The following is a 60,948-nucleotide window of genomic DNA, read 5'->3' as shown; positions in this document are numbered from 1 at the left end:
TGACCTGAACCCCATAGAGAATCTGTGGGATATTGTGAAGAGAAAGTTGAGACGCAAGACCCAACACTCTGGATGAGCTTAAGGCCGCTATGGAAGCATCCTGGGCCTCCATAACACCTCAGCAGTGCCATTGAAGCAGTCATTTCTGCAAAAGGATTCCCGACCAAGTATTGAGTGCATAACTGAACATAATTATTTGAAGGTTGACTTTTTTTGTATTAAAAACACTTTTCTTTTATTGGTCGGATGAAATATGCTAATTTTTTGAGATAGGAATTTTGGGTTTTCATGACCTGTATGCCAAAATCATCAGTATTAAAACAATAAAAGACCTGAAATATTTCAATTGGTCTGCAATGAATCTAAAATATATGAAAGTTTAATTTTTATCATTACATTATGGAAAATAATGAACTTTTATCACAATATGCTAATTTTTTGAGAAGGACAAGCCAAATTTATGACACATAAGCATCTATGTCACATTTCTCTGTCATGTACTGTGCCAGTCATGCTCTAATTAACGGAGCAATAGACGCCACTGTATCATTTTGAGAAATGGGTCAGAAGATTTGTTTGAACTTCTGTCCTCTTCAGTGATGGGGGATATGTATGGCTGGCGTAATTACAGAGACTCAAGGATCTGTCAGAGACGTTAAAGAGAGGTGGTTTGGCTTCGTTCTGCCTGACAACAGGAAGTACACATTTTTTTCTTACACAGGATGTGGTTTCAGACATGCAAGTGTAAGAGGAAGAGGGGAGGGCTGGAAGAGAGTGCACATTAAGTTTTTTTTGGTCTTTTTGAAAAGCTGGAACAGGTGCTTCTAAGATTTATGGTCTGATTTTCAACGTAATACTCTTTTATTTACCGGCGTTTCTATTCATAAGCATCTGAAGATGCTATGAGAGAGGAAAAGATGGAACCCGAAGAGACGGAGGTTGATTCATCACCTTCCTGGTATGACTTTTTTTTTTTTTTTTCATCATTAGTTGCTTAAACTAAACATTTAAGACATTTTGCTGCATGTCTAAATATAATTCTGATCAGATACAGTGCCTTATACATTCACTATCTGTTTACTAACGGCTTCACAGATATTATTAGCATTCTATTTTCTAAGATAGTGTCAGTGTCATAATATAACTTGTTTGGCATTACTTTTTCAGGTCTCCGATAGCTAGAGACAGACTCGTCACATATGCCAACCTGTCAGATTTCGCAGGGGTAAGATTTGTTTCGGTCATAAATCTTATACAACAAATTTTGATGGACAGACCTAGGTCCTTGCTCCTTTGAGGGAGACCAATATGTTATCTGTTGGTTTTCTGAGCAGAAGAAAAGAAAACAAGACCCAAGTAGTGATGCTGAGAATTCAGCCCGAATCTTGGAGGACTGTGTAAGTTGTTGTCTATGATATAAGATACGACAAACGTTTTGAAATTGTCTTTTGGAATACTGGATGTTTGCATGTGATCATTGAGCATCTGTTACAAAACAGCCGCAATATTTCCTGTTAGTCTGCCTGCTCAAAAGTTAAAGCTCCTCCCTACAAGCTTTAACTTAATCATTGATTATTTATGACATTTAATGTGAATTGTTTGAGTGGTCTAATGTGGTGAAAGTGGTCTGCCTGTTTGAGCTCTACACCGGAAACTTGTTAAGACAGACCAGGTGACTCCATAACAATCTATGGTTTACCTGGTCTGTTACACAAGACATCTAGAGAAGAGAGCACCCATAATAGCCATTTTTCATAGAGTTGAAGGAAGGTTACAGTAAAAGAACGAAACAACTTTGTGAGAAACAAAGCTGTGAGTAAAAAGCTGACAGGAAAAAAAAGCTTTACAACTCAGTTTCCTGTCTCAATCTGCTGCATGCGCATGGTTCATTCTCACTTGCTGTTGGCATTTCCATTTCTGTAAAAAAAAAAGAACAACTCTTAAAACACACTGAATGGTTGATAATGATCGGCAGTGGTGTGGCGAACAGGTCAAAGCTGTTAATATAAGGTGGAATGTAACAGCTTGAATTCTGTATTGATCAATTAGAATCTAGTACCAGAACTACGTGTTTTCTTAACTGGGTCTGATCATATTCTGTGGTGGAAAAGGCCCCGTTTTTGTCTGGCTGAGGTTAATTGTAGAGCTAGAACATACTATATGCTAAATACGCTCAAAATTTCACACAGGTATAATTTGGCAAAATTACAGCTTTATTGGAAATGACGCACAATGAATGAAAACATTCTGCGATATCTTGCTTTTCCTTTCTTATCTTCACACATTACACGGTTCATATTTCATACTGAGCTCTTCACTGATGTTGTCATCTCCTTGGTAACAAAATAAACTAGTTTTTGATCAAACTTTATGTACTTTGATAAACAATGAATTGTTGCTGTGGAAATGACATCACAATTTGCCTAAAGGTATTAAGATATTGTTTTAAAGGCAATAAACGTATGATTATTTCGTTTTTTAAATTATTAGAGTTTTTCAAATGGATTTTAAGATTTATGTTTTATTTGAAGACTGGGTATGAGGCTAGGGTTAAACAGTGAAATCAAGCTAAAACAAATTATGAAGGCTGTAAAAAAACATTATAACATCACCTTCATATATCAAAAAGGAGAAGAAAAAAAAGGTTTAATTAAAAGCTGAAGAAATATCCACTCTGTGTGAAAGTGAATGTATGTGTCAGTTCTCTTACTGATTCTGATGTATTTACTGATATTTCGATATTTGGAATAAACTCTATATACTCTATATGTTTACTGCTTTCTTCTCATTGGTTGTGGTTATATGCTCGTGCTGACACTTGTGCTATATTTCACGTCTCTTTCAGGAAGACGATGACTTTCCCATCAGTGACCACATTCAAGATTCTGAGGTACAGAAATTAATATGCATCAAAGTTCCAAGTACATTTCTGATGAACACCGTAATGGTCCATCAACCTTTATAGTTGTCATTTGAGAAAGCTCAAATTTCATAGTCGAACTGTGCCTGTTATCTTTGTCAGGTTCAGTGAATGTCTTGGTGATGCATGCTAGACATTTCATGGTCCACATAAACATGTACATTTTAACCATTTTAAATTGTAACCTTAACCCTCATTCTCTGCTGCTGGCCTCATATTAGGGTCCATGTACCAAAAGAGTCAAACCAGTAGACAAAAGTGCTTCAGTCACTGGTATCATAACACCAGTAAAGACCCCTGCACTGAAACGCTTGGGCCAGTCCATACAGGTGAGTTATGCACACACACACATATATATATTATCAGTGAACTAAACAAAATTTAAAAATGCTCAATTTTTATATATACTTTTAATCTATATTTATATTTTAGTGTACATAAATATATTTGATTTCAGTTTTACACTCTTTCACAAACACACACACAATATTTTTCTTTTTTTATATATACCATGAAAATATTAAAACAATTATATCAAATTTATAAATACAATTATTTATGTACATATTTTTTTATGAAATTAAAAATATTAAAATTCTATATCATTTATAATCAAAATATGATTTTAGTTTTACACATACATATATATATATAACAATATTTTTTTATATTTCTCAGTATTTTCTAGTTCTTTATATATTCCATGAAAATATATAAAAAATTATATCAAATTTATGTAAACAAATTATTTGTATGTATATATTTTTATTAAATTTCATAAATGCACATATACAAAGCACACAGATTAGCTAACTATATATTATTAATCAATATAATATAATACAATATAATAACTATGGCACAGAAATTAGAATACATGTTGTTAATGAATAGTATTTTTCTATTCCTTTAATCTATTCCTCTATTTCCTATATCCTTTCATCTATATTTATATTTTTAGTATACGTAAATATATTTGATTTAAGTTTTACACTCTTTCACAAACACACACACACACACACACACTATTTTTTATGTTTCTCAGTATTTTTTAGTTCTTTTTTTATACATTCCATGAAAATATTAAAACAATTGTATCAATTTTATGTATAAAATGATTTATGTACATATATTTTTTATGAAATTAAAAATATAAAAATTATATATCATTTATAATCAAAATAATATGATTTTAGTTTTACACACGTGTATATATAACAATATTTTTTTATATATATTTCTCAGTATTTTCTAGTTCTTATTTATACATTCCATGAAAATATGTAAAATTATATCAAATTTATGTATAAAAATTATTTTTATATACATATTTTTATTACATAAAAAATATTAAATCCATGTAATTTATAATCAAAATAATATGATTTTAGATGTATACCCGCAGATTTATACATATATGTGTGCGTGTGTGTGTAAATATATAAATATTTGGGTTAAATAAATAAATATTTTTTGCTCAGCGTTCAATCAGTTTCCGGACAGAGGCCCGGCCATTGCCCCCAATGCCAATAAGAACACGTCAGAAGGCCTCTTCATTTCCACGGAGGCGGAGCAGCCAGCTGTGGAGTGATACAGTGGACACTACGAGCCACGAGCTCAGTACCAAAGAGATCAAGCGACAAGAGGTGCTTTAAAGCTGCTTGAATTAATGCCACAAGCCCATAACACAAATAAATGCTTCATACTCTAAATGCATTTTTTGCATGATGTAATTCAAGTCTTAATGAATTCAACTCCTACTTAAAGTTACATTCTCATGCTTGGGCTTTAATTAAAAGATCCAAACAGAAAGTTTTGGCTCATGTACCTTAATACCTTTTTAAAGAGCTTTCAGATGCCCAACTACTGCACTACCTTAGTTGTGAAACAGGAAGTGAGCTGGTATATGAGGCCATGTTCTCTATTTCAGTGTCAGAATTTCCTCTAAAAGACACTAGAGCTCTACCACACACAGTAGCAATGAGCACTACCAAAACTGACTGGTAACTTGTGACAGCACTACAGTAATAAATGTGTGTGTTTGCTGTATCTTCTAGGCCTCGTGAGAACTACCTGTACACTTTTTACCCTTCATTTATGTATCATTTACCTCTTTATGTACTTCACCTGCAGGTAATATATGAGTTAACCCAGGGAGAAAAACAGCTAATTGAGGATTTAAGTCTAGTGAAAAAGGTTTGTCCATTTTTGGCTTGTTTTTGGTTTGTTTTCACTGTCTGTATGGTGTAGGTTTTAATTTCAACTTTCCTCGCAGGTGTACTATGAACCAATGCTGAAATTAGACATCTTGACAGAAAGTGAGCTGGGGCAGATATTTGGAACCCTTGATTCTTTAATCCCCCTTCATGAAGGTAAATGTCAGTGAACTCTTTGTAGGTGTTTCTTTGAATTGTAATGATGTATTCACTACTATTTGCCTGTGCGTTCAGATCTTTTAGCTCGTCTTGAAGGTCTTCGTGGAGCAGAGAAGACTGTGCAAGAGGTCGGCCCAACCATGATGGATTGGGTCAGTCTTACATTAGATAGCCTAGAGCAGTGTTTCCCAACCGGGGTGCCGCCTGTTGAGAGCAGGGGTGCCGTGTAAAAGTCCTTCAAATAATTTATTTTGTTCACATTTTTCAAATAATTCTCTCTTTGTTTACTTTGTTCAATGCATGCGAGTGCTGCCGTATGTTCGAATAGGACCAGTCATTTTCGCCGTCATCACCCGGGTGTAGTAGTGACAGAAGACGCGAATGAGAAGTTGCGCGCGCTGTGAGAAAATTTGTCTCTGTGCACTCATCCGAAAGCGCGCACACGACTCACAGCGCGCAAATACTGAGTTCTCTTTCAAGTCTTGCTCTTGAACGGACAAACTCACACAAAAAGTATGTCAACATGTCCATCTTGATGAGTATTCTAGATGGACTTTATATACAGTCGAGAAAGACGACGCATATCCATGCATTAGGTCTTAAAGGGGCAGTAACCTTTACTGCTGTCTGTTTAATGACAAACAACAAAAGACAAGGACATCACTCCCTGCTCTTGATTGAATAGCTTTTGTAAGTTTTATAGGATTAATCTTTAATTTATACAGTCAAATATGCAATGTTATTTTACATTTGATCAATTTCTCTACCTGAAAACTAATGTTAGACGTACCTGAAAAGCATAGTTTGTTTTATTAGTATCTTTGCTCAATAGTATTTATTTGTGCTGCTGCTTGTATTTAAATGATTTGTTCTTATTATTTTCTTTATTTTTATTTGACAGTAGTCCTTTTTTCCCTGAACATAGCAAATACTGAACCGTACCGAAACCGTGAACCTAAAACCGTGATGCGAACTGTAACGTTATACCCTTAGCGTAACGTATGTGAGGGGGTGCCACAAAATGGAGAAAATTTTCAAAGGTTACGATGACTGAAAAAAGGTTGGGAAACACTGGCCTAGAGATAATAACAAACCATTTTTATAGCCCATTTTTCATTCTTAAAACATTTTGTCTCTTATTATTGACGCAGCTTCAAGTTCACCCACATAACTTCATGAGAACATCTGAGGTGTTATAAACTCTTTGCTCCCCTTTCATAGTTTCCCTGTCTGGAGGCGTACATCACATACTGCTGTAATCAGGTTGGGGCAAAGGCTCTTCTCGATCAAAAGAAGCAGGACCGGCGGGTCGAGCATTTCTTGAGGCTGTGCCAGGAGTCATCCTTCAGCAGAAAGCTGGACCTGTGGAACTTTCTGGACTTGCCCCGCAGCAGACTGGTGAAATATCCTCTGCTGTTAAAGGAGATCCAGAAGAGCACTCCACCTGAACATCCGGACGAGGAAGCGTTGCCACAGGCTGTGAGTTTAGATGCTTCCACAAACAAACTAACATTGAGAAACACTGATTCATTCAGGAACGAAACAAGTTTGTATACATTACAACTTGTTTCGTTCCTCAATGAATCAGTGTTTTGGACAAATGGGTTGAGTGATTGATTGATTGATTGATTGAATGATTCACACTTAAAGGCAGTGGCTCAATTCAGAATAGCATACCAGCATATTCTTACTATTAATGCCATATATGAAAATAAATAGTACGAGTAGTATGCTACTTGAATTTGGGCAGTCACTTGTTTAGTTCACAGTTGTTATTGTATATAAATAATACTTAAATTAAACTAGTTTTGTTTCTAAATTAATCAGTGTTTTTTTATGGTGCAGTAATCGATTTCTGAGAAACACTGCTGATATTTGAAATCGACACCCAAACAAACACACCCCTCCCTTCATTGCTCCGCCCCCAGAATAACAAACGTGCTATATGCAACACAGGCGATGATAGCTGCCGCATCAGACAGCTCGAGCAATTATGGACGAATCAGGTGTGATTCAACAGCAGAATACAACAGCGTATCTTGGTTCTGTGAAACATAGCAAAAACCAAAGTTACTCGCGTATCGAGCAGAAACAAAGCAACCTCGGCCTCCAGGACCTCCCGCACTCTAACGTCCCTCCAGTGCTGGAAAGCTTTTCTAATATTAATGCGGATCCTGGCTCTTGCCTCATTCTTCTTCCAATTATTTTCCTCAGATCTTTTCTGCTTTGGTAGTATTTCAGCCCGCTCTCCTTCTACAAAAGAAAGATTATGGGCCCTATTTTAACGATCTGAGCACAGTCTGAAGCGCATTTAGAACATTTGCTAGTTTAACGACGCCAAAAAAAACGGTCGGCGCGCCAGGCACATGGTCCAAAAGGGTTGTACTGGTCTCTTAATGACTCATGGGTGTGTTTTGGGCATAACGTGCAATAAACCAATCAGAGTCTCATCTCCCATTACCTTTAAAAGCCAGTTGCGCTTACACCATGGCAGATTTGCTATTTACATGGTGGAATTTGCGAGTGGAAAGACTGAACGCTTCCTTCAGAGAGGAATCCTTTTATATTTAACATTTAAAATGTTTATGTGCTGCTGCACATCCCTATGTGTGTAATAAGCAGAGTGTACGCGTGTTGTGTACCCGCCTATAGGTGCATATTACTAATGCACCCTTTAAATAATAACACAAAAAATACTGTCGTTTTCAGTTGCCTCAAAATAGCAACGCGCCAACAATACGTTTGAACACACCTCGTTTTCAGACCAGCACGCCCATGGGTGAACAGATGCATTTGCTATTTAAACAATGTGGCGCTGACGTAAAAATTATAACTGCGTCAGGCTGAAACTAGCAAAAAACACTTGCCTGACGTCGCATTGCGCCGGGTGTATGATAAGGCCCTCACTCTCTATCCTCCCCCATCATGAGAGTATACACCCCCCTATTGCTGATTGACAAGAGTGTTTTTGTGCTCCGTGGATGATCGGTACAATCCACCGAATATAATTTTTTATTCTATTCACACAGCCAGGACTATGTACAAACACAATTTTTTTTCAGCACACACAGAATACACATCTAGTAAATATTCACAACATCGTTTGTGTAGGTATTGATTTAAATTTTTTAACAGCGTTTCTCAGAAATCGCTTACTGCAGCTTTAAACAAATTGGTTGACTGTTTCAAGTATTCAATTACATTTTTTGCAACCAGCTGAAAGAGTTACTAAAAATCAGCTAAACTAAAAAGTCGCTAATGCACTTACTGACAGTCTTTCAGCAATGTGCAAAACGGACAAGCAGAGTTATACAAACAGTAAAAAGTTCTGTTGAAAAGAGTTGATGGACTTTATATTAGTGCTCTTGGAATGCCAATCGGCCAATCAAATTCAAAGACTAGAACTAACTGTTGTATAATGTAATTTATAAATGAAATGATTTAATTATTAATGCATTCTTTGATTTATTACCTCAGATGGAACTAATCCAAAGGATTATAACAGAAGTCAATCTTAAAACTGGGGAGGCTGAGTGTCAGTTTTACAGACGGGGCCTGTGCTACTCAGAAGACAGCCAGAGGGTTCCAGAAATACAGGCCTCTCGTTTTTTGTACTGTCATGGTGAACTGAAGAGTACTAAAGGGCAGGTAAATCATACATTGTAATCTGTTTACAAAAGAACTTTTGAATTAACACAGCAAGTCTAATAATAACTAAACTCAATCCACACTTATATGCTCCTCCTTTCTCCTCTGTAGAAGATGCATGTGTTCCTTTTTGAGCTGGTTTTGGTTTTGACTCGACCAGTGGCACAGGACAGGGAAGGACCGCTCCAGTTCCAGGTGTATCGTCAGCCCCTCCCAGCTGCTCACCTCCATCTGGAGGACCTTCCCGATGGAGAGCCAAGCAGTTCTGGATCCTTTCGTGGGGCCTTTACTGGCAATGATAAAGGTAACAGTTTTTTTTACACGGTTTTACATTTTTTATTAAATTTTTTTACTCCATCAGAATGGTACGAAATTTGGTAAGAAAAAAAGTGAAAACAGAGCATTTGCTTGTCACAATCTACAAATCTCCCACGGTAAAAAAAAAAAAAACAGCATTGAAGGAGTTAAACTCTAACATCAAGAGTGCAAAGGGACACACCCATTCACACACACAGAACTATACACATATGAACTGATGTGACTGGAACAGAGCAAATGTTTGCGAATTTGTGAAATAATATCACAGCCACAATGGAGGATAAAAACAGCAATGAAGGGGTTAAACTCTAAACCATTAATGTTTGTAATCAAATTTGAGAATGAGAATCTGTGAAATAAAATCAACAATTCATCTAAAATGCAGAACACAAAAACAATAATGAAGGGGTGACATTGTAACAGATCCAAAATGCTAAATTGTAACATATCCAGAATGCACAATGTTCAGGTTTGACTGTCACAATGCAAAAACACTCAAAGTCAACATAAACATGTTCCAGCTAAACATTGACAAAAAGGGGTATGATAATGTTTACAAATGCAAAACCTAATAAAAGTAATAAACATGTCTAAAAATGTTATTATAAGCAACTACACAGACCTATATTTATATATAGGCATTTAGTGGTCACACAACATATTACATATAATATTTATTATTGTTCCCACCAGTGTGCACGAACCTGCCTCTATTTATTTGAATTTAAATATATTTGCTCTAACTTAAATTAAAAAAATAATAATGGAAATAAATATTTTTAAATGGAATAAATGGGTCATTATATATATAAATTGTTTAGTAATATGAAATGTCCTCAAAATATTCATTAGGAAAATATAATGGAAGAAAAATACAGTTTGTTCATTTCTTTTTTCAACCATTTATGACCGCAAACCTGACAAGTGTGAGGCCCAAATGAACAAACCAGAGCGTTATAAAATGAAATATTTTTGATTTACTATTGCTTTTATAATGCATGCAATGGCTTAAAAGTGTGTTGAATTGTTTATTTGACCCTTTTATATATCCTTTTTATTGGAGACTTTCTAATTGCTTTTTCATCTCATTCTAATTCCACATTTTCTGCCGTTCCCAGTGAAGAACTGTTTCCGTGTGAGCGCCACAGGCCGCTCCAAGTCTCAATCCCACAGCCTGCAGGCTAATGACTCCTTCAATAAGCAGCAATGGATTTCTTGTCTACGCCAAGCAATGGTCCAGTCACGGGACAGACAGGCTCACACCAGCCACTGCAAAACCTCCGAGCGTTTAAGCCCTGACCCGGCGCTCTATAACAACATCGCTGAACTGAACCTTAACTCTGATGTTGAGATGCCAGACACATAGGCCAGGGCTACCGCTGCTCTCCAGGTCAATAATTCATTGTGACTGCGACAGACGACTTTCACGGGACAAATTAAATCACGCAGTTGCTGTTTCACACCCTGTCTGGAAACTGTGAGATCATGTAGCTATATTTGTTTACTTCATATGTGGATTTTTGTTGGTGCCAGATGGTGTCTAATGGGGGGAATATTTTATATTAGATTTGTGCTTTTGCTTAGCCTGTTCATTTGTTTTACTTTGAGAATTTTGTGTGATATTTGTTGAATTAATAGGACACGTGAACCATATCTCAGTTCCTTTAAATTGTGTTTAAATTGCGTATTATTCCTTCCCATCTGATCTGGTTAATAAACAACAACATTAGTGCAATCTGAATGGTAACTAATCATATGGGCGGCCTGGCTTTTTGTCACTGCACTATGGCAGCATTAGGGCTAATAGTACTGCAAGTCCTTTATTGATATAACCTGAATGTATCCTAAATGCTTATTTTTGCAATTTTTATCTTAATTTAAAGGTACTCTGAGCCATTATAAAAATATATTTGTTCCCATTTTCCTTTCAGTGCATAATGGTTACCGTTTGTTTTCAATAAACTGACAACTTGCATAAATGTGGACCTATTTAGTTTTTAACAAAACAGTTGATATTATTATCTGAATGCATTGTTACAGCATAGACTAGTGCTTGTCACATTTCTTTACTCCACAAAGTATATTTCTCATTGTAGGTTTATAGTTTACGGTCAATTACTGGATAGACACATAACGTTAAGTCCTTTTCTACATTTCACTGTTATTTTTTAATAGTGGGGCATGCTGTCCTACAGTTTGGAATAAGTTGTCATTTTTGAATCTGCTATAAATCTATAAATTATTATAGGCTTTTCGGTGCAATTTAAAGCAGGACGACCCACTAGGTGATCTGTGGCTCTTTACCTGCGAACGACTGAATGTGTTCATTGTGGTTTCACCGTGTTTTCACTTTTATACGGTAGGGGGCACTATTACGCATCTTCTGAAAGAGTACAGAAATGCAGTTTCAAATAACAGGCAAAAAAAAAAGAAGCAATAAAAGCATTGCATATGCGTTTTTTTTTTTATAATTAAGTGTTGCTTTTTTATTTTATAAAACTTACCTACATTCAAGTGTTGATAAAAGAAGAATGCATTTTTTAATGCTCTGTCTCTGTTATTTTAATGTTCCTTGAGGTTTACTTATGTTTAAAAAAACAAAACAAATATATATATATATATATATATATATATATATATATATATATATATATATATATATATATATATATATATATATATATATATATATATATATATATATATATATATATATATATATATATATATATATATATATATATATATATATATATATATATGTGCAAAAACGAAAAGACAAATTTATTAATTTTATATTATTACATTTTATTTTACTCAATTTTTTATAATTTTTTTTGTAAGTGTTCTAAAAAGTATCACATAGCCCGACCTGCAGCTATCCTTGTCAGTGATTATAATGGGTTCTATCTGCTTTTGACTACGCAACGCCTGCATCCAGTTTAGGCAAATTTCAGTTTGTGACTGAATGCCAGTGGGTACTATGATGTAAAACTATTTGTCGATGTCTCGCTCTGGAGACAGGCATTGGCAAATGTATTTGCCCATGTGATGTCACAAGTCCCACTATATCCAAACGAGCCTATTTCAGAGCTTTATCGTCCCCCTATATGTTTTTTTTTCCTCTCGAATATTCAATTTCATGCAGTGTGTAGCCTAATGTTTGTGAGTGTAAACGTTCTGCAAAGTTGTAAAGTCGAAACTGCACAATAAATAAATTTACTGTCTCCCAAAAGAAATATCGAACTGCCTAAATGAGTCGTCTGTAATTCGAATCCCACTGCGTCACTAGATAATACATTTGCATAATGCCCGCCTATGTTGAACATTGTCTGCCCGCAAACAACTTGATACGCCCACAAACATGTCATTTTACTGACCACTGCTTCTCAAATTTCAGAGTTCAAAGCGGATTCGCAAAACACTTGCTCTTGAAAGATGTGTCAGTACCCAGTTTATTTGGACCAACTTGCTCCTCAGAATCACAACCTGTAAGTATGAATAATTTTTGATGTATATATTTTCTACCAGGTGTTCAAAATACATAGTAACCGGCTAACTTAATTTATTACTGTCTTACTGAAATATTTCTGCTTGATATGGTAAAATCGACTCATCATTGCGGTCTTAGGCCCCGTCCACATGAAGCCAGAGCTTTCCCTATCCAAATCCCCCCCCCCCCCCCCCCCCCCCTAGTTTCAAGAAATATCCGCGTACACACGAGAGCACTGAAACCGACTCAAAACGATGTAGTATACATGCCAGGCCAGTATGTGGCGCTGTGATTCTGCCACAGAAATACACAAAAAACTGAGAAGAAGCGTTGCGCTAGAAGGTGTACAGCAACGGTCGGAAGTGAAGCAAAATCTCACAATAAAATAACAAATAAATGTGTTACTTACCAGATGTGTTTTATTAACGGTACAATTTTTTTCCGTATACAGCTAAACGCGTCTCCATGTGGACGGGGCCTTGTAGACCCTTTTCACATTTCGGGGTTTCTCAGATCGGAAGTCGTCATAGTTGGGTTAAATATTATAGCTGTGAATGAGAGAATACATTAAATAATTTTTTTTGTGCGCTTTTGCTCAAATAGCAAAAGAAAAACGCCACAATTGTGATTTCACAACTTTCAAAAAGAGGGAAAAATAGTGAGATTCATAACGGCAATTTTACCATCACTCCCATAGACTCTGTATTAGAAACACCCTCACAGGAGCGGTAACTTGTTTTTTGTAATTTGATGCAAAAGTAATAAAATACAAAGTATTAGTGTTATAAACGTAAATATATTTAAAAACAAAAAACATTGCAGGATTTACGATATTGATGACCGTTAAAACGCATCATCACAGTCTGTGAAAAGGGTCAATCGCTGAGGACTGAGGAAGCTGAAGTTCAGTTATGGTAAATGAGCGTTTAGCTTCCGACAAGCGCTGTAAGCGGTAGACCAATCACAACAGACTGGGCCTACTGGCAAATCAGAGCAGAACAGGCTCACGGACAGGAGGGATTTAGACAGTCTTCACTCAACGAGTTGAAAAATATGGTGTATAAGACCTCCAAAACAAAATTAGGAACCTTTAAAAAAGCATAATAGGGACTATTCAAATAAATGCTTTATAATGAGGAGGACGTTTTAAGCTATTGAACTTAAAATATTTTGTTTTGTATTTGAACTTGGTCAGATAAAATAATTTAATTTATATTAGATTTAATTATAGTTTCTCGGGGAAAATGTAATGATGATGCATTTTTAACCTGCACAATTTGGATTAAAATTACTTGTGTATTTACATTATCCCAAATGTGTCTAAGAATGTTTAAATCCTGAAAAATAAGCAATTTTAACCAGGACACAGACCGTGTCCGTGCGTTGCTTATCAATGACATCATACCCGTGTTACCCTCGATTTCCGGTTTTATTTGGTAGAAACCAAGACACCAAAGACCCTTTAATATATTATGTTTTATTAGACAAGGGAACAACTGTTTGGAGACATAGACAGAAAACTAACTATTGTGCAGTAATACAGCATTTTCTCCATCATACAAGATATTTTAGAAAGTAATTCCATGCCATTTAGCAACACAAGCCATCCAGCAATTATTAATATGATGATATTCTAATATTGATCTAGCTTACTGCAGTGTGCAACAAGTGTCTCATAGCAGCCGCAGAGCGAACGCACATTAACGTTGTAACATCATTTTCAGCACACTCAAATGAATCTAATATGATAAAACAACAGAAGCGGAAGAGGTCGCTGCGGCATAATAAAAGTTCTGCTGCTGTCGAGCCGTGTGTAATGCTCGTCTCTCATTAGCAATCGCTTCATTGGCCTCGTTCAGCTCCCATAGCACTCGGCCTTGCTCTGGTTCATGTAATGTTAATAATCTCATCCATGAACATGCAAGTTGTGTTCAACCAACTCTCTATGTTTCTTGAACAGAACAATCTCCTGGACAACAACCAATCGGCCTTCAAAAACAGCCACTCAACTGAGACTGCCCTGCTCTCGGTTACTGAAGCACTGAGACTGACAAGAGCAGCTTCCAAATCCACAGTACTCATCTTGCTGGATCTGTCTGCTGCTTTTGACACAGTTAACCACCAGATCCTCCTGTCAACTCTCATGAAGATGGGCATCTCAGGAAAGTCTCAAGTCACAACTTCTAGCTACTGGAATTCCACAGGGCTCAGTGCTTGGACCACTTCTCTTCTCCATCTACATGCCATCACTAGGATCTGTCATTCAGAAACCTGGCTTTTCCTATTGCTTCTATGCTGATGACACTCAACTCTACTTCTCATTTCAACCAGATGATCCTACAGTTGGTGTTCGTATTGCTGCCTGCCTGACAGACATTTCTGGCTGGATGAAGGATCATCACCTTCAACTCAACCTTGCAAATACAGAACTGCTTGTGGTCTCAACCAACCCAGCACTTCATCAACATTTCTCCATTCAGCTAGGTTCATCAACCATAACTCCTAGGACAGCCAGGAACCTCAAGAGTTTTTGATTGATGATCAGTTAAACTTCACTGACCACATTACTGCAACAGATTTGCGTTATACAACATTTGGAAGATTAGACCCGTCCTATCAGAGCAGGCCACACAACTCCTTGTCCAAGCTCTTGTTCTCTCCAGACTGGACTACTGTAAGGCTCTTATAGCTGGCCTTCCAGTATGTACTATCAAACCCTTGCAACTGATTCAGAATGCAGCGGCGAGGGTGGTATTCAAAGAACTGAAGAAAGCGCACATCACGCCTCTCTTCATCAGTTTGCACTGGCTGCCAATAGCCGCTCGCATCAAATTCAAGGCACTGGTGCTCACCTACAAAGCAACCACAGGCGCTGCACCAAATACCTAAACTCGCTTGTTCAGACTTACGCACCCTCCAGAAGCTTGCGTTCTGCAAGTGAACGACTCCTTGTGGTGCCATCCCAAAGAGGCACGAAATCACTCTCACGGACCTTTTCCTGGACCGTTCCCACCTGGTGGAAAGACCTGCCTATCTCAATTCGAGCAGCCGAGTCTGTAGCCATGTTCAAAAAACATCTAAAGACACACATTTTTCAGCAGCACCTGACCAATTAAGACTAGCACTTAACTATTCTATTCATTTTTCTGTTTGTTTATTTAAAAAAAAAATTGTATGTGTACTGTACTATGTGCACTTGCATGCTGTTGCCCCTGTTTGTCTGATTGCTTCTATTGCTCTCCATATTTCTAAGTCCCTTTGGATAAAAGTGTCTGCTAAATGATTTAATGTAAATGAACATGATTTCTGCCTAAGTCCTGTCCCGATTCTTATCCACCGGCTGTGAGGTGAAGACTACAACTCCCAAGATTCCACGCTCAATCTCTGCGTCATCAAGCTACGCTTTTGTTTTGAATAGCTACATAGTGTGCCTTTAACAAAATTTGTTTATCACCATTGTGACTCTGATTGAGAATATTCACACATTGACACAAACCTGGTAGGGGGTGGTGTAGGTTGTAACAAAGGCACGCCATGTATTTGACATGAACTCATAAGGTTCTGATATTTTTAGTAAAGAAATGTGGGTACTTTGTATAAAAGTTTGAGCACTCTAACTCAAAAATTCATTGAGTTACAGATGCTGAAGCAAAAAGTGTTACAACCATACCTGGTCTCCCCCTACTCTTTGTAAACATTGAAACTGGCTTGCTTTCCAGTATTTTTCCTTAAGATGTGCTGCAGTTTAATATGGTGGCTGTGAGTTTTGTGTGTAGACACTACACAGTGTCAAAGCTGTCTTAAGCAAAGGAGAAGACCTGGGCTAATTATAGAAGGTCCTACTGAGAGAGAGAGGAAAGATTAGCCATGATTAAAGTGTGTTCACAAACACAGCAACAGGACAGACAGGTGAACAGCGGGTGTAATGAGAGGACAGAAACACTGGCGCTCACTGACCATCAATCAAAAAAATACTGGAGACGATACCGGGTTTCTAAGGGTAAGTACACAAAAATGTTTGTGTGATCATTTTATGTAATTAATGCAAAAACATTTAATGACAAATATACCTTATAGCCAAGCATTGAAACAATGCTGCATTCTCTATATCCAAGTGAATTATCACCTCTCTTGTAAATAGAAAATAGTTTTGTCAATAATTGATTAATCAGTCAGATAGATTATGTAGCAATAGCATGCCTTTTTTGAGTTGTCAAGTTCCTATCACTGCAAAACTGACACGCTGTCAAAACAATGTGACCATATTAAATATTCATGTTCCAGTGCATGCTGGGAGGAGGACTGAATCAAAAGCTAGTGTTTTCAGCATTATTTACTATCTAAGAATGATTTGTTTTATGATGTAGACTCTTTCCACTTCAATTTAACACACAGCACACTGAGACAATCAGTATAGCTGCTTAACATACTTAGTAAACAACGTATTCAAGAGTTTTCATTATTCGTCATTTCATTCACAGGTTCATTGGTGAGGTTGCGTGGCATGAAGACGTGGTAATGCCAAGAGCTGAATCCACTGCAATGGACAACTCGTGTCAGGCCTTGTGCCGCACCTTAGTCTCTCAAAACGGCCGTCAGCCAGAGAACGTGGACATTTCACAGTCTGTACTATACACATCCATCATGGGACTCCTGCTGGTGACGGACAAAGAGGTAAGACAGAGCTGTGCCATTGACACAATCTGTCTTATTAATATGTTTGACATAGGCTTATCCTGTCAACACTTCTATTTTAGAAACCAAAGGCTTAGCTTGTCTGCAAACCAAGTTAATAATTCATATAAAAAAGATTTGTTTTGGCACATATGTATAGGTGTTCACCGCCGTTTCTCCAGTGAGTTAAGTATATCTGGTCTTAACCTCAGTGTCATATGTGATAGTGTCTTCCCTCCCAGTTATAATTGGATCAGAGATCTATAAATGGACACTCAATCACTGCAGGAGGAACGGTTAATGGCAAACCTGTGTGATGTAATTGAGGAAGTCACACTGACAGTTATTTACTGTCACTTTTTTTTATCCTACAGCGAGAGCTGCAACTGGGAAATGGACAAGTTGGACTGCGGAACGTTGGAAATACTGTACGTTCTAATGAACAAATATGATGTAATGCCTATGGTATTGGTATTGGCTTTCATACGTATTCACACAATATCTTTTGTTTTTAGTGTTTCCTCAATGCCATCGTGCAGTGTCTCTCCCACACTCGTAGTCTTCGGGACTACTGTCTGATGAGAGCCTTCATTCAGGACAAGCACTCCAACCAAGAACCTGTGCTTATGAATGGTACTGTGCGTCAATTAAACATTATTTATTGAAATTTTGTTATTTTAGTACATTTTTATATCAATTTAAAGATTTTAAAATCAGACATTCTTTCTTAGGTACTCTCTTTAAATATGTTTTTGTTTATGACTTTCTCATAGAATTCTCTAAGGTTTTGGCTGGCCTGTGGGAATGTGATGGTGGGGAAACCACAGTGAATCCTGGGAAGTTTTATCGCATCTTTAAAGAGTCTGTGCCTTACTTCAGTGGCTATAGGTATATTCAAAACCCCTTACCCTCTCTGAATTTGTCCATATTATCAGCAATTGTTATCTACTGTATATAATATGTTGCAATCAAAAAATCTTCCCATTTCTTTCTCACACAGTCAGCAAGATGCTCAGGAGTTCTTGCGGTTCCTCCTGGACAGGCTACATACAGAAATTAACCGTCGTCCATCTAAACGTCCTGCCGTTATTGAAATTAAGGAACCAACATACACACGATTCAGGTATTTCATGAAGAGACAGATCCTGTGAGGAACGAACTGAGCTGGAGGCATTCAGATCCTCTAAATCACTCATTTTCTCCTGCAGGATTTCAGAGGAGGCCTTTGCAATGTGGCAGAGGCATCTTGACAGGGATGACAGTAAAATTGTTGGTAAGTTGCAGCGCTGTTAAAATAATAATTATGATGATAATTATCATATATATATATAATTGGTTCTTTAATCATTTTAAGCGGCATCTGGAGGGCATTCACATCATGTGCATTGAACAGTAAAATTGACTTAATATTTCAATGTTTTGGTTGCATAAATTATTCACTTTTTACTTCACTAGAACTCTATTCAGTCAAAATACCAAAGTGAAAAAAGGTAAAATACGGAACAATTAGAGAGTCATTTACTACAAGCAGTATTCAATTTAGGCACATCAGTCACATATATTATCATCATCATCATCATCATGTATATTTTTTATTGTTTTTAATGTTTAATGATTCATTGGTTAAAGTCTGGATGAAATTTAAGTATTTTATAGTGTGGTATCTGCTGTTAAAATGCAAATATTGATATGCTGTGCTGTGTTTGCATGTTTGTATCTTTTTTCGTTTCTGTCCATCTTAAACCCTGATCACCTGGTGCACAAATATTTTTCCCTTGCCACAGATTTGTTCTCTGGCCAGCTGCGCAGTTCCTTGCACTGTTCAGTCTGCTCCCATTACTCCAACACCTTTGATGTGTTTTGTGACCTGTCACTCCCCATCCCAAAGGTAACACTCTCAGGCCCTGTCCTCACCTTCTGGTGTTGTGTGGATGATGTGTCATTATTTGTGTGTGTGTGTGTGTGTGTGTTGCAGAAGAGTGATTATGGCCGAACTGTCACTCTGAGAGAGTGTCTAGACCTCTTTTCACAAGAAGAAAAACTTGATAAAGAAAACTCACCGGTAAGCGAAAAGCATGGCCAGTTTGCTTGCATGTATTAAGCTAAATGCTGATACCTCTGATAAATGCTGATAAATGGGCTTTTATGCTGATACCTGTGGATTTGTATGTGTCTTAGATGTGCGAGCGGTGTAACCGTCGCACTGAGAGCACGAAAAGACTGACCATCCAAAGGTTTCCTAGAATCCTGGTAATACGTATCCTTTTCAGTTAGTCAATGCTGAGTTAAAGGGACAGTTCACATAAAAATGAAAATTCTCTTGTCATTTACTCACCCGCATACCGTCCACGATGTATATGACTTTCTTTCTTCAGATAAACACAAAAATCTCTGTGAGTACATATATGGTAATCCATACAACCCCAGTGGATGAATCAATGTCTTCTGAAGCGAAACAATAGTGTACTAATATTTTTTTTTATCTTTTATAACTATAAAAAGCTTAGAAGTGGCAGTACTCTACTTCTCGTGCACAACATCCCTCATGATTTTTACAGTAGACCGGAAGCAATGATTTATAGTTAAAAAAGTAAAAAATATTCTTGTTTTTCTTACACACACCTTTTGTTTCACTTTAGAAGACATTGATTCATTCACTGGGGTCGTATGGATTACCATGTGTGTGGTTTTTCAAGCGTCAACCGAGCAACACCCATTCAATGGCATAATATGGACTTACAGAGATGGATTATTTCCCTAAAAATCTGTTTTATCGAAGGAAAGAAAGACATATACATCAGGGATGGCATGAGCTTGAGTTAATGATGAGAGAATTTTTATTTTTGGGTGAACTATCCCTTTACAAAAGGTACGTGCTTATCGACATTGACTTAACCTGCCATCTCAGACTTGAATCGATTTACCATGTCAAGGTACTCAATCTCTAAAAGCACAGTGTCCATTTCCTTCCCCCTGACCGGGCTGGATTTGGGGCCATTTGGACCTGTTGACTGTGGTGAGAACAAGAATGAGTATAATGTACAAACTTTATACATGATAAAGTATGAATATTGTTATGTTTAGTGGTGTATGCAATATGGCTGAACGTTTGCTTGCAGGTCCAGTGCTGTATGATCTGTATGCAGTGTGCAATCATTCGGGCACAGTAAATATGGGTCACTACACAGCCGCATGCCGAGAGGAGGAGGGCTGGTGCTACTATAATGACTCATGGTGGGTGCAGTTTTTGCTCTGACCTTTTCTACACAATAAAACAATGGGATTTAAAGGGCAACTCACAGAGAAATCCTCTCACAATATACAAGAATAGTAATTTGTTCCTATTAGAGATAATATAGAAAAAAATATTTCTTTGTTTGGTGACATTAGGATTTTTTTTTTAAATCGTAATAAAGGATTAATAGTTAATTTGATTAATAGAGCAGAAGACAATGTTTAAACATAAATGCTCTGCTCCTTTCACAGTGTTGATGCAATATCAGAGGAGAAACTTCAGTCCAATCAGGCATATGTTCTCTTCTATGAGCTCAAAAGCTGCAATATCACCAGAAAATGAGGACATTTAATGTATGTTGTTATGAGAGACTTCAATGATTATTTGGCAAACTTCCACCGGAAAAACAGTTGCACTGATACGTGTTGAAAGCTAATGAGCAAGTCTGGTCATTTTACTATTTTTGTTAAATTACATTATTAAAGCCATGTTATTGAGGTATTTTGTACTACTGTAAATAATATTTGTATTAACTTAAAAATCTGTAGATGTGTAAGGACTTGTTTGCAAAATTGTTTTTGTTTTCATTTTCTAGCATGTTCTTATTCTGCAATTAAAATCTGCAATTAAAATCAGAATTTTGTTGTAATGTTGTTTAATTAAGAATGTTAAAGCAAATAGTGGTGGATTATACACAATCTTTGTCTGACTGTGTGAGCACATGACTTTACTTTATGTCTGGCTTTGCATTATGAAGACTTCCATCAAAGCTCTTATGCTTCTGTCATGGAATGAAATGTAAAATACTGTGCCATAAATGAATGTTGAATATATATATATATATATATATATATATATATATATATATATATATATATATATATATATATATATATATATATATATATATATATATATATATATATATATATATATATATATATATATATAATATAATGAATTCACTGTACATGTGTAAAAACCTTTAATGTTTGTTTTAGTTTAAATGTAGAAGAATTAGTATAGGGCGTTTACATTAAATTAATATTTAATACATTTATCTCCCAACATGTTGGGTTTTCTTGTGGGGACTTTCCATAGACATAGGGATTTTTATACTGTACAAACTTCTACCCTAACCCTACCCATCACAGGAAACTTTCTGCATTTGTACATTTTCAAAAAACATAATTTTGTATGATTTATATACTGTTTTCCTCATGGGGGCCACACACAAAAAAAGTCCCCACAAGATAAAAAATTACTGCAACTACACAGCGTTTACCAGTGTTTACACGTTATCAGTGTTAAAAACAGTATTTTTGGCTTATAATATTTTTGTGGAAAATTATTAAAAAAAACATAAATACTTTTATTTATCAGGGACTTAAATTGGTCAAAATAATTAAAAAATTCTAATTAATGCTCCTCTTTTGAACTTTCTATTAATTAAAAAAAACTATCATGATTTCCACAAAATATTAAGTAGCAAAAACTGTTTTAACATTGATATTAATAATAACCTTTATCAAATAACTGAGTACCAATGATAATCGATAATAATTGAGCACCAAATCAGCATATCATAATGATTTCTGAAAGTGATGATGCTGCAAATTCACAGGAATAAATTACATTTTAAAATGTATTCAAATTGAAAACAGTTATTTTAAATATATGTTTTATACATTTTAAATGTATTTTAAATATTTCACAATGTTACTGTTTCATATGAACAATGAATGCATTACTTAAAAAATAAAATATGAATTGAATAGTTCAGTTCAGTCATTCATTGCTCTATTCTAGACTAATACTTTTTGGTTGCTTATTGATTTATAGAATCACTTATATCCCACCGCCATCTGCTGGGATAATATGACACTTCTCAACGCAGCGTCCTCTCTCTCTCTCTCCCCTCTCTCTGTCCATAATGGTTTAACCCGTTGCCTAGAGACTCGGTCCAAGCTATTGCGAGCAGCTGCAACAAAACACTTGGTAGGCCTCATGAGATACGGCACTCTAGTGTTGCATCAATATTTGCAAACAAACAGGCATTATTAACGGTGTCAAATAGATGTTGAAGGACAACGACAATCTTAATTTGTTTTATTTTTAACAGCCGCCTGGAGGATATGAAAAGAGGCTCGTGCGTAATCCCTGCGAACTAGCCCGCTAGCCAAAATTAGCGGACTGGGACTCGGAGAGGGTTAGAAAACTTTTTTATATTGCAGTAAAAACCCGAAGCAACATTATTCCTGTCAAATACACCCGTGACTGCAGATATATTGTGAATATGAGAGAGAAAGTTTTGATGACGGATGATAATGGATTTTGGGGATTATGCAGAAGATCATGTGTACTCGTTTGTTACAGTTTCGTTGTTATTAGTTTATAAAAGTTAGTTGTTGCTTAAAGCTGCTTAAAGTAACTACAGTAACACGTCATGTTTTTCTTTATTTTTATTATGAAGTGATGATTAGGGCAGAGACTGTCATGGGCGGACGCAAATGCTGGAAACCACAATCTAAACTATGTTCTCATAAACACTCTTGGCTCATTTGCAAGTGATGCACGGACAGTTCAGCTGTACTCGGCCATGGAAAAAAGAGAGGTATGGTGTCGTCGTTTTTGTATTTATAAATATGCTATAAGCGGGAAAGGTTAGTAAATTGAGACTATGTAATATGCTTATATTGGCCATTGACTGTATGGCAGTATTTCTCTAAACACCAAGTTACAAAGGTCCCTACACACGTTTCCTCATGTATGTCTGCTTAAATTGTTACAAAAAGCCCCCCCCCCCCCCGCCTAAACTATTATTATCACCAGATACTAATTAATCTCAATATATTTTAATGCATTATTTGTTTTACTATTTCTGGTACTTTCGTGGTAAATACAAAACTGATTGTTTTTATTTAGAGACATTACACGTCGATCGAAAGTAATTAATTAGAAAATATATATTATATTTAAATTAATTAAAAGTAGATTCAAGAACTGAGTGTTCTTCAGGGTTCAACAATGGATTTAAACTATTATGACTATGATTAAGTTAAAATAATTGTTTAACTTTATGGTCATTTCTCAGCAAATTCTTCTACATATTAGTATTTCAGAATATTGAGCTTAATATAAAAATAGATGTTCACAATGGAGTTTTCCATGGCTTTATGATATTATTAGTTTTCATAACTTTCTAGGCCTAGAAATCTCACATCCAAAATTTCTTCATATATGCAACTTTTCTAAGACGAGTTCTTAAAGCTACACTGTGTAACTTTTTTAGTTTATTCTTAGCTAAAAACAGTTCTTTCAAAAATATATGTGCTCATTAATGTATATTTACTTCTTTCAAGTAATAAAGTATTCTCGTAAGTTTATAATATGCCATTGAAAATACATACGGGTGAGGGGTTCAAATGCGGGTCGCCATGTTGCCCCTCCATCTTGAAAGTACATTAGCCAAAGAGGGACATACCCGTAAATTCAAGCTTCGCCTTTCGCGTTTTAACACTCTATGGCACCGTGTCGAATGTGGACGAGGTCGAACTGGAAGCCATGTTAATCTTGGACTAAATCAGCCACCGTAGGAGTTAAAACGAAATCGGAATTGAGAGGAACAGAAACAAAAATTCTCTGGATGGTCATATACCTTTTCACCACTAGATGGGGGAAAATATCACACAGTGTAGCTTTAATAAAAAAATAGACAGTTGAGTAAAATAATTAAAATATAAATATGTCAGTTGTCATCTTGATTAAAAGTTTGTTTTGTCTTATTTTAAATAATTTAAAGCCATCTTGCGGTCCCCTTTCTACCCCCCTGGTTGAGAATCACTGATCTATATGCAGATACAAACATTTTGAATACAAAATAATTTTGAAGCATTTAAAAACATTTTGCAGCCCCTTTAGAAGTTTTGACGCCCCCTAGTGGGCCCCGGCCCCCCATTTAAAAACTGCTTATTCATACAGTTACAGTATAGAGAGATATTAGGCACCTTCTGAGACATACTTCGCACAGAACAATTAGACGCACTGTTGACAGGATGACAGAGTGTGCTAGATGGTGTCAGGTAACTCAGGCGTCATTTACACTGTTCAAGAAAAAAATGAAAGAAGGCTCATTGTTTTGTTTCCTCCCAAGGAAAAGGAGCTGGACGAGATCACCCTGCGCTTGCACAGGGACGGTATGTCCCCTGAGGCTTCAGCAGAGGAGCGTGAGCGGCACCTGTGGCATTTGCTTCAGAGCAGTGAGGGCAGCCTGACTTCAGCCACTGAAGACCTGCAGACTTTGCGCACACAGCAGGCCAGCGAGATGAGAGAGGTGAGCCAGCAGATGGCAGGCCGGCACTCCACCCAAAAGAATAGCTAATCATGGTCTCCCTCATCAACATTGTAACATGATGACACTGTTTCCTGACCAAAGCAAACTCCTTCTGTAGCTAATGCCTTTGCTGTGCCGACTGGTTGTTTGATGGGGTTTTTTTCAAGGTGGAAAATTACGTGGAGCATATTCGAAACATGCTGGAGGAGCGGGAATCAATTACAGCGGAGTACGAACGTGACAACGAACAGCTCCGTGCTGAACTCGCTCTAATGAAACACCAACAGGGTGAGGGTTTTATATTTATTTGATCATACGTAAGATTGTGTTCGCAGTTTTGTCCTTGTCTGTGTTTCGAATAGCATACTACTGTCATACTATTTCTGCATTATACATACTTTTCGTATCCTCCTTAGAATAGTTTTCTGTAGTCTTAGAACACACAGATCAGCTACCACATTTCTCAAATGTGCAGTATATAGGGTGACCACCCGTCCCACTTTGCGTTGTACCGCACAGCATTTTCACCCCTTGTCCCGCACGTCGCATATTGAGAAAATGTCCCGGATTTTCATCAGTCTGTTGGTTTTTAATTATGATATTAAGAAAACATGCATGCGTTCTTTTGCCTTTTTAAGAAAGCTTTTTATTTATTATTTTTGCGGCATCGTTTTTCACCTGTATTTAAAGGGGTCATGAACTGGCTTTTTAAAAAAATTTATACTGTTGTCTGAGGTCAACTTATGACGTTTGTGTTTTTTTACATTCAAAAACATCATGATGAATAAGTAATAGGCTATTTTCTGCCTTGGTTTTGAGGCTCTCTGAAAAACGCTCGGTTTTGATGGGCGTGCCGCACTGAAGACTTGGAAATAAACGACCACGGCTAGGATTGGATAAGATTTGCATATTTAATGAGCTTCAATTCCCCTCAGTACATGTGGAAATTTTTTTGAAAGTGTCTGGAGAAACGCTCACAGGACTCGAAGAATATCTTTATCAAACAAACACAATGATTCATCTTTCATCCACCCGCTATTGATTGGAATGTTATTTTTGTATTAATTGGCTGGCCCGATCAGTGAATATATCCACGAACCGTACACACACACACGCGCAAGCGAGTGCAAGAAAGCAAGAAAGGAATGTTATTTCACTATTTAAGATAGCCCATCGGCAGGCCGTTTTGGTAGCCCGTCTGAAAAACACATAGCCCCAGGACGTTGGATTTTGCGAGAACTGGCGTTACATGTCCGAGTCTGATCACGAATGAACCAATAACACCTTCTCCAGCCTGTGACAGCATGCTAAGGTATGTAATCAATAGATATCAAACTATCTGTAACAATGCAATTCTAACACATATAAAAAAAACATGTTTTACTCACATAAGTGTGTTGCACCATTCCTGTCGGATCCAATATAGAAGGCACAGCATTGTGTTTTAATCTCAATATGTCTGCAAATCCAGTCTCGACCTGTATCTTGTTTACAATTGATTCTGTGGTGTAATGAAGCGAACAAAGTTCAAGTTGGAAAGTTGATTTCTCAATTCATCACCCCTTTAACAGCGCTTCGTCAGAAGTAACATCCCGCCTTACACAAATACAACTGCCGTTTTTTTAAAGTCCTATCCTACCGATAATTCGGTAAATTGGTTATATTCTTAATATATAATATAAATTAATAAGACTGTCAATTAACTCATTTCATGTTGTTTTATATTTTATTTGTTCATTATTTATTTTTTTGGATTTTAGTTGGACTTAGTCAGAACTGTTTCAAAAATAGTTGTCTGCATGATGCCTGCTGCCTTTGGGCTCAGTGATGTTGAATTTAAATGACAATAAAGATTATACAACAGTTTCAGGTTATGTTTTAGTGTTGGTAACATGTCCCACATCGTCCCACATTTGGTTTGTTTGATGGTGGTCACCCTAGCAGTATATAACAGAGCATAATGTGTAGAATGCTGAATCCCACAATGCAGTGTGCTTGATTGGTCCTTCCATGGTCCAGAAGTAATATCTGCCACAATACAACTCGTTTAGTGATCGACCGATATTGATTTTTTAGAACCAATACCGATACCGATAATTTTTGTTTTTATGTGCCCGATAACCGATATACAGAACCTATATTTATTTACTGTTTTTCTTCTGTTTTTGACACGATTACAACACCACTGAACTGAACAAACCATTTTTTATATAACAATCACTCACTCTTTGCATAGAAAACAAAACAAATCTTATTTATACAACAATAAATAGAGGGGTCTGAAAGTGCACAAAAATAAAAAAGTGCACTGGTATTTTTTGTTGTTTTAGATTTTGACCCCATGCTCACATTCATTTAGCATTCTTTGCAAACTGCCAGCACTGGCAATGACATACTTCACTTTGGGTTTTCCTCCTTTCAGTCATCTTAAAAAAAAAAGTGTTGAAAATTAGTATTCTTTCATGTTAATTTGAATCTTCATGTTACAAAAATAATTGTATTTATAAAAAGCATCAGCAGCAACACTAATGTTAACAATAAGCAAAATAAATGTAGAATGTGTAATGTTTTCAAATGGAGAAAATTAATTAAAGACAGGAGTCATATCAACTTTGCAGAAATGTAATACTTAATTTTAAACTACAGTTTTAGTAGATTTATAAACTGTTTAATAGGTTAAAGAGTGAAGAATAATTCGCTGGATAATGTTCAATAACTGAATAATATTCTTTGGAATATTGGAATATAACAAACAAAACATCGTAATTTATTGCATTTCTCAAATGGTATGTTAAGTTATATCAGAATTATTAATGTTTTTGTCGTTGTAGATTATGAAATATCTGCTGACAAACTGATGTTTATCGATGCATTTACACAGAACTACTCAAATTGCGATCGTTCGCAGAGATAATAAATAATTAATATCCATAGAGTTGTTTAGCCTACTTTGATGTTTATTAGCGAATTAATTGTTAAGTAAATGTTTATATAATTAATTACGGTGTTTTAAACAAGTGAATCTTGTTAAAGTTATATGTGGTGGCCGTGGAGCATTTCCTGAGCATCAACCCGCTGCGTGAACAGCAAAATACAGACGACTTCACGAGACTAATGATGAGCATAGACAACAGGGAGAGAATTAAATTCAGCGCTTTTATTTGCAACATGTGCTCATTCATGGATGTATTATTTATGCATCTGTATTTGGACAGGACTTGACATATTATTTTATGTGGCTCGGTGAGCTTGTCTCAAAGAGAGCGAGCTCATGGAGGCATGTAAAATAATCCGTCAAATCTTGAATAAACTTGCTAGATTTCAGGCATTTATGTACCATCTAATTTGTGTATTAATGACTTATGTTAAATAAAGTTTACTAATTACAGCAAAGCAGGCAAGTATACTTTACCTGTGCACGCCATTGTCTCATCTCCCCACGTCTCACCTCAGATGCCCTGTAATGGCGATCCTGCGAGCAATTCTCAAAACACCCACAAGATGGCGCCGTTTATCGGTAAATCCGATATTACAAAACCGATATCCGATTATGGTAAAATGCTTAAATATCGGGGAAAATATCGGTAAATCAAAATATCGGTCGAAATATCGGTCGATAAACTCGTTTCATCTGACAACCAGTAGTCAAAATGTTATTTTAGGGGCCATTTACACGACACCGTTTTTCAACTATAAACAGAAAAAGTTTTATGTGTTTTAGCCGTTCATTTATACGACAACTGCGCTTTAGGGGTCTGAAAACACCAAATTTCATAAACGATTTCAAAGTTCAAGTTTTTGATAATGATACCGCTATCGTCTCTGTGTTAACTATAAAAATGTGAATTCATGGAAATGGTCACGTCATGTGCATGCATTTTACGTGTTCAGTCTATTGGTCAATCCCGGTGCCAGGACACGCGGCTTGGGGAGGCTTTTGAAATCACGTTTCGCGGGGTGGGGTTGTGTCCCCTTCGGTTAAACGCGTTTGCGGGGTGGGTTTATTGCATTTGGTTTATATCATGTGCCGGTTTAAATCCCAATCATCATAGCACCTCCTTGAGGCCGGGCCTGCTATAGGGGCGTAGTTTTCTTTTTTTTTCCAAAGTGACATCACCACCTACTGCATAAAAGTGTTTTTAGTCTTTTTCGCGGATCCGTGTGAAAGGGTACAGTTTTTGACCACCTTTGTTTTTAGTATGTTGGTGTGTAAATGTACCCTTTATATATTTTATAGTATTTATTAATATTTTGAAATTAATAAATAATTGTAGCTTTTATTTTTAATATTAGCTTATATATTTTTAGTTTTCTTTTTTATTTTAGTTTTAGTAATTTGATGTGCTTTTGTCATTTTTATATATATTTTTTTAAATATTTCTATTTAGCTTTAATTTATTTTTATTGCAGTTATTTTTATTGTAGTACTTCATGTTAAATATATTTAATTCCAATTTTAAGTTGTACTCTTAAGTTCTTTATCTAATATTTTTTTGTATTTTATTTTAGCTTTATTTTAATTAACAAAAATTATTAATAGTTTTAGTTTTAATTAACAATAACAATACTTTTTTTAATTATTTTTTTTTTACATACAATTTGATTAAAAATGCAAGGTAATGAGTTTATATTGAAGAGGTGAAAAAATTGTACGCAAGTAGTATGCTAGTATTCCATTCGCAACATAGCTCTTGCTTTCTGCACAGTGGCTAATTTGAACCTACTTTTAGTCCAGTAAGTGATCCTTATGTACGCCGTGTTTGTCAGACTCCCAGTGTAAGGAGGTGGTGGAGATGCTGGAGCAGGAGGGTCTAGCAGAGATCAGCCAGAGCAGTGCGAGTGAGCAAGTGGCCTATCTGCTGGTGGAGAGAGTCACACTGCTGGAGAGACTGGAGGCAGCTGAAAGAAAGCTGGACACCCAGACCCTCACCGGCAACCTCAGAGAGGTGCATCTACAGGTGCTATGCGAATAAAAGCTTAACTTCAGTGTTCTTAAAAGTGTAAAGTCAACAGGCAGACCATTATGCAAAAACTATATTTAGTTGTAAAACTATATTTCATATTTAAGTGTTATTTAATTGTGTGTATTTAGGATACAGAAAGTGCTTTGATGAAAGACTGCATAAAATGTAAATATTTATATGGTAATAATGGCAAAATACTGTATGTGTAAAAAAATTTGGTGTCTTTTCTTGATAGTAATACCTTACTTGTGGCTTGTTAGTTGTATGGCCATTTTAATATCTCCTCTTTTATGGAAATCAGGAGGAGCTGGATCATATCCGTCACGCATTAGAAGAGGAACTCAGACAGCAAAAGGAAAACATGAATAAGGTGAGAAGATCTCAGAGTGTCCCATAAGCAGGCAGCAATTTCAAAAGCAGTGTGCAGTGTCTCATCTATATTTAAGTGTTTTGTTGTCCATCTCTCTCTCTCTGTGTGTTGTACATCATAATTTCTCCTAATTCTTTGTCCCTCCCTAAATGGACAGGAATCATCAGTTCAAAGTCCTTGGAGGAAGTTCTTTGGTGTGCGCAAGGCGACACTAAGAGCACAGAACCTTCTTGTACGTTCCCGTACCTTTCATAACTCGATTGGACTCATATAAAAAGGCATCACACGAAGTGTAAATCACGAGAGGTGGAACCTTCCGTATTGTCCTTGACAGGATGATCCACTTAAATCAGATTAGGGCAGCTCCATGAAATAATGCATGCCTTGGTTGAACTCAAAGCAGAGAATAACAACATGCTGAGCCTAGCATGATATTAACACTTCTTATTTTCACTCTGGACCCTAACAGCACTACGGAGCGCTTTTCTTTCAGGGTGGTTACTAACCAAAGGCTGTTTGTCCCAATGTTACCGTTGTCTCTGATGGTTATAAGGGAGAGCAGGCACATATTAAACTCTGTTCACACTGGAACATGATCCACATTCAGCTTCACCTGTGTTGTGTGGCTCATGCATGTTAAAAACGCATGGAGGCCGACATGCTTTTTGCTTGTCCACCCAGTGCAGCCAGGTTTATGTCTCACTGACAGCTCTGTGTCCTGTAGGCCCACAGTGAAGAACTCAGTAGAGAGTGCACAGAGCGGCAGAAGCTGGAGAGGGATCTGGAAGAGGCATCGAGTCGTCTTGCTATGGCACATAAAGAGATCCGCCACTTGACAGATGAACTGGATCTCGCCCGTAAGGTCCAAAACTTGTCTGGTAAGTGAATAACCATTCCGATATCGATAAACTGATAATTATTTTCATATTATGCCTGATTACCGATAATTGGCAATGTTAATGTAACACTAATATAATAAAACGCTAAATATTAAAATCTATAATTTTTAAATCCTACAAATGAATTTAGGCATCACAACATTATAATGTACAGTATGAAAAATATAAAGATTACATTTAACAGTGTTATTAAATTATTTAGTGATTTGAAAGACCTCAAGTGAGCATTAGATGCAGTTATTTTAATTACTATTAATATACTAACATTTTGAATAAGCTTTTGCTTTTATTTCATTTTTAATTTTATTTAATTCTCATATTTTTATTGTGTTTTTGTCATTGCTAATATTTGTTTTTATATTTTTATTTAGATTTAATTAATATTAATTTCAGTTTTAGTAATTTTACAATTGCTGTGGCAACATCTCATTTTCATTTAACTTTTAGTTTTTCATCTAATATTTATATTAGTACAAACAATTAAATATCCAATATTAATGGATGCCGATTGACTGTAACTGAGGAACTCTTTAACATCAACAAATATTGTTATGCAATTAAACTAAATATTTTCCCCTGGTGAATGATAAAACAGACAAAACCACCCAGAACACCCTGGTAATGGTTGTGGTGACCAAGCATCACTCATGTTGTCTTTAGAATGTAAAAATCTAGTTTAAGATTACTGTTTTCTCTAACTATTTTGTCTTAATGGATAATGTAAACTTTTTAATTTCAGTACCTGACCTGCAGAAAACTGGGGAGGAAGTGGAGCAGTTAAAACAGGAAGTGGACAAGCTTAAACAGTGTGGTGAGATTTTGTCTGCAGCAAGATATAACATCACACATTTGCAAGTTTATTTATAAAGACACTTCAAAATACTACAGTGTAGACCAAAGTACTCTAAATTAAGATATAAGTAATCATGAATAAATTTCAAAGAATGTCTTCTGGTTGTAAACTCTGTGTTTGACAGATATGGTGGAGCTGCAGAAGGCCAAGGAACGTAATGAACGACTGGATGGGGAGATTCGTGTGCTGAGGGATAGAGTTCGCTCCATGGACACAGAGAGGAGGACTCTTCTTAAACTGGCAAGAATAATTGTTTTCAAAGTTTTATTTTAGTGCCACAACGTGTTAGATATTTGCAATTTGTAAACAGGAAATATATATATTTTGCCATGTCGGTGTGCCATAGGTTGAACAATCAAAGCTGCACTCATCTCAAGGGATCAACGAGACATTAGAGCGCAATAAAATACACTCTGCACAGGTAGATATACATTCTATTACAGTCCTCTCTTGAAGGGGCTAGTTTGCATGTATTGCATGAAACATATAATTTAATATTGTATAGTTTCCTCAGAGCACTTACAGATGCTTTTTTGTCAGGGTGTTGGGAATGATGTTGATGCGGATTCATCAGTTGCTGCAGATGACGAGATACTCCACAAAAGGTGAAGCTTTGCTCTCCTTCGTCATTATGTCATTGCTTCCACACTTTAAAGATGCTGATATGGCATTTTTGTTTTTCGGCAGGTGTCTGAGAGAGTCTGAAGATAAGGATAGCCGCCTGCGAGAGTTGGAGAGGAGGTTGCAGAAGCAGCAGCGGGAGCACGAGGAGCTGGTGGAGCGAAACGAGGAGCTGGAGGCACTTTTGGGGGAGGCGCAGAACGCAGCGAAAGATGAGCGCGAGAGTCATGACTGTGAGATAGAGGGGTTACAGAGAAAGGTGCGCTTTTAGCCGTAATGTTATGGGGCTGAATTGGAGAAATAACCACCTAAATGTTGAGGATGACTCGGAGTTTGTTTCTAGATTAAAAGTATTGAGGAAGAACTGAGTAAGAGGGATATCAAGAAACTTGAGAAGAAAGAGGAAGATCAGGTTCGAAGGACTGACTCTGAGGTAAAGGTTAAAGGCCTGTTCACACCAAGGACAATAACTATACCAATAACAATAAAGTTATTATAAAATATAAAAGAATAGCAGAGTTCACAGCACAAATATAACGATAACAGCACAGAGAAACGATATTGTTGGAATCACTTACAGAATGATTTTTTTTCCAGCTGATGAACAATAAAACTGCCATCAGAATCCCTTCTGCTTTAAGAGCTTTTCCATTTAAAAGTGGCAGGCAACATAATAGCAGCGCGCACTTAAGAATAAACAAAATGATATATTGTCTGTTGGTGCAAACGCTGATATAGTTAATGTTATAGTTAATATTCTTGGTGTGAACAGGCCTTAAGACAGTGAAAAAGCCACTTACTTGCACCCTCTGAGTATGTGGTAGAATACATTTTATTTTCATGATCTTTTAATCCAAAGCTTAGTGAGAACATTCAAGAAAGACTGAAGTTCCTCGAGGGTCGTCTTGCTGAAGAAAAAGGTTGGAGGAAACAGCTGGAGGTGGATCTATCTGTAACCAAGGCTGCACTTAAAAAGGAAAAGGAGGTAATATCATTGCCACACATGACACACTTTTTAGAGAAAGTTTTTCATATTGAACTATGCATTTGTTTAGAAGAATTATAATAAAGTGATCTGAAACCATGAATTGCACATAAACGATACACATGTGAACAGGTCATGCAAAGAGACCACGAGGAGCTGAAGAGATTACGTGTGGAGGTCCAGAGACTCGAGGTAGAATGTCGACAAGGGAAGACACTTAACAAGAACCTCACTCAGATTAAAGGAGAAAAAGGCATTTTGGAAGAAAAGGTAATAAAAATGAAGGTCATTCAATTATAGGTTTATATCACAAAGAAAGAAATTTATTTGTTAGGATGCTTTGATATACTTCCTGTAGCTTGCAAATACTCACTGAGGCTATGTTTGTACTCTGCAGGTGGCCCAGTTGGAGCGTGCTCAGACGCGGCTCCAGGACAACCTGACACTTAAGACAGAGAACAGCCGTGCCGAAGAGGACCTGAGAGACAGCAGGGGACAGGTGGTAGAGCTTAAGTCCATGGTGGACAAGCTGAGAACAGAACTGACTCGTCTAGAGAAGGAGCACAACACTCTAAGGTAAGGCAGTCTGTTACAGATACATCACTTTTCCCCCATTTTCAACTAAATTATTATAAATGTTGCTGAAGCTCCTTGTCTAAGTAGAAAGCATGTGGTAAGAGGTACTTTGTCTGTGTTTAGGGATGAGCTGATGGAGAAGCGTGGGCAAGTGATGCAGCTACAGAGGGAGCTCAGCGAGAAAGCCCACGAGAGGCTTCAGACTGACGGGGAGAAAGAGAGACTCAGTCTGGAGCTCCTGCATGTGAAACAGCAGCTCCAGTATACCAGAGAGCAGACACCCAGAGCATCACAGGAGCAAACGGCCAACCACAAGTCTGCTGCACAGGATGAGGGGGTTTGTCAGGTAAGGCCTGCTTCACACTGGATGCGTAAGCGGCGCATATTTTTTCACTCTGAGGTGCAGAAGTGGCAATGCCGTGAACGTTACAGCGCCAAGTCTATTTTTGCTGCGGCGCTTACGCTAAATTAAAGCCACAGTGCATTGTTTTTGGTCAAAATACATCTGGGTTAACAAGAATAATAACAAATTTCCACCATAAAATCATATAAGTGAGGTATGTGTTTCACATAGTCACCTTATGACTTTCAGCACTGTGAAAAGAATGAATAAAATACCTGAAAACACATTATTACCAGGAGTTTTTTTGCCCAAACCTCGAAAGACTTTAATAGTATGTGTGTGAGGGGAACACGGTTGCATCACTGCAGAGTATGCTGCCCGTCATAAATCAAATTGGTGGCAGGCAGTGGTCGAAGGAGAACACCTGAAAAGGGTGACACAATAGACGATACTCGTCTGTATTTGCAGTACACAAGCCACGGTTCAGCTGCATGTGACAAAATGCTTTGCAACAGTCACGATCAGTTTAGACAGCTTCTAGCTGTTGCGGTGCGGCGCATCAACGGTCGTGTCCAGGGTAGACACGGTGTCACTCCAATCAATTTAATGCATTCTTCCTGAATAAAAGTATTATAGAAACATATTGACCCCAAACTTTTGAACGGCAGTGTCCATGGAGTTTTTGGCCTGTTAGCTGAATTTGAAATGTGTAAACTGTTTGATGTTTTGTGCGTCTCCTATAGCTGGCCTGTGTGAAGTCAGAGATGAGTAAGCTACATTCCACCCTGGAGGAGGAGAGACATCTGGCTGGCCAACACCAGCTGGCCCTGCAAGCCCAGATCAGTGAGGTCCAGGCCCGGGCTAAGGTCAGCCCTGGTTTCCAATCTTTCTATACCCACACAAACATATTCACGTTCATTTTTACTTTCATTCATGCAAAAAAGATTTGTATTATCTGATTAATTTTATAATAACACTATTGTTTTTGTTATATTTTCCCTGTTTGCTATGCATAACCTGACCATTATGTGGCTGTGCACAGGCTCAGGACTCACTCCTACAACAGAAGGGAGAGGAGAACAAACAGCTGAGACAGGACCTGCAGAGAACCCAGCACCTCTTCACCTCTGCTGAGCGAGAGCTGCGCTATGAGAGAGAGAAAAATCTAGACCTTAAGAGGCACATTGCACTCCTTGACCAGGAAAAGATCAAGGTAAAAAAAAACATGCATAGAAATTGTGCGGGGCACCAGAAAGTATTTGGACACATTTGAAATGAATGAATGTTATTGCATTAGTCCAATCCTGCTCCTGGAGGGCCACTGTCCTGCAAAGTTTAGCTCCAACCCCAATTAAACACACCTGAACCAGCTTATCAAGGTCTTACTAGGCATACTAGAAACTTCCAGGCAGGTTGAGGCAATTTGGAGCTAAACTCTGCAGGACAGTGGCCCTCCAGGACCGAGTTTGGACACCCCAGTGTTGGCATTTGTTTTAAATAAATATAGTAGATTTACTTTGGTATTTTGTTACATAATGCATAAGGAAATACATGAAGTGTGGAAAAAGTGTCCAGTAAGATGTTATGTTTTTGAAAGAAGTATCTTATGCTCAACAAGGCTGAATTTATTAAATCAAAAATACATAAAAATGTATACTTGAAATATTATTACAATATTAAATAACTTGTATATTTGAATATATTTTAGCTCCAGTCTTCAGTGTCACATGATCCTTCAGAAATCATTCTAACATGCTGATTTACTGCTCAAGAAACATTTCTTATTATCAATATTGAAAACAGTTGTACTGCTTAATGTTTTTGTAGAAACCATGATACATTTTTTCAGGATTCTTTGATGAATAGAAAGTAACATTAGCATTTATTTGAAATAAAAATCTGTATGTATGTATTATAAATGTACTTAAATATATATTTACACTGTAACAATGACACCTTCAAATAAAGTGTAATTATATATTTAAGTACTGAGTAATATTAATTAACTACATGTATTTACTATAGGGTTTGGGTAGGATTAGGTTTTGGTTGAAGGTTAGTTGCATGATGTAATTATGCATAATTGACTGTTATTTCTATGGTAAGTACATGTAACATAATATGGTCAAAATAAAGGGATAACAAGGTCAAATAACAAGGTCAAATAAAAGTGTTACCAAATTATTATTTTTTTATAGAGTAGGCCTAATTTTAATCTTTAATTTTAGTCAAACATGGGCATATCCCGCACATATTCCTAGATTTACACAAGACTATTTTTAATGCTCATACACCTTATGTTTCTGCTTTGTTCTTTAGCTCTGTGCAGAGCTGAAGCAGGCCCAGGCCAGAGTAGTCCAGCAGGAGGGAAGCACTGCAGGACAGGTGGCAGAGCTGGAGAGACTCCAGCAGAGAGCCAGAGATCTGGAGCTGGAGATGGCCAGAAGCGCTCAGAACCGACAGACGAACAGCAGTTTGATGGAGGAGCTCAATTCAGAGAGGGCACGTGTGATTGCTGCTGACAAAAAGGTGTGTGTTTAGAGCAGGCTGAAAGGCTCTTGTTCAGTAGTATAACAGTTATGAAGAATGTCTTTATTTATCAGTGCCTCAATACCTCTGCAGGTCTTAGAACTGCAGCAGCAACTGAAGAACGCTCTGCACAAGCTGCGCCTGGAGGAGGCCAGAGCCGGAGAGACCAGCAAACTAGAGAGAGACACCAGAGACATGTCTGATAACCTGTCTGCTCTCAGAGCCCGACTGCAAGAGGATCAACTACAGAGGTCAGACAGGTCACTGCATCACAAGGCAGTCTTAGTGGTTAACTGATATATATAATCACTTTTAGGGCCAGATTTACTAAACAGGGCAAGTTAAAAAAACATATGCTACAACCAGTTGGCTGCTATGTCATATTAATATGATTTTTACTGTGTGCTGTATGTAAAATGAGCAAATCCCAGTCTTTATTTGAGAAAATATGATTTCCAGTGCGCACAGACTTACCGGCCCATTATTGTTTTCAGTGTTTTTTCTTTATTATTCATGTTTATTCATTTATTTATCTGTGAAAATACAGTAAGATAATGGTATTACATTTCTTTCTAAAGTATACATTTGTTTATTTTACAGAATTATTGATCAAGTTCAAATAATTTTATGCATATTGATATATTTTATACCAATTAATTCTTTCTAATTTAGTTAATGTGTAAAACAAATCAGTTTTATTGCAGCTGTCTTATGTTATATTAGGTGTTACTATATCACTAGCCAATATATATCTAGTGAACTTAACAATGACTTTCTGTGTTTTCTGATAGGAAATTACTTGAGCAGAAAGACGAGGAACTCCAGCAGCAGGTGCGCTCATTGAGGGCGAAGGATGCGACTCTGACACGCACCAACTTGGAGATGTCACACCGCACGCAGGAGCTGGAGACGCGGCTGCAGGTGCTGGAGAGTGAACTTAACACAGCTAGAGAAGAGGTTTGTGAGGTGAAACTATCATCTAATTGATGATAATAATTATTAAACTAATTGCTGAAATGCTGCACTAGTGGAGCTGCTGACCATGAACTACCAATGTGTCCTGCAGCAGAGAAGCAGTCAGAAGAGCTTCCACAGGTTGGAAGAACAGCTTCTGTCTTCCCAGCATGAGTCTGAGAGACTGCAGGAGGAACTGATGCTGGTTGTTCAGCAGCTTGACACTCACATCAGGTATCATTATTCACTGGGTGGACATTATAGTCTTAAGGCAGGAATACAACACATTACTTTTTTTCAGATTTTTTTCCCCTGATTTGCAGTCTGGATGAGTCGATGCTAGTTGCCGAAATTCAGAGCCAGTCAGATTTTGGGCAGTTGAAGTTCACAGATTTCACAGAAATTGATTTATTAACAAAGATCAGGAGATAATCTAGATAATCTTCAGATAGCCAATTTACCCCTTTCTCACAACAGTTTTCCAGCATCTCTCCTCCACCCCAACTCCTTACTCTCGATTGTTCCTATCCCAGCCAAAGATATGGGGGGAGAGAGTACTCTGGGTTCGGGCCAAATTATGAACTCGGTGTCCTCTCCTCGGACAGCACGCCAAATATATGCTAGTGTGAACTTGTGAAAATCGTGTAGTGTATGATGGACACAGACTTATCAAAGTCAAACACGTTTGATATTTTGAGCCAATATTAGAACATATTGTTTTCATTTGACACGTGACTCCTTGCAATGAGGCGCATGTTTTTGCGTGAGTTTTTTGTTCAGAACGACTTGAAAGTCTGGTAGTGTGTGAAGTCATTTAGTTTATGATGCCCAGTTTTTCTCTTGAACCATTTACGAAGACGGCAAGTGTATGATCATGCCTAGTTTTTTAAAATCGGTTCAGATTTGAAAAGTATTGTAGTACGCCCGGTACACATTGTATGATTTTAGGCTGTCCCAAATAAAAGATTGTGGTGATTTCTGTGGTCGTGGCTCCTAAATGGTGGTCATACAGTTAGAGAGGTTCAAAGATGGCCTTTTTCATGGCTTGTGACCAAAGATAGCCTGCAAAAAATGTATTTCTTATCTCACAGTGTGTTTGCTGCTACGACCTATGTCTACTGACTAGCCAATAAAAAAACATGAAATGGTAGTATTGATCAACTTAAAATTATTTACCTTAAGCTCCATTTGCAAAATTGGCATTTCAAGTTGGCTCTTTTCTCTAGCCATGACCGCATCCATATTCTCCTCTTTCGCTTCCTCTTTTTTTATCTCACACATTAAAACCCACAATTGCCAAAGTGTGATTTATCTTGCTCTATTTGTTTACCACTAGCGCATGCTGATGACATTTTATTCTACTATACTAACTTGCATCGTAGCCTGATTCAATAGGTGGCATCATCGTACAGTCTACATACACAAGTTTATTAGATCCATGTCGTACAGTGTGATTTGTAATGATCTTATAGCATTGCCGAAATCGCATCTGTAGCTGGCATTACAGCAAATATACTATTTTAAAAGTCATATATATATATATATATATATATTTCATGCAATGTGTTAATATGAAATCATGAAACTGGTCACCTGCAGGAGACACAACGAGAAACAGTCTCAGCACAAAACCAAGTTGCGCAGAGCTAAACAAATCTTCATGAAGACGGTCGCCCAACATGAGCACAGGATCCAGCAGCTGGAGAACGATCTGGCTCTTGCGACAAGTCTCTCAGAGAAAGTGAGTGTTTTTAGACCTGACCTATAACACTATATACCTAACATGCACTTCACCTTGAGTGTGTTCCACTATGAGCAGGAGAAGGACTGGATTAGGACTGTGACGGAAGAAAATGACCAGCTCCTCCTGGAGAGACGAGAACTTCTGCAGCGAATAAGTGAAGCTGAGGAGATGGGAAACAATGGACTGAGAACTGCCACAACCATCCAGCAGAGGTAAACATCTCATTACCTCTTCTACACCTGACAGGAAAGCGCAGAAACATGCTAACCGTCTTTTTGTCCCGTCTCCTCTTAGAGTTAAATTCCTGGAGATGGAGAATAAACAGCTGCAAGAAAAAACTCTAACATTGGCCAATCAGATAGGAATTTTAGATCGTGCATTGAGAAACCTTCAGTCGATGTGTACTGTTGAGGTACACATTTATTTAATTGTTCTTTTTATTATAATATAAATCAGCATTTCAAATTATTTGGATTGCACTGATTGCTTGTATTTTGTGTTTATGTCTTAGGAGGTCAAGAAAATGTTTCCTTCTGGAGCTCATCATGAGAGCCTGTTACGGACGTCAACTCCAAGGTATATAATTCATTCTTTTTTTTCAGTCTTCCAACCTACTCAATAATTCAAAGTTTCAAAATCTAGTCAAATTAAAAAATACATGGCACACAAAATATGGGGTAATAATTTCAATTACTATAAAACTCTTATTAACAATAACTTTCTGTAACTCATTTTAAGTTTGCTATTCAGTATACACTTCCATTGGAATGTTTGCGTTTTGATTTAACAAATAAATAAAAATATTCATTTGTTCAGGAAAGATGCATTAAATAATCAAAAGTGACAGTTGACTTTTACATTGTTACAAAAAAATCTGTTTCAAATAAATACTTTTAAATCCTGATAAAAATGTCATCGCTGTTTCCACATAAATATTAAGCAGCACAACCTTTTTAACATTGATTAGAAATGATTCGACCAAATCATCATTAGAATGAGTTCTGAAGAATCATGTGACACTGGAGTAATGATGCTGAAAATTCAGCTTTGACATCACAGGAATAAATTACATTTAGATATTATCATAGACAAAATTTAAAATTGGTTTAAATTGTAATACCATTTCATCAAATGTTGTACTGTATCAAATAGGGCTGTCAAAAGATTAATCGCGATTAATCGCATCCAAAATAAAAGTTTGTGTTTACATAATATACTGTATGTGTGTGTACTCTGTTAATTATTATTTATATATAAATACACACACATTCATGTATATATTTAAGAAATATTTGCATGTATATACTGTATATACATTTATATAATCTATAATATATATAAATATAAATGTTTTATATATAAAAATAATATTTTTTTCTTAAATATATACATGCTTGTGTGTATATTTATATATAAATAATAATTAACAGAGTACACACACATATATTACGTAAACACAAACTTTTATTTTGGATGCGATTAAACGCGATTAATCTTTTGACAGCCCTAGTATCAAATAAATGCAGTCTTGGTGAGCATAAGAGACTTAATCCAAAACATAAAGAAAATCTTGCTGGCCCCAATTTGGCTGGTCTCATCTGCTATTTTGCTTTTTTTTTTTTTTGCTGAGGCTGCAGTGCAATATGGGATTATTTTACTGTGTTAATGAACAAATGGTGACATCTTACATTTCAACATCTTGCTCTAGTCCACAGCCTGGGCTCTGTGACTCGTGGGGAATATTGGATGCCATTTGCAAAGTCAAAGTGGGTGACTCTGGAGTGAAGAGCCTAGAGATCTCCTCATCTGTGCCCGTTTCACAGTCCACTGAGATAGGCTACCTGAACGTGACCTCACCTGTGGCTCCCAACAGCAGGTTAGAGCAGGAAGAAAGTCTCAGTGCCACAAGCGATGAGGCCTGAGGGAGTTAAAAAGACTGTGAAATGCCATTACAGAGATTGCCAATCTGAAAAGTCACTGGATCAGTCAAGGTTTAAAAATACATGACTGTAGAAGGGTAAAACGTTTAGATGGGTAAAACAGACAACTTGCTCCAGAAGTTGCTTCTGTAGCACCATGACTGTGTGTCATGTTTAAGTCTTCAAATTCATTTCCTTATACTTTAATTGTTGTTTTTTTTAAAGCGAGTGTGAAGAGATGTATTATTGTTCAGGCTCATATCACCTGTGTTGAATTCAGTTACATTGCCTTTGTGGCTCATATAGAGTCAGACTAGAATGCATGACATTTTATATCATTTACAAACATGACACTTTATTGGAAGTTATGGTCAATAGCCTCGTCACATCTATAAGATGCCATATGTATTTTTAATACATTTACCCTTTAATGGTACAACTGTGGAAAAGCACTTAAAGCACTATTATTTTGTGTTCAGATGGTACCATCTGCTGGTCTTTACAACTGAAATGCACTATTGCCTTCGGATAAGCAAAGTATTTGAGATCAAGTTGAAATCAAGCGTTTGCATGTGTCAGCAGACCTTTTCTCATTTTCTATGCTGATTTTAGGTACTACACTCTTTTATAGCTGAAAGCATATACACTACCATTTAAAGTTTTAGGGTCCGTAAGATTTTATTAATACATTTTTTATTATTATTTGAAAGAAATGTATACTTTTATTCAGTAAGGGTGCATTACATTTATCAAAAAAGAGATTAGACTTTTACATTGTTACAAACTATTTCTATTTCAAATAAATGTGGTTCTTTTGAATTTTCTCTTCATCAAAGAACCCTGAAGAAAACATATCACAGTTTCCACCAAAATCAGCATATTAAAATGATTTCTGAAGGATCGTGTGACACTGAAGACTGGCGTAATGATGCTGAAAATTCAGCTTTAGGAATAAAATACATTTTATTTACAATAGAAAACAAATATTTTATATTGTTCACAATATTACTGTTTTTAGATCAAATAAATACAGCCTTGGTGAGCATAAACATAAAAAAAATACTAACCCCGATCTTTTGAATGGTAGTGCATCTGTGTTTATTTCACGCTGTAAAGACTTTATATCATATTTTCAGTGGATAGTTGATCATCTATGTATTGTTACTTTTACATGTCCACTATTTTTTTCAGTGAGAGGGCATGGAATGTCAGCATATTTATTTACACCTCTACTTACGTAGAGTATATGATTTGGCTACTGACATGAAAACAGACCAGGTAGCATTAGCAACCTTACAGTATCGTTGTTTACTTATTGAATGAGGTGAAATGGGAGTTTTTAAATATTTTGCACTCTCTTTGTGTTTTGTATATAGTCCTTAGAGACTGAAATGACCTGTGATCTGGGAGTAAAATCATCTGACAGATGAGAAATTGTATTACTTTGAGCTGTGGCAAAAGGATCAAGATCCTGCAGTTGTGCCTGTACATTATGAAAGCATCGTACATTGTGTCCTGCTGCTATACGATATTAGGATGCAACTTTCACAAAATATTCATATAGGGCTCATGTCATTTAAATTGCGACAGACATCAGTGTACATGGTACACACTGACAAAGCATGTATTTTCTTAATAAACTTATTTTCATGATGCCTGCTTGATTGGTTACACATTTTGGAGATAAAATTATTACTCAGAAAACGACTCTCAGCAAACAACTTGTAGTTCAAGTCTTGTACTGAACTTATTGTTCTCAAAGCAACACCCCAGTAGCTGTTGTTCATGAACAAATTATTGGCAACATGGTCAGTGTTGGTGGTAACGCATTACAAGTTACGTAATGAGATTTTTTAAAAAAAAGTAAGGAATCAAGTAACATTTAAAATTTACGACAAAATGCCTGTTACTTTTTTAAATAAGTACTGCAAGTTACTTTGATTTCTCTCAACATGAGAGTATAATCAAAATAAAATAAGCTTTATTTATTTGAAAAAGTAACAGGCATTTTGTTGTAAATTTAAAATGTACTTGACTAGTTACTTGGAAAAAAGTAATCTGATTACGTAACTTGAGTTACTTGTTATGTGTTAACCCCAAAACTGATCATGTTGAGAGAAATCAGATTCTGTGTTCCTCGAAATGAATATAAACAGTGAAATGCAAACTCCTGCAGTAATCAAATATGTTGACATGTATTTAATGTCACTTTGTTAACCAATGTCATTGCTGCTGACCTTTGATCCAATTCAACCATACAAATAAGCAAAAATGACTTTATTTTAATATCACATTTGTGTTTCTTTTCTTCTTTTTTTTAGTAAAAGTATGAATTTGCATTTCCTTCAGCCTGAGGCTTATTCATTTGACTTTAGGTGTGAAAAGGCCTTTATATTTGCCAAAAAGAGTATTTTTTGTTGTTAAAAATAAACAAACAAGCCCAGCCCAGGGGCCCGTTCTTCGTACCTCGCTAACTCAGTTAGCTGGATTTGATTGTTGACGATTTGGCATGATCTTGGATTGTTTGGTTCTTCGAAGCTCATCCTGGACTTGCTGTCATAGTAACAGGTCCGTAAGCTTAAACCTGCTCGGGAGCAGGCTTATTTCATGTAAACAGGATTAGATTGCATATTGAGGTGATACTTAAAATCTGTCCCAGCCACTGCTACTTTAATACAAGAGTTCATTACTGAACCAGTAATAATAATAGCAATAATAATAATTTTAAAAAATAATATAAAAATGTTATATTGTATATGTATATGAGAATGTATAATGTTGTGTATAATACTATAGCCAGACACTTGATTGAGCGATTTATTTGTGATGGAATAATTACTTTATATAATTTTATTTTTATTGGTTTACACACATGTTGTGCAGTTAATCTGAGCCGTGCATTAATTTAAGTGATGACTGATATTATGGGAGTGGCTTGATGCAGCGCAAGAGAGGATAATTTGATCTTGACCCATAAGAAACTTGAATACTGTCACGTTACAAATCTGCTTCAAATTGAATTAAAAATTAAATTACAACATTGAAATAAAAATGTAAAGGATGTACAAATAGGCCTACTGTATAAAATCGTGAATATAAATAATTGGTAATCATGTAAAAAAAAAAAAAAAACATTTAGGCTATCATTTATCAATTATAACTTTTATGTTGGTTTGGTCGTTTGGCTGTTTCCTTATAAAGGTTCAGAAATTCGTGGGGGTTTTTTGTGTAATTTGTCAAGTTTTTTTGCCAGGTGGCTTTTTTAATTAGATGATGTCATTACGTTGCTGTCTTGACGCCAGCCAATCGCTGCATTGCTGATCGTGGTTTCGAGTATCGATGCATCTGCCCTCTTCAGGGAAAACAAGAACGCGCAGTGATCTTAGATAATTTAATCCAGATATTTTAATCCAATCCGCAAATTCGTCTGAAGAACCAAATTAGCCAGACATCAGTTATCACGATTAAAAGATCTGGGATCTGTCAAATCATCTCAGATGTAATAAGCAACGTACGAAGAACGGGCCCCAGGTAAGAAAAAGTAACGTTACATAACATTCCAAGTAACTAAGTAATTCAATTAGTTACTTTTTTGAGAGTAACTCAATATTGAACGCATTACTTTTAAAAGTAACTTTACCCAACACTGAACATGACAAATGTTTATGTTTTTAGGTATGTTATTCCAAAAATAGGTGTCTAATGACAGTAAATACAAAATCGTATACAAGTGTCGCCACATTTTCCAATTCTTTTACATTTGAATATACTTTTACTTTACTTATACTTTTATATAACTCAGATAAATGAGTCGTGCTATTCTTCATGTAATTTTTGCTCTATATAATTTACACTCAAGAGTCCCTGAAAATCATATGGTATTGCCATCAAAGCAAGGTCTAAAGATAAAAATAAATCCTCTCCAATGCATCTTAACAAAATATATACAAAGGCTCGGGTATAACAGTCTGAATTTAATAAACAAGATAGAGATACAAAGTTTTCTTGACATTGATATTTTCTTAATTCACCTATCAGTCATGTCTGTGCATATTAAACAAAATCTTTATATGGAACCACAATGCAAGACAAAGGAAAACGTGAATTATTTCAGAACATATATAACAATGTCTTACGTAATACATGTTAACAGTTAATTAATAACGATTACAGTGTTCCATGCGGAAAAAAGGCTTAAGAAAACTGAATACTGAAAAACATCGACATAGAGGAAGAAAGAGAAAGAAACCGGTCTTTCAACGATGATAAAATTAAGGCGTACATGTAAAAATGACAAGGATACCTATAAAAACAATGATCAGTACTTACAGAAAAACAAATATTAATAACTTGAAATATACTAAACAGATACAAAAATGAACAAAGTACAGTATCTAAACCTTGAAATTTGCACTATTAATGAATACAGGGTATATTTTATAGTAAATGTACACGTCTTACTGATTTAAAGTGGATTTGAGGCTGAAAAAGCCAGGATTATACTGTAATGTAATAATCTATTCCCGGCAATGAGCTGAGGTTTTGTAGAAAGCACCAAGAAGTAGATCCTCATCAAATTGCTGTTATCTAAAATGGTGATATTGGTCACATTCCCAAATATTAAAGAAAAAAATCCCATTTGACCCAGTAAACCATTACCGTGTAATAAGTCACATATACCAGGGGTTTTCAAACTTTATGATGCCAAGGACCCCCAAATATGATGAACCTTAATGAAGGACCCCCTTCCTAAAATCCATCTATATACTTTTATGCATGAAAAAACAGTATGTTAGATAAACAGTAAGTGTGACATTTTAAATACAACATATTGTTTCCAAACTTAAATTGGCTATATTTAATGTTGGATGCATAAACCTGAAGAAGAACATTTTCAATGAAAAATTATTTTCATAAGCAACTTTCACAATAAGCAGCATATGTATGTAAGCAGCATACGTACTGCGTTAAGAATTCTGCCTTACAACCCCAGTGAGCAAGATAAGTGGGACTATAGTGAGAAAAACTATAAAGATACAAAACAAACATATACAATTCTGGAAAGTATGTATATGGCAAGAAAGGAGAGAAATCCATTTCTCTGTTTATCCATTTTTGCTTTGTCTTTTTATTCTCTGAAATTTTCTGGGGACCCCTTAGAACCTTCCGGAGGACCCCAGTTTGAAAACCCCTGACATATACTGTATATATAATCAATATTATATATATTTGGGGGAATTTTGAGAGCATTTGAGAGCAACAACTTGGTCCTTTGCAAACAGACAGACAAATGGAAATACAAAAAAAAAAACTTTCCTAAATATACATGAATTGAACACAATAAGCTTAACAAATGACTGGTATGAATGACCACAAAAGTAAATGAATGCTGTAGATCTGCAGTGTTGTGGCCTGTTGACATCACATATGGCAAGTATGATCACATATGATCAAATTTGGCTAAAATGATTCAATAGACCAAGTGTGCTTTAACCCAGTAAGTAACATTTTAAACTACTGCCCACTACTGTTAAATGCATGTTTTATCAGCTTGTATGCTGGCTTTGCTTAAACATACCGGATTTACAGAGTTATTATTATTTTTTGGATGAACTTGTGTAACAGAAATGCACTGGTGGAAATGAACACGACTACATTCAAAATAAAAATTTCGACTTCTATATTTTCTTTAAACACCATTACTGATGTTTTGGTGTACAAACTTCCAATTTGAAAAATAAAAACATTTCAAAATAGGCCACTGCAATTAGATTATATCATAATCTAAAAAACTCATAAAAACTTTCAGCTAACCATCGGTTAATGTCTCAAGGTGCTTTTGTATCGCTTGTCCGGGGAAGAATAGAGGGAATTAACACTTAACAGTTTAGAGTTTAGAGGTCACGTTACACCATAAACGTGTAATTCAGTTAACAGCACTGATCCCATGTGACACTTATTCAGTTACATCACAACAAAAATCCATTTAATGGACATTGTCATGATGCAATTATGCCATTTAATTTTAAAAATGACAAAAAAAAGGACACTTTTTCCTCAAAATACTGTGATTGAAAGGGATGGCATTTGCATTGCACACAAAAAAAGGCCTTGTCTGAAAAAGTGAAACTAGTAAAACATCTTTGATGCAAATAACGCAAGCCATTATTTTAGAGAGTGTCATATCTTATTGACCCTCTTTTATGTAAACGAATTGTCTGGGGGAATGTTTTTTTTTTTTTTTTGTTTTTTTACAATTTCTTATTTGGCTATTTTACACTTTGCCAGTGTAAAAATACTGAGGCAATGACCATGCTCATAAAATTCACAAAAAAAATGGACCTCAACTGTGCCACATCACGGCATACAGAACTCACTTTTAATTTCTCAACCATGACCTAATACCCCTTATAAAAGGATAATACAAGCTTAAACGTGGAAGAAGTGTCCCATCCACAGTAAAATAACACAATATCCCGTTAAAACAAACAACAAGGAGTAGAAGTGGAGACGGAAACCCACTAAATCCGTCCGACGTTCTAAAACTAAGCTTGAACTCTCATAGCTGCCCAAAGCGAGAAGATGCTCCCATTCTGAAAAGATTCATTTTTACTTTGAGCGAAACCACAAGGCTGAAAAAGTGCTTTAAGAGTATCTTTGGAGGTCTCCCTTACACACCTTTGCAACAAAATGTTAAAGTGATCACAATTGTGACATTCTGTTTTTGGAATAATCAATCAAATCCTTTTAGACTGGTGTCTGTAGTTGAATTGATCAATTCAGTTCAGACAGCAGTTGTCGAGTCTGTGGCCTGTAGGCTTAATATCACTAAGAGCTAAAGGGGTAAAGACAATATCAGACTCAAATGTCCTCCAAGGTCTCATCACATTCTTCTTTTTTTCTCAACGGAAGACCATCGCGGCAAACAAAATACCTTTTCGTGGAAGAGAATCATGAAGCTCAAATAAGTGAAATGCGTATGGGGATGCTAGGAGATTCTGTTCTTTGTGGGGAATGGTGGCTGACGAGATGCTCCACCACGGTGTGTTTGGACATGTGCTTCATAAGGTAGGTCTCCTGAAAAAACAGAAGATGGTTTTATAATATGACCAGAGAGATATTTTCCCATAGGTTGAGGAGGATTGGTACTCACTGAGGTGTATGCACGGCCACACATGCTGCAACAGTATGATTTAGCGTTCTTGATGGCATGTGCGGAGAGATGGATCTGTAAGGAGGCTGAGTCTGTGTAGGCTCGGTAGCAGTTTGGACATTTGTATGGCTTGTCTTTGTTATGTTGTCTCTGGTGAGACTGAACAGGAAAAGAAATAAGGAAAAATGTTTTAAGACCTATTATAAAAAATACAAAATATAGCATGTATGCACCTCTTGATGGAAATGACATCGCAACATTTATTTCCATCAAGAGGTGCATCAATTTGTGGTAAAGCACTCTGTAAAGTCGACATCCCAAAGACTTTCAATGGAGTTCTCAGAGGTGCCAATTCATGTGTGAAAATGATTCTTCATTCCCCCTCTCAACCATTCTTTCAGTTTAAGCTTGATGAATCTTGACATTGTCATCCTGGAATATGGCCATTAAGTGTCTTCCTAAATGGTTGTTTAAGAAATTAAAAGCTACACACTCCATCAGTTAGGGTTAGAAGAACTGTTGTCAAAAATATAACAATCACTGAAATAATGATCCAATCATTCAGTTACATGCACCCTCATAATGTGATTATAGTGTGATTTTGGCAATATTGCGATTAAACTTTACCTAATGTGATTAAGCTCATAATTGTAGTAACCACATTCACATTAAACTATGGCGTACACTGATTTTAAATCGCAATAAACTGGGCATGTAAACACCTTAATCTCATTATATAGTGAATTTTGTAACAAAATAAAAGTATTTCCTGTCACTTTTTATCTATTTTAGTGTCCTTGCGAAATATGTATCAAGAATGTATTGTGCATATACACCGATCAGACATAACATTATGACTAATATTGTGTTGGTCCCCCTTTTGCTGCCAAAACAGCCCTGACCCGTCGAGGCATGGACTCCACTAGACCCCTGAAGGTGTGCTGTAGTATCTGGCACCAAGGTGTTAGTAGCAGATCCTTCAAGTCCTGTAAATTGCGAGGTGGGGCTTCCATGGATCAGACTTGTTTGTTCAGCACATCCCACAGATGCTCGATTGGATTGAGAATGATGAATTTAGAGGCCAAGTCAACACCTTAAACTCGTTGTTGTGCTCCCTTAAACCATTCCTGAATTTTTGCTTTGTGGCAGGCAGCATTATCTGCTGAAAGAGGCCACAGCCACCAGGGAATACCGTTTCCATGAAAGGGTGTGCATGTTCTGCAACAATGCTTAGGTAGGTGGTATGTGTCAAAGTAACATCCACATGAATAGCAGAACATTGCCCAAAGCATCACACTGCCTCTGTCAGCTCGCCTTCTTCCCATAGTGCATCCTGATGCCATGTGTTCCCCAGGTAAGCGACGCACACGCACCCGGCCATCCACGTGATGTAAAAGAAAACATGATTTATCAGACCAGGCCACTTTCTTCCATTGCTCAGTGGTCCAGTTCTGATGCTCAAATGCCCACTGTTGGCGCTTTTGGCGGTGGACTGGTCTGCGGCTAGGCAGCCCCATAAGTAACAAACTGCGATGCACTGTGTATTCTGACACCTTTCTATCAGAACCAGCATTAACTTCTTGAGCAATCTGAGCTACAGTAGCTTGTCTGTTTGATAGGACCACACGGGCCAACCTTCGCTCCCCATGTGCATAAATGAGCCATAACCCTGTCGCTGGTTCACCACTGTTCCTTCCTTGGAGCACTTTTGATAGACACTGACCACTGCAGACCAGGAATACCCCACAAGAGCAGCAGTTTTGGAGATGCTCTGACCCAGTCGTCTAGCCATCACAATTTGGCCCTTGTCAAACTCGCTCAAATCCATACCCTTGCCCATTTTCCTGCTTCTAACACATCAACTTTGAGGACAAAATGTTCACTTGCTGCCTAATATATCCCACCCACTACTAACAGGTGCCGGGATGATGAGATAATCAGTGTAATTCACTTCACCTGTCATAGCGTTATGCCTGATCGATGTGTGTGTGTGTGTGTGTGTGTGTGTGTGTATGTATATATATATATAATATATATATATATATATATACACACAAAATACTATTTTTTACTTTTTACATTTGTACAATGTAATTTTAATCCTACCCTTATCTTTAAGCTGTCCTCACCTGTAGGTTTGAGAGTTGTGTGAAGGCCTTTTCGCAACCAGGTTGGCCACATTTATATGGTCTGTCACCAGTATGAATCCTTAAAAGCAAACACAGATATATTAACACTCTAAGGAACTCTAAACTGGTTGCACTTGCACTACAAGCTGTACTGTGAGTTCTGCTGACCTGGTGTGCTGCTGGAGGTGTGATAACTGGCGGAAAGAGTTCTCACAATAGGAGCAGTGATAGGGCTTAATGCCTAAGTGAATGCGTAAGTGCTGTGCTAGGTATGAGGCGTTTGCGAAGGACTTTGAACAGTGAGGGCACTTGTGGGGTTTGGCCTCCGTGTGGGACTTGGAATGAATCTGCATCTCTGACTTGTTGAAGAAAGTGAGTGGACACACTTTACACCTGTATGAAACGCAAAAAAGGAATAGCTAATTACTGATATTAAAGCTTATGTGTAATATGAGATGTAATACAGGTCGTAAATGAAATGATTTATTATTGACAGTGACCTGTATGTTTTTCCTTCTTTGGCGATGGTAACTGCCTGGTCAGGGCCTGAGGCCAGAAGCGGGTAGGGCAACACCAGCAAGGGGCCTGTGTTGTTCTCTGCTTTAATCTTCTTGCGGCCCCGTGGAGCTTTGGGCTGTGGTCCCAGCATCCCCATCAAACCTCCACTTTTCATGTGCTCCATGCCAGGGCCGCTGGCAAGGCTGGAAATGGTGTTTAAGGAAGGTGCACCCCCTAAGCGGTTCTGACTGCTAGATGTCGGGGTGGTGGGAGTTATAGCCTCAGAGGTGTTGTGACTGTCTGTGCGGGATGACAGTGTGAGACCTATTTTTGAACATCAAAAAGAAGGTTTTAACAACTTGTCTATGGCAAATGGTAACTTAATATTATTTTTGTTTATACACTCGTGTCTTCCACCTGAGCGATGGTTTGCTCTGGAGGCTTGTTCCACTGCTTGTCGCATATGCCAGTCTTCCCACAATCCCTTTGCCTTCACCGCAGACTTGTCATCAATACTCAGCTCTGAAATTATGTAAGAAAATAGCATGTCATTACAGGGTCAATGACATAGTGTCCATGATAAAGAAAAAAATTATTTTCTTTTAAAAAAGAACACTTGTATATATGCTGGTTTCACATGGTTTTGATAAGTTGGATTTATTTGAAGTATAAATATACTATTGTGTGTGTTTTTTTTTCTTTTCAGATATTATGAATTATTCGTTCAAAAATATGTTTTTGTGGAGTTGCACCAAATTACTGATATTTTGTTCTGCATATTATTTGGACCACATGACTTAATTAAATATTAATACGAATTTGTTAATGAAATATTAATGAAGCAGTTTAGTTAAATTATTATACTTTCTTTCTGTAATAATAATATATATATATTATTATATAAATTTATACCATTCTAAAGATTTTCTCCTTTTTATGATTTCCGGACAGTTGTATCAACAACAAAACAATCTAAATTAATTTTAATTTAGAAACTAAAACGTTCACATCATAGAAGAGGTGTGTGTGTTAAAGTCAATATACATGTGAATTGCATTTTAATGCATTTAAAAAGAAATGATAGATAGTAGAGCTGCACGATTTTGGATAAATTGATTCACAATCTTATTTCAAATAGAGATCACGATTCTCAGCAATTCTGAATAGACAACTAAACAAAATAGCATGTAATTTACTAGAGGTTCTGACAAAATCTTAACTGCTGCCTTCTATTTAAAAATATTTAATTAAAATTAAGACTGACACAGACATGAAGAAATTGTTTCGCACCAGTGTTTCGCTGTCAAAGTGACGCCAAAATGAATGGGACTCAATGGGATGCTAACAGCAGGTGATGGCTTGGTTAGCAATGACTGCCCCTATGGAAGGTGCGCTTTCCGGGTGCTGGATTACCCCCTTGGCATTAAGCCTTGTTTATACTTTCACGCCTCGTCCGCTTAGCACTCTTCGATGACGTCATTTTTGCCGCGCGCACCACGATCGTGCTCGTGCGGACGTGCAGAGTATAAACAAGGCTTAAATAAGGCTTTAAAGTGTCCGAGAAAGATGCAACAATGACCGTTTGCAGTCACTGTTCGGCTGAATTGTCTAAGCACCCTCAAATGCAAGCAAGAGCACCCTCAGTTGATACTATAATAATATATTGGCAAATGCTCCCCTCCAGTGCATATTTGTGTCTGTAGAACATCAAATGTATCCATTTACAACGTGACATAGTTGTTTATCTCTTGTACGCAATGGCCAATATGTTTTAAGTTAGTCAAACTCTCATGAACAAACAAACAACATTTGATTATGTTTTGATTATGATACCTGTAGGCATAATAGGTCAAAGGTAAGATGGCCAAATAAAAATATTTTTATTTTTTTATTTATTTTATTTTATATTGTGCTTTGTTTGTATGTCTGCTGGAATGCTAAAAATGTTCAGTGTTGAATAAAAAAAAAATTAATTGTAGTTTTGTAAAAAAAAAAAAAAAGATTACGGTATTGCGCAACAATCGGGAGATGTGGACCCCCCCCGAATATTGACGGGTATTTCGCACACTGACTAACACTTTAAATGTAAAGGGCTATCAGTACCTGCAATGGTGCTTGATGCTGGGCGGGCGTGCAGGGCGATGTCAGGCTGAGAGGAATTGTGGGCCTGAAGACCCGGCACCTGCTGCAGCTTGGGGAGAGACATCACATGTTGCCCACCATCTGAAGGCGGAGAGGCCAACAGAAGGGTCTGCTGAGAGGGAATAGTGGTGGGCGGCAAATGCGGAGGTCTAATCTTTTCTGCCATCAGTTGCTCTTTGATCTTGTCGATAAGAACCAGGTTATCCAGCTGTAAAAAGTCATCGGTTAAGTTTGACAGGACATCAAGTGACATGAGACACTAAACCAACTGAACAAAACATGGGGGGAAACTTTTATCAAGGTTTCGGGCCCACTTTGGCAAACCACATTGGTTTGTACAGATTTGCAAACATGCATAATGTCATGCTTTCTTACTCAAACAATTGCTAAATGCCAGTTTCACTCTGTAGTGAAAGGTACAGTATGTCCAAGTAACCACTATATACAGCAAAAAAGTATTTAGTCAGCCACCAAAATCCAGAAAAGCACATTGTCTGATTTTTAAGGAAAATATATTTTCCAAATGATGGTGGAAAATAAGTATCGGGTCACCTACAGAAAAGCAAGATTTCTGGCTCTCAGACCTGTAACTTCTTCTTTAAGAGGCTCCTCTGTCCTCCACTCCTGTTACCTGTATTAATGGCACCTGTTTAAACTTGTTATCAGTATAAAAGACACCTGTCCACAACCTCAAACATCAGACTCCAAACTCCACTATGGCCAAGACCAAAGAGCTGTCAAAGGACACCAGAAACAAAATTGTAGACCTGCACCAGGCTGGGAAGACTGAATCTGCAATAGGTAAGCAGCTTGGTGTGAAGAAATCAACTGTGGGAGCAATTATTAGAAAATGGAAGACATACAAGACCACTGATAATCTCCCTCGATCTGGGGCTCCACGCAAGATCTCACCCCGTGGGGTCAAAATGATCACAAGAACGGTGAGCAAAAATCCCAGAACCACACGGGGGACCTAGTGAATGACCTGCAGAGAGCTGGGACCAAAGTAACAAAGGCTACCATCAGTAACACACTACGCCGCCAGGGACTCAAATCCTGCAGTGCCAGACGTGTCCCCCTGCTTAAGCCAGTACATGTCCGGGCCCGTCTGAAGTTTGCTAGAGAGCATTTAGATGATCCAGAAGAGGATTGGGAGAATGTCATATGGTCAGATGAAACCAAAATATAACTTTTTGGTAAAAACTCAACTTGTCGTGTTTGGAGGAGAAAGAATGCTGAGTTGCATCCAAAGAACACCATACCAACTGTGAAGCATGAGGGTGGAAACATCATGCTTTGGGGCTGTATTTCTGCAAAGGGACCAGGACGACTGATCCGTGTAAAGGAAAGAATGAATGGGGCCATGTATCGTGAGATTTTGAGTAAAAACCTCCTTCCATCAGCAAGGGCATTGAAGATGAAACGTGGCTGGGTCTTTCAGCATGACAATGATCCCAAACACACCGCCCGGGCAACGAAGGAGTGGCTTCGTAAAAAGCATTTCAAGGTCCCGGAGAGGCCTAGCCAGTCTCCAGATCTCAACCCCGTAGAAAATCTTTGGAGGGAGTTGAAAATCTGTGTTGCCCAGCAACAGCCCCAAAACATCACTGCTCTAGAGGAGATCTGCATGGAGGAATGGGCCAAACTACCAGCAACAGTGTGTAAACACCTTGTGGAGACTTACAGAAAACGTTTGACCTCTGTCATTGCCCACAAAGGGTATATAACAAAGTATTGAGATGAACTTTTGTTATTGACCAAATACTTATTTTCCACCATAATTTGCAAATAAATTCTTTAAAAATCAGACAATGTGCTTTTTTTTTTCTGTTTCTCATAGTTGAAGTGTACCTATGATGAAAATTACAGGCCTCTCTCATCTTTTTAAGTGGGAGAACTTGCACAATTGGTGGCTGACTAAATACTTTTTTGCCCCACTGTATATACTGAAAAACACTAGTGCATGTGAGGCATCTCTTATAAAACAATACTCACTTGACCAGGCATTGAGGGAGGTGGTGGCCAGAAATATGGATTATTGAATCGTGGCTCTGCCATCCTTCTAGTGAGGGTCAATCACATATAACAAGTTAAAATCACACATTGGCCTAAAACTAAATCTCGGTCTTCAATAGACAAATTGAGTCTAGTAATGAAAGTCAATTTCTTACTAATAGCATGTCAATAAATCATGTTTATTTTAGCTTTGCATCTTTTGTACATTTTAGTAATTTAATGAAAACATAAATACACTGGGCCTACAGACCAGTGCATTATCTATAATATAAAGTACATTTGAAAAATATAAACCTAAAACCTCAGGTCTTTATATTAGGTTTTTATTGTTTTCAGTCAAATGTCTATATTTATAGATCTATATACTCTATGTGATATGATTGTATGCTTGTTTCAGTTCTTCACAACTTGATGAAAATAACAATTCTCGCATGTCTTTCTTATTTTGAATTAAATTTATTTTTCTCCTTATAATGAAAGTGAATGGTGACTGAGGCTGTCATTCTGCCTTTTGTTTTCCACAGAAGAAAGTCAGTGATAGTGGTTTGGAACGGAATGAGGGTGAGTAAATGATGACAAGTTCTATTTAGGTGTGAACTGTTCCTTTAATTAATGCTTTGCCAAAATGCCGTGCACTGCTGACTAAAGCAACTTGTTTCCTGTACATCAAATCAGCGTGCAAACTATATTTTCTACCAAAATGCCATAATTACGTGTCACCCCTACTGTAAAACCAAAATTGATTTTGGATTTTCTAATTTGAGAAGCTTTCTTGCTTTCATGAATCGGTATATTTACTTTATAACTGTGGTGGATAACAGCCAGTTAACAATAACTGTAGTCATAGACATTTTGTCAGAAACTATTGTTAATAGTGTCAGAAATTAACTTTTTTTCTTAAGGGGTATTGACCTGAAGAATCGTAACTTAAATAAATACTCAATCTAATCAATTATCTATAAAGTAAAATATTACAACATGTCCTACACATTCAACAATTATTTAAAATATCAGTTTTTTTTTTTTTTTTAGTAAATTACTGGAGTAGGCTCAAGTGAAGAAGTGTCAAGAATTTGCCATGTGACTTATATCCGACTCGAGTAAACATCATGATAAACATCTGAATTTAAGAATTGTCATTTCCTTTGAGGTTTGAAAGCATTATTATCAAAACTATTTTAACTATTTTAAGAATTCAACAGATATCCGTACGATCTAAACTAAGTAGAAAAAAAATCCTGACGCTTCTTTAGAGGAAAACAACAGTCACAAAACTTTTGTGATTTGATTTCCCCAGACAGCAGCTGCACAACACGGTTATCTCGGTATCTACTGGTCACCCAGAGCCTCCGACTAATTCCTGCACAATTTCACCAAAAACATTTCAGACAAAAGAAAAAAACAAAAATGGCAGCCTGTTATATTTTCATAAGGACGCCATATTCTGCAGAACCCAAAAATTCACACTCGAGTCGGTGCATTTATTTCAGGGAGGAACCGATCGATCAACGAGATGTTTGTGGTTATAGGTGTGTGTGTTTGTTTATGAAGAATAGCACCTTTGAATTGCCCGGCCCCCTTGAAAAAAACTGACACTTCCGACAATCATGCCGTGCAAAAATGTCTTACAATTGGCGAAACGCTGCACACGGCTGTGTCATTTTTACAACATCTGTCGCGCCAAGAGCTTTATAACAGCGCTATAGCAAATGCACATCTAAATCATTAGTACATGCATGTGCAATGCATTCAGATAATGCCATTTATAATGTTATATGTCGCTTTGTGCAACCTGTGGTAGATCAAAGGCGATAAATCGCTCCCGTCGAACAGTTATCTGTCGTAAAATGCAGTAATGTGCACGATAGCTCAGTGTGGGCAAAAGGAAAAAGACGATATGAGCGCACAAACCTTTTATATCGATGTCAGAGTGTTTTTTTTCTCGCAGGAGAGGCTTTAATAAAGCAGTGAAGAGGCTGGATGTTCTCTATGCGCCTCCAGACAGCACAGCTTCCGGGTCAGCCTGTTCACTTCTGGTACAGTACAGTACACCAAAATCTCTCATTTTAGCTGGTAGCCTTCAGCTGAGGCTGTTTTGTTTAACACTGATCATTGCTTTTTAGGCTAAAGTAGTTGGTCAGGCATGAGGCATCTCCGTCTGTTTTAGCTCTGTGCAGTGTGCTTCTTTATGAAAGGAGGGAGCTAAAAGAGGACAAAGAATTGAGACTTTCCCATGCAAAAGTGACTATAGTAACCAGATTTACTAAAGCCTACGTATAGTTCCTACTATAAAATAATATTTTTTTTTAACATAAAGGCCTTTAATTAGCAAGTTAACCCAATTTTATTAAATGCTGTAGTAGCTACACTCTAAAAAAAAAGGCTCGTAATCATAGGGGAACCTTTTTTAGTGCTATATAGCACCAATTTTGGTGCTTCAGTGGTTCTTCAGCGGTTCTTCAGAGGTGCTATATAGCACCTTAGTCAAAGAACCGGTGAAGAACCTCTGAAGAACCGCTGAAGAACCTCTGAAGAACCGCTGAAGAACCACTGAAGCACCAAAATTGGTGCTATATAGCACTAAAAAAGGTTCCCCTATGATTACGAGCCAAGAACCATTTTTGGTGCAATATAGAACCTTTTTTTTTTAGAGTGTAGTTTAGTAGACTCTGTGGTTGTTTCGAATTTAAAGGTGCAGTAAGCGATTTCTGAGAAACATTGTTGAACACTGTTGATACAAAGTGGTGCAGGTATGACATTACTTTGTAAGCCAAACAAGCGAGATAACATTTATGCACTTCCGGTTCCATTGTCCTCAAATCAATAGGTTTTTTGCTTAAATGGCTGAAATGAGGTCTGTGGGTTAAGTTAACGCAAGCTCCAGACACTTTTACGTTCTATTCACTGACATAAAATACATCAGTATTACCTAGGGGTGTAATGGTTCTCTGTAAAAAATCACTCCGTAGCCTACTGTTCTCCACCACGATTCGGTTCATCTCATATGACGAAGCATTTATAATATGATTTGTTGAAAATAACAATGCATAAAACAGACAGACACAGACAGTTAGGCTAATATGTTACCAATCATGAGTGTATACGCCCCCTACTGCTGATTGGCTACAAGTGTTTTGTGGTGCTCAGTCCGATCCACTTTCAACAGCGTTAGTGTTAATTTCGTCGGACGAGACGAGACTAAATATGTTCGTCAACAACCTTTTTTTCCATGGCTAGGACGAGACGATGACGAGACTGCACCAATGTCCAAAAACGCTGAATAAGACTAAATTAACATGCATTATTTTCACTGACGAAAAAGGACGAGACTAAAATGTTTTGCATAAAATAAAAACTAAGATAAAATCTCTCTTCATTTTCGTCTACAATCGTCTCTACTTTTTCATCATGAGATTTTCAGCTGTTCAAAATATTCCGAAAGAGTTCGCGCTGTTGCTCAAGTACAGGTCTCATACTCTCGTTGCCGCCAGCCTGTAATCTCACTATACAGGTGTTTGCAGCAATTTTTGGTAAACAGTACAGCATAGTGCGCATTGATTATTACGTCAACCACATTTACAGTATCATTTTATTATGGAGAGTGGTAGAGATGCAACATTGTTAACATTAATGTTTTTCTTGTATTTAGCCCTCAGGTATTCCTTACTAGTCACACTTACTCATTGGTGGTAAAATGTGACCATACACCTTAACTATTTAAAAAAAAAAATAGCCTATATTTTAGTTCAATAATATTTGTTGAATATTTTGAGGCGATCTTTTGGTACTAAATACTATTTGTGCAATAATTATGGTCCATTAATGACCACTTAAAACATTTTTTTTATTATTTATATTACAATTAGTGTAGTAATTAAGGTTAAAATAGAGAATTCCAATGCAAAGAGGCAAATTAGAGTGATTTTGTGGCTGGAAAAATTTTATTTTTCATTTGTAATGCCACTTTAGGTGCCTGTATGGCTCTTTAATCAATATACATGTAGTCTAGCTCAGATCATAACTGCTTACTTATTTTTGAAATTTTAAAATGTTAATAATAGTGAAAAGTAAAGAATGCAAGCAAATATAATTTAACCCCCAATTTTTTTTAAATAGTGCTAAGTAAGGCTTATGTTTCCTTATGTACAGTAGGCCATATAAATATGCATTCATACTGAATCAAGATCAAAATCGATATTTATGCCCGTCTCATAAGCTAATGCTGATTTTAGGCATCTAAGCTGTAAATCAACCAGTTAGCTATGGTGTTGTGGCACATACATTATGCAGGTCATATATATTTTATGTAACTTATTTTGCCACACAATATATTGAGTTTTCTTTTGACTAAAACTAGACTAAAATGACGAGACTTTTAGTCGACTAAAGCTTGACTAACAAAATATGACTAAAACTAACAAGGACATTTTGCACAAGACTAAGACTAAATTAACAGTAGGTGACAAAATTAACACTAAACAGCGTTTCTCAGAAATTGCTTACGGCACCTTTAAAAAATATGGTACTTTGTCTTTGGGTTAGTATTTGTTTACGCCATTAAATAATAAGTATTATTCCTCAGTATTATTACTTCCACACTAACAACAATGTCACTACTATGTAATGCACAAGGATAGAATGTGAGGTAATAAATATTGTTATAGAGGTCAAATTACCATTCAAACAAATATGCCAACTTTGATGATGGTTTGAGTAAAATGCTTTAAGGTTGGAATGAAACTGAAGTTGCTATAGTCTTTTCTTCCCTATTGTGATCTATAGCTAGGTGAAATGGCTTCTCGAACAAGAACAAAATGTAGGGCGGGACTTGATTTTGTCCATCGGGAACTGATTGTATTACTATGGTTGTGGTTTGCTATTGCTGTGATCTCATGTATCACATGAAGCACATTTTAGGCCTAGAGCAGATACCAAACTACAGTGAGCAAGACCAAGAAGCAATTAGCCCACAACATGTTTACATGGCCTTAAGTGGTGATAAAGATACAAGAGTACTAATCTGTCTTCTTTACTTAGCTAGAGTATTGAAAGTATCACATAGAAGTGAAAACGCATAGTTTTACTATATCAAAGCGAAATGTTATTCAAAGTTTGGGCCCCATCATTCAAACTATAAATAGTTTACTGAGGAAAAATTTAAATTATCCTCAAATTATATCATTGTTTCAAAACGTGTGATTTGGTTATTCATGTCATTAATTTGTATTATGTTATGGAATGTGTAATAGCTTACAAT

General features: G+C 36.8%; 5 protein-coding genes across 11 annotated transcripts in view; 4 read left to right on the top strand and 1 right to left on the bottom strand.

The window, feature by feature from the left end:
• The first annotated feature begins 715 nt into the window (after window positions 1–715).
• Window positions 716–11,681, top strand: arhgef3l (Rho guanine nucleotide exchange factor (GEF) 3, like). 2 transcript variants are annotated; one of them, XM_079802345.1, is made up of 13 exons: window positions 716–958; window positions 1,168–1,225; window positions 1,335–1,397; window positions 2,846–2,890; window positions 3,142–3,249; window positions 4,402–4,566; window positions 5,054–5,116; window positions 5,196–5,292; window positions 5,371–5,447; window positions 6,517–6,774; window positions 8,773–8,943; window positions 9,055–9,247; window positions 10,380–11,681. In XM_079802345.1, the coding sequence occupies exons 1-13, from the start codon at window positions 903–905 to the stop codon at window positions 10,625–10,627; spliced, it is 1,602 nt and encodes a 533-aa protein (XP_079658471.1). In that variant the 5' UTR covers window positions 716–902; the 3' UTR covers window positions 10,628–11,681. The 2 variants fall into 2 exon arrangements, with proteins under 2 accessions (XP_079658471.1, XP_079658472.1); XM_079802346.1 differs by lacking the exon at window positions 1,335–1,397.
• A 4,942-nt stretch (window positions 11,682–16,623) lies between these two features.
• On the top strand, window positions 16,624–21,309 carry usp21 (ubiquitin specific peptidase 21). 2 transcript variants are annotated; one of them, XM_079803730.1, is made up of 13 exons: window positions 16,624–16,754; window positions 17,236–17,428; window positions 17,803–17,856; window positions 17,944–18,061; window positions 18,202–18,316; window positions 18,429–18,551; window positions 18,637–18,701; window positions 19,213–19,316; window positions 19,404–19,490; window positions 19,607–19,685; window positions 20,337–20,444; window positions 20,548–20,662; window positions 20,915–21,309. In XM_079803730.1, the coding sequence occupies exons 2-13, from the start codon at window positions 17,273–17,275 to the stop codon at window positions 21,003–21,005; spliced, it is 1,215 nt and encodes a 404-aa protein (XP_079659856.1). In that variant the 5' UTR covers window positions 16,624–16,754; window positions 17,236–17,272; the 3' UTR covers window positions 21,006–21,309. The 2 variants fall into 2 exon arrangements, 1 of the variants encoding a protein (XP_079659856.1); XR_013815507.1 differs by having other exon boundaries at window positions 16,628–16,754; window positions 20,337–20,467; window positions 20,915–21,299.
• Window positions 21,310–22,598: 1,289 nt separating this feature from the next.
• On the top strand, window positions 22,599–43,406 carry ccdc30 (coiled-coil domain containing 30). Of its 4 annotated transcripts, XM_079802402.1 has the most exons (30): window positions 22,599–22,661; window positions 22,786–22,872; window positions 23,137–23,277; window positions 24,817–24,996; window positions 25,164–25,284; window positions 29,764–29,954; window positions 30,262–30,330; window positions 30,488–30,562; window positions 31,055–31,208; window positions 31,969–32,040; window positions 32,207–32,322; window positions 32,429–32,503; window positions 32,623–32,687; window positions 32,770–32,962; window positions 33,047–33,136; window positions 33,563–33,688; window positions 33,821–33,958; window positions 34,086–34,264; window positions 34,388–34,610; window positions 35,351–35,473; window positions 35,650–35,820; window positions 36,927–37,136; window positions 37,230–37,387; window positions 37,928–38,093; window positions 38,203–38,324; window positions 39,690–39,831; window positions 39,910–40,046; window positions 40,129–40,246; window positions 40,346–40,410; window positions 41,543–43,406. In XM_079802402.1, exons 3-30 carry the CDS (start codon window positions 23,263–23,265, stop codon window positions 41,754–41,756), a joined length of 3,708 nt encoding a protein of 1,235 aa, XP_079658528.1. In that variant the 5' UTR covers window positions 22,599–22,661; window positions 22,786–22,872; window positions 23,137–23,262; the 3' UTR covers window positions 41,757–43,406. The 4 variants fall into 4 exon arrangements, with proteins under 4 accessions (XP_079658528.1, XP_079658530.1, XP_079658529.1 ...); XM_079802404.1 differs by lacking the exon at window positions 30,488–30,562; XM_079802403.1 differs by having other exon boundaries at window positions 22,612–22,872.
• A 3,953-nt stretch (window positions 43,407–47,359) lies between these two features.
• Window positions 47,360–57,869, bottom strand: znf362b (zinc finger protein 362b). 2 transcript variants are annotated; one of them, XM_079803077.1, is made up of 9 exons: window positions 57,603–57,869; window positions 55,671–55,737; window positions 53,637–53,883; window positions 51,951–52,055; window positions 51,536–51,857; window positions 51,204–51,428; window positions 51,036–51,114; window positions 48,907–49,065; window positions 47,360–48,830 (listed from the first exon to the last, which is right to left on the bottom strand). In XM_079803077.1, exons 2-9 carry the CDS (start codon window positions 55,731–55,733, stop codon window positions 48,714–48,716), a joined length of 1,317 nt encoding a protein of 438 aa, XP_079659203.1. In that variant the 5' UTR covers window positions 55,734–55,737; window positions 57,603–57,869; the 3' UTR covers window positions 47,360–48,713. The 2 variants fall into 2 exon arrangements, with proteins under 2 accessions (XP_079659203.1, XP_079659204.1); XM_079803078.1 differs by lacking the exon at window positions 47,360–48,830 and having other exon boundaries at window positions 49,034–49,065; window positions 51,013–51,114; window positions 57,603–57,708.
• Window positions 57,286–60,948, top strand: part of LOC307117872 (tumor necrosis factor receptor superfamily member 1A) — a 13,502-nt gene continuing 9,839 nt past the window's right edge. The window contains exon 1 of the mRNA XM_079803079.1: window positions 57,286–57,727. The gene's annotated coding sequence lies outside the window, so the exon portion shown is untranslated. The remainder of the gene's footprint in view (window positions 57,728–60,948) is intronic.

Source organism: Gobio gobio (assembly GCF_949357685.1).
Source record: "Gobio gobio genome assembly, chromosome: 21".
In the NCBI taxonomy this organism is placed as follows: Eukaryota; Metazoa; Chordata; class Actinopteri; order Cypriniformes; family Gobionidae; genus Gobio; species Gobio gobio.
Note: the sequence above shows the minus strand (reverse complement) of the source record. Positions and strands in the feature narration are given on the sequence as shown.

Coding starts and splice junctions, on each gene's coding strand:
- arhgef3l (XM_079802345.1), top strand. CDS start 903: ATGAGAGAGGAAAAGATGGAACCCGAAGAGACGGAGGTTGATTCATCA. Junction 1,226..1,334: donor ACCTGTCAGATTTCGCAGGG/GTAAGATTTGTT, acceptor TTTTCTGAGCAG/AAGAAAAGAAAACAAGACCC. Junction 2,891..3,141: donor ACCACATTCAAGATTCTGAG/GTACAGAAATTA, acceptor GCCTCATATTAG/GGTCCATGTACCAAAAGAGT.
- usp21 (XM_079803730.1), top strand. CDS start 17,273: ATGCCAAGAGCTGAATCCACTGCAATGGACAACTCGTGTCAGGCCTTG. Junction 17,857..17,943: donor TGCGGAACGTTGGAAATACT/GTACGTTCTAAT, acceptor TTTTGTTTTTAG/TGTTTCCTCAATGCCATCGT. Junction 18,552..18,636: donor CCAACATACACACGATTCAG/GTATTTCATGAA, acceptor TTTCTCCTGCAG/GATTTCAGAGGAGGCCTTTG.
- ccdc30 (XM_079802402.1), top strand. Junction 35,474..35,649: donor AGGTCCAGGCCCGGGCTAAG/GTCAGCCCTGGT, acceptor GGCTGTGCACAG/GCTCAGGACTCACTCCTACA. Junction 40,247..40,345: donor AGTCGATGTGTACTGTTGAG/GTACACATTTAT, acceptor TTTATGTCTTAG/GAGGTCAAGAAAATGTTTCC.
- znf362b (XM_079803077.1), bottom strand. CDS start 55,733: ATGGCAGAGCCACGATTCAATAATCCATATTTCTGGCCACCACCTCCC. Junction 51,429..51,535: donor AAAGAAGGAAAAACATACAG/GTCACTGTCAAT, acceptor CGTTTCATACAG/GTGTAAAGTGTGTCCACTCA. Junction 48,831..48,906: donor GTGGCCGTGCATACACCTCA/GTGAGTACCAAT, acceptor CTGTTTTTTCAG/GAGACCTACCTTATGAAGCA.